Source organism: Bufo bufo, chromosome 2, assembly GCF_905171765.1.
Source record: "Bufo bufo chromosome 2, aBufBuf1.1, whole genome shotgun sequence".
Lineage (NCBI taxonomy): Eukaryota > Metazoa > Chordata > Amphibia > Anura > Bufonidae > Bufo > Bufo bufo.
The window spans coordinates 618752674-618824762 of NC_053390.1; positions in this window are offsets into that span (position 1 = coordinate 618752674).

Consider the following 72089-nt stretch of genomic DNA (forward strand, 5'->3'; position numbering starts at 1 on the left):
AGAGATGCTTAGCACTTGTTGGCCCTTTTGCCTTCACTCTGCGGTCCAGCTCACCCCAAACCATCTCGATTGGGTTCAGGTCCGGTGACTGTGGAGGCCAGGTCATCTGGCGCAGCACCCCATCACTCTCTTTCATGGTCAAATAGCCCTTACTTTCAAAGTTTTCCCAATTTTTCGGCTGACTGACTGACCTTCATTTCTTAAAGTAATGATGGCCACTCATTTTTCTTTACTTAGCTGCTTTTTTCTTGCCATAATACAAATTCTAACAGTCTATTCAGTAGGACTATCAGCTGTGCATCCACCTGACTTCTCCTCAACGCAACTGATGGTCCCAACCCCATTTATAAGGCAAGAAATCCCACTTATTAAAGCTGACAGGGCACACCTATGAAGTGAAAACCATTTTAGGGGACTACATCTTGAAGCTCATCAAGAGAATGCCAAGAGTGTGCAAAGCAGTAATCAAAGCAAAAGGTGGCTACTTTGAAGAACCTAGAATATGACATATTTTCAGTTGTTTTACACTTGTTTGTTATGTATATAATTCCACATGTGTTAATTCATAGTTTTGATGCTGTCATGGTCTTACCTGCTTGCTGCTCTCCTTCGTTTGACATGTGCTGGCGGCCATCTTGGGTCCTGGGTTTCTTGTAGCCTTCCACCCTGCGGCTCCTCCTTCCCCTGGGAGGAGCTGGATGCCTAGCTCATATATATAGGAGGTCTGTGGCTTCAGTTCCTTGCTTGGTCCTCTTGTGTTCACATGCTTCTAAGACTGCTGCTGCTTCTGGTTCCTGATCCTGGCCTCGTCTGACTACCCTGCTGGTTCCTGATCCTGGCTTCGTCTGACTACCCTGCTGGTTCCTGATCCTGGCTTCGTCTGACTACCCTTCTGGTTCCTGACCTCTGGCTTCGCAAAGACTCTGCTCGGTTTCACCATCCGTTTGGACTTTTGCTTTACAGCTTTATTTTCAATAAAGCCTTCTTATTTTCACTTATCTCTTGTTGTACGTCTGGTTCATGGTTCCGTGACATTAGGACCAAGCCATGAATTCTGACGGTACAGGGCCATCCTCGCTACCCACGCTGGTTGCCAGACTTGATCAGCAGGATCACCTGTTGGGTCGGTTCGCTGTGGCGTTGCAAACCCTGCTTGAACGCACGGCTCATTTCGCTCCCGTTGCCGATGGGTCGGTTGTCGCTCCTGGGCTCGCTCCTACTGCCGCTCCGGTTGTTGCGCCAGAGTCTACCCCGACACCTGTTGTTGCGCCTGCGGTGTTTCGGGGTATGACCGGTTCTGCCCCTCTTCCACAGCGCTTTGGGGGAGAGCCAACTCAGTGCCGAGGTTTCCTTAACCAGGTGGGCATTTATTTCGAGTTGCTGCCACATGCCTTTCCTACTGAGAGATCAAAGGTGGACCTCCCTGCATCCCGAGGCCATACGGTCATTCTCATGATTGTGGATCGGTTTTCCAAAATGTGCCACTGTGTTCCTCTCAAGAAGTTACCCTCTGCACAAGAGTTGGCCACGATTTTTGCCAGGGAGGTCTTCCGGTTGCACGGTTTGCCTAAGGAGATTGTGTCGGATCGGGGGAGTCAGTTTGTGTCCAGGTTCTGGCGCGCCTTTTGCTCCCAGTTGGGGATTCATCTCTCCTTCTCCTCGGCCTACCACCCTCAGTCCAATGGGGCCGCAGAACGATCCAATCAGGCCTTGGAGCAATTCCTTCGTTGCTATGTCTCCGATCACCAAGACAATTGGGTTGACCTCCTGCCTTGGGCTGAGTTTGCCAGGAACACGGCGGTGAACTCTTCCTCTGGGACGTCTCACTTCATGGCCAATTATGGGTTCCAACCTGCCGTGTTACCGGAGGTATTCTCTCCCCAGGATATTCCGGCTGTGGAGGATCACCTTTCCGTCCTACGTGCTTCTTGGGTACAGATCCAGAAGTCCCTTGAGGTCTCTGCGCAGCGCCAGAGATTCCAGGCTGATCGCAGACGAGCGCCTGCTCCTTCCTACCAGGTCGGAGACCGTGTATGGTTGTCCACCCGCAACCTCAACCTTCGAGTGCCCACTCCCAAGCTGGCGCCTCGCTTTGTTGGTCCCTTCCGAGTGCTTCGCAGGGTAAACCCGGTAGCCTATGCCCTTGCGCTTCCTCCTGGCATGCGGATCTCCAACGTGTTTCATGTCTCCCTGTTGAAGCCACTGGTGTGTAATCGTTTCACTTCCTCGGTTCCTCGGCCTCGTCCGGTCCAAGTGGGCAATCGTGAGGAATATGAGGTGAGCAATATCCTGGACTCACGCCTGGTCCGCGGTCGGTTGCAGTTTTTGGTCCATTGGCGTGGTTATGGTCCAGAGGAGCGTTCCTGGGTTCCCTCCGCAGATGTCCATGCTCCTGCCTTGCTCCGAGCCTTCCACGCACGCTTCCCTCAGAAACCGTTTTGTGCTCCGCGGAGGAGGGGCCCTTGAGGGGGAGGTACTGTCATGGTCTTACCTGCTTGCTGCTCTCCTTCGTTTGACATGTGCTGGCGGCCATCTTGGGTCCTGGGTTTCTTGTAGCCTTCCACCCTGCGGCTCCTCCTTCCCCTGGGAGGAGCTGGATGCCTAGCTCATATATATAGGAGGTCTGTGGCTTCAGTTCCTTGCTTGGTCCTCTTGTGTTCACATGCTTCTAAGACTGCTGCTGCTTCTGGTTCCTGATCCTGGCCTCGTCTGACTACCCTGCTGGTTCCTGATCCTGGCTTCGTCTGACTACCCTGCTGGTTCCTGATCCTGGCTTCGTCTGACTACCCTTCTGGTTCCTGACCTCTGGCTTCGCAAAGACTCTGCTCGGTTTCACCATCCGTTTGGACTTTTGCTTTACAGCTTTATTTTCAATAAAGCCTTCTTATTTTCACTTATCTCTTGTTGTACGTCTGGTTCATGGTTCCGTGACAGATGCCTTCAGTGTGAATCTACAATTTTCATAGTCATGAAAATAAAGAAAACTCTTGGTCTGTACTGTATGTATGTACAGTCAGGTCCATAAATATTGGGACATCGACACAATTCTAACATTTTTGGCTCTATACACCACCACAAAGATGTGCTTTAACTGCAGACTGTCAGCTTTAATTTAAGGGTATTTACATCCAAATCAGGTGAACAGTGTAAGAATTACAACAGTTTGCATATGTGCCTCCCACTTGTTAAGGGACCAAAAGTATTGAATGTGAGCATTTGCCCACTCAAGTCGGTTGCAACGACGAACTGCAGTCAGGTCCAGACCCCGATGAGGATGACAAGCAAATAGATGAGCTTCCCTGAGACGGTTTTGGACTGTTTGTGCAGAAATTCTTTGGTTATGCACACTGATTGATGCTGCAGCTGTCCGGGTGGCTGGTCTCAGATGATCATGGAGGTTAACATGCTGGATGTGGAGGTCCTGAGCTAGTGTGATTACACATGGTCTGCGGTTGTGAGGCCTGTTGGATGTACTGCCAAATTCTCTGAAACACCTTTCGAGATGGCTTATGGTAGAGAAATGAACATTCATTACACGGGCAACAGCTCTGGTAGACATTCCTGCAGTCAGCATGCCAATTGCACGTTCCCTCATACGTTGCAACATCTGTAGCATTGTGCTGTGTGATCAAACTGCACATTTCAGAGTGTCCTATTATTGTGGGCAGTCTAAGGAACACTTGTACAATATTCATGCTGTCTAACCAGCACCTTGATATGCCACCCCTTTGAGATGGGATGGATTATCTGGGCAAAGGAGAAGTGCTCACCAACACAGATTTAGACAGATTTGTGAACAATATTTGAGAGTAATGGGTCTTTTGTGTATGTAGAAAATGTTTCAGATCTTTGAGTTCAGCTCATGCAAAATGGGAGCGAAACCAAAAGTGTTTCGTTTATTTTTTTGTTTAGTGTATATATATATATATATATATATATATATATATACACACACTCACCTAAAGAATTATTAGGAACACCATACTAATACGGTTTTGGACCCCCTTTTGCCTTCAGAACTGCCTCAATTCTACGTGGCATTGATTCAACAAGGTGCTGATAGCATTCTTTAGAAATGTTGGCCCATATTGATAGGATAGCATCTTGCAGTTGATGGAGATTTGAGGGATGCACATCCAGGGCACGAAGCTTCCGTTCCACCACATCCCAAAGATGCTCTATTGGGTTGAGATCTGGTGACTGTGGGGGCCATTTTAGTACAGTGAACTCATTGTCATGTTCAAGAAACCAATTTGAAATGATTCGAGCTTTGTGACATTGTGCATTATCCTGCTGGAAGTAGCCATCAGAGGATGGGTACATGGTGGTCATGAAGGGATGGACATGGTCAGGAACAATGCTCAGGTAGCCCATGGCATTTAAACGATGCCCAATTGGCACTAAGGGGCCTAAAGTGTGCCCAGAAAACATCCCCCTTTACCATTACACCACCACCACCAGCCTGCACAGTGGTAACAAGGCATGATGGATACATGTTCTCATTCTGTTTACGCCAAATTCGGACTCTACCATTTGAATGCCTCAACAGAAATCGAGACTCATTAGACCAGGCAACATTTTTCCAGTCTTCAACAGTCCAATTTTGGTGAGCTCGTGCAAATTGTAGCCTCTTTTTCCTATTTGTAGTGGAGATGAGTGGTACCTGGTGGGGTCTTCTGCTGTTGTAGCCCATCCGCCTCAAGGTTGTGCGTGTTGTGGCTTCACAAATGCTTTGCTGCATACCTCGGTTGTAACGAGTGGTTATTTCAGTCAACGTTGCTCTTCTATCAGCTTGAATCAGTCGGCCCATTCTCCTCTGACCTCTAGCATCCACAAGGCATTTTTGCCCACAGGACTGCCGCATACTGGATGTTTTTCCCTTTTCACACTATTCTTTTTAAACCCTAGAAATGGTTGTGTGTGAAAATCCCAGTAACTGAGCAGATTGTGAAATACTCAGACCAGCCCGTCTGGCACCAATAACCATGCCACGCTCAAAATTGCTTAAATCACCCTTATTTCCTATTCTGACATTCAGTTTGGCGTTCAGGAGATTGTCTTGACCAGGACCACACCCCTAAATGCATTGAAGCAACTGCCATGTGATTGGTTGACTAGATAATTGCATTAATGAGAAATAGAACAGGTGTTCCTAATAATTCTTTAGGTGAGTGTATATATACAGTATATATATATACATATATATATATATATATATATTCCTAAAATCCTGCAGTTTATGTACTGCTCATCAAGTCTAATAATTGGTGCCACTTATTGATCTGTACAGATCACTCTTTTTCACTTTATCATCCGAGGTTGGATTGGAATGACAGATATGACCTATATATAGATAACACAAGTTCCACCATTCCCAATAGGTAATTGTCAATGCTTATCTACTCCCTTCTGACCTCTGCACAGGTTACAAAGCATGTCTAGAAATCTCTCCCCATGGTAATTGCTGTAAAGCATATTTCTAAGTGCTAATTTAACAGCAGTTCAGGCAAGATGGCAGTCCCAATAATCATATCCAGAGAATAGAATAAAAAAATCTACGATTGGAAAATAAAAACAGATTAGAAAAACGCTATGTGTTACTATCTAGTTTTAACTGGCAGAAAAAAAATATAGGTGACACACTCCATTTAATTTACAATGCCTGTTAAAAATTGACTGCAGATCGGAAGGTAAGATTCTACAAAAGCAAGTTTTTTGTTATTTTACTAACTTGCCCCATATCATTTTCATGTTGCTTTTCTTGTTACTTACAATGGTAATTATTTATTTTATTTATGATGTTGTATATGTGTATTTTTGTATATTGAAGATCAGTCTATTCGTTGTGTATCTGAACCTAAGAAATACATTTTACCATCTCAACGTATAGTGACTCTTCTTAGCTCAGTATACTCCAAGATTAGCAATAACCTCCTTTTTTAAATCATTCTGCCATTTTTGAAATGAAGATTATCTGTATTGTAAGGGTATTTTTAAGTGGCTGATTGGTTCTCCCCTTTAATTATGTTTAATACTAGTACCCATCCCCCATTGTGCTGATAAGACCACATTAACGAGTGATCTCAGAGACATGCGTGCTGCACACTGGAGGAGGGGCTAACAGGTTAAAACATTATGACTAGTGTTGAACGTGAATATTCAAATTGCTAATTTTAATCGAGAATATCGCCACTTTGAGAATTTGCGAATATTTAGAATATAGTGCTGTATATTCGTATTTGTGAATAGTGTTGATCGCAAATATTCTAATTGCGAATTTATCTCGAATTTATCTCGAATTTATTTCGAATTTATCGCGAATATCGGCACTTTAGCAACATCCCTAGCAACCAATAGGAAAGTTGCCTACCCCTTAGTGTTAATCGCAAATATTCTAATCGCAAAATTTTATCGCAAATATATTACATTGCCGATTTTCTCAAGTAAATAATGACTGGAGATCACGAATTCTCAAATTTGCAAAGTTATTGTGAATATTCGGCCAAAAATTTGCGAAATATTGCGAATTCAAATATTGCCTATGCCGCTCATAACTAATTATGACACACATTCACTTAGCAGACTCCACCAGGCCCTCCATACTAGGTTGGATGTAAATATTGATTTGCCCTATCTCTCTTGTACACCCTGGGGTGTTGGTCATGTGTTATAATGGGGTAGACAGCCATGGGTTATAGCATGATCAACGGAGTCTCCACCCCATTTAGGCTAGTGATGTTTATTTACTTTTTATTATTCTGTATGTGATTTATTTGTGTTATTGTATATTTAATCACTTAGTAAATATATTTATTCACGTAGCCGGCGTAAACTTATTAATTCTCAAGTCTTTCAAATTCACTTTACGTTACACATTTCTCCATGCACAGATTTCCTGGTGAGCCCGTGAAAGTCTTGTGTTATACACAGTATCCAATCTGACCTACAGGGATGAGAGAGAGAGCAGCTGCAGCCTGAACCAATGATGGACAAGGGGGATGTCTCAGACTACTGTACCTCAGACTCCCTTTAGGCACTGCAGCTAAGCTGTAGTCACAAAAAAAACAGATCTGCCCTAATGCAGCTGCACAGTCAAGCAGAAAACATTAGGTAAGCATTGAGGAAAATAAAAAGCAAATAAGCAGCAATAACTGAGGAAAATAAGTAGCAGTTGAGTAGCCCTCATAGGCACTGACTTGCATAACATTTCTGAACTCCTGCCAGGGCAAACACTTTAAACATAATGATTTAGTAATTTATGAAGTGCTGATATTTTGTAATATAATTATAGCTTAATATAAAGTATGCATTGCTATTTATATAGCATATTTTTATATAAGCATAGACGGCATTTATAAAAGTTGTATTTCACCTCTTGTGCAGTATATATTATTCTCCTAAATCTTTCTCACTGATGAGCCTCTCACATTAGTTCCTAGTTGCAGCTCATCCATCCTATAAATATTATACTGTATTGATATACAAAATATCGTATGTATGCCAATTACGTATTTTCAAAAATATCATCCTCCTATACCTCCTCTATGCAGCTGCACCACCAATACCTTATGCTGCTACACATCTACAGTATCATGAGGTTGTATGAAGGATAAGGAGCCTTTATTTCTTGGGAAATAGACACTGTGGCTATTGAGTATGTAATAAGTGGGGTGCAGACACATGAATTGATTTGTACATGGGCACACTCAGAAGCAGAATAGTAATGAAGGTCAGCCGATATATGGTCTTTTAGATGAACAAGTTGGGATGCATGGAATTGATATGGATTGTACACTAAATAGAACAACTGTATGCTAAACGAATCTGAAGTTTTAACGGTTCGCTTTGGATAAATTGTACAAAACTGGTGCTCAGCGCCATTTTACTGTAAAAATTGGCACTGAAAAAGACAGAGAGAAGATGGAGGATTGCATGACTCTGGAAGGGAGGGAGGGAGGTCAAGGGGGTTTGCTCTGATTGGCTCAGAGACAGACAGCCTGATCAGCCAATCAGGGAACTGCATTCAGCCAGGTCCTTCTGTTCAGAAGGAAGAAACATCACTCTATGTGAACCTAGGGATGTGATAGGATGTGCTGTGGCTCTGTATGACAAAAAACAAATGCAGAGTCCTACCTATTATTCTAGCTACTAGGGACACTATATGGAAAGTATAAGGAGAGAATAGCAAGATATAATTGGGTAGATTTTAGGGTTTCATAAAGGAAGGTTTATCTGCCATAGACTGAAAAGGAACTGGTCACCCTGAGTTGTTTGTTTCATAGTGTAGCTATTGTTTGTAATTGGGCATTTCAGTGTATTAAAACCGTGAACAGACGTATTTGAACACCCTGCGATTTTGCAAGTTCTCCCTCTTAGAAATCATGGAGGGGTCTGAAATTCATATTGTAGGTGCATTCCCACTCTGAGAGACAGAATAATAAAGAAGAAAAAAGGAAATCACATTATATGATTTTTAAAGAATTCATTTGTCTTGCACTGCTGAACATAAGTATTTGAACACCTGAGAAACAGCAAGAATTCTGGCTCTCAAAGACCTGTTACTGTGCCTTTAAAAAGTCCACCTCTACTCCACTCATTAATCTAACTTAGTAGCACCTTTCTGAGCTCTTTAAAGACACCTGTCCACCCCACAGTTATTCAGACTTTGGGCAAGACCAAAGAGCTATCAATAGACACCAGAGACAAAATTGTGGACCTCCACAAGGCTGGAAAGGGCTACGGGGCAATTGTCAAGCAGCTTGGTGAAAATAGATCAATTGTTGGAGCAATTGTTAGAAAATGGAAGAGGCTAAAGACGACTGTCAGTCTCCCTCAGACTGGGGCTCCACACGAGATCTCACCTCGTGGGGTATCACTGATGATAAGAAAGGTGAGGAATCAGCCCAGAACTACAAGGGAGGAGCTGGTCAATGACATGAAGAGAGCTGGGACCACAGTTTCAAAGACACTGTCAGTAGAACACTACGCCGTCATGGTTTCAAATCATGCATTGCACGGAAGGTTCCCCTGCTCGAGTCATCACATGTCCAGGCCAGTCTGAAGTTTGCCAATGACCATCTGGATGATACAGAGGAGGCATGGGAGAAAGTCATGTGGTCAGATGAGACCAAAGTAGCACTTTTTGGTCTAAACTTCACTCGTCGTGTTTGGAGGAAAAAGAAGGATGAGGTGCACACCAAGAACACTATCCCTACAGTGAAGCATGGGGGTGGTAACATCATGCTTTGGGGTGCTTTTTCTGCAAAGGGGACAGGACGACTGCACTGTATTAAGGAGAGGGTGAATGGGGCCATTTATTGTGAAATTTTGAGCAACAACCTCCTTCCCTTCAGTCAGAGCATTGAAGATGGGTCGTGGTTGGGTCTTCCAACATGACAACGACCCGAAGAGTGGCTCTCTAAGAAGCATATCAAGGTTCTGGAGTGGCCTAGCCAGTCTCCAGACCTAAATCCAATAGAACATCTTTGGAGCGAGCTGAAACTCTGTGTTGCCCAGTGACAGCCCCGAAACCTGACAGATTTTGAGAAGATCTGTGTGGAGGAGTGGGCCAAAATCCCTGTTGCAGTGTGTGCAAAACCTGGTTAAGAACTACAGGAAACGTTTGACCTCTGTAATTGCAAACAAAGGCTTCTGTACCAAATATTAACACTGATTTGCTCAGGTGTTCAAATACATTCTTTATTACTCATACAATGTGATTTCCTGATTTTTTTTATTTTTTATTCTGTCTCTCAGACTGGGAATGCACCTACAATGTGAATTTCAGACCCCTCCATCATTTCTAAGTGGGAGAACTTGCAAAATCGCTGGGTGTTCAAATACTTCTGTTCTTTACTGTATACCCATGTTATTGAACGCATTGTAATATTGAAATATAGTGTTAAGTTACAGCAAAGTTGCAAAGGCATTTTACTGCAATGATGCCATTTGTATACCTGCTTTAGTGAATGTGCTGTATAGTACCTGAAAAAGCAAAAAAGAACTACAAGTAGCAGCACACTGCTTTATGCACAAGGACACAAGCAAACATTGAAAACATGATAAATGTAAACTGCATTACTGCTATACTTACTATATGAAAATTAGAAGCTCTTTGCTTATATTTTTTATTTTAAAAAAGTAGGGTCAATCTACATATCAGCGAAAAGATGGCATCTATCACACATGACCTACACTAACAATCTTGCCTCTCCTGGGCTATTGGCCTACAAATTTTAGGGCAAAGTAGTATCCAGCTATGGGTTACAGGTTTGGGTTGCAACATACTTTCAATAAATATTAAGCTTAACATAGTGGAATATCCAATAAATGATCTTCGGCACTTTCCTCATGTTTGCCTAGTTATAAATTCAAATCCATGGTAATCTTTATATATTACGTTTTCTCACCTACATTTTTAAAGATTAAAAATAGATAATTTTTTCAAGCAGGTATCATCCAAGTAGAAAATGATAACTTTTTTCTCCCCTTTCTTACATATTCTTCAACTCAGAGACAATCTCAAGTATATACTATTATATCTAGCTTAAGACACAGGTGCTACATAAAGAAAAAATTTAATTTGGCCATAAAGCTCTTATTGCCTAACAAAATAAAATTGCATTGATTTCTCCATGGAAAGTTGTCGACTGCTGTATCATTTTTCAGGAGGCAAGTAATGAGGAGCTATAATATACAGAGAGATCAAACTTTGTTTATCATCTGTGATATTCCTTCTATAAAATCCTCTACTGGTTTACAGGTTTGTAATGCTTTTAGCAACATCTTAAAAAATGCAGTGAAGCATTTTGAGTTTTCTTGTCTTCCTTTGTGGCTTATGTGTCTTTTGTGCAAATCCAGGCCAAACTTCATCTTCTGAATAATGCAAATATAAATTTTTCTACTGTATTAACTTGTAGTTACAGCTTTGATCTTGAATAGTAAAGAAACTTTTGATAATCTTATTTGCGAGTTACCCTGATCACTTGCTCAGTACAAAAGTAGAGAATATGAATGCAATACTAATTCTGCTATATATTCTTCCCTAAAACATAAATAAGTATTCATTAATATACTGTAATATTTTTATTAGCATCACTATATTCAGGATCATAATCCCTGACAAGCAGAGCAGAGAGGAGGATGAGGCAGCTCTTTGCCTCAGTGTTCTGAAGCAACGTCCTCCTGTGTGATTAGGACAGGTGTTGTGTGAACTAATAGGACAGCGGCAATTTTATTTTTTCATAATGACTGCAACCTAGACAATACGAGCCATTATAATGAAAGGAATTTGGGAATTTATTTATAATAAAGTTATATTTAAGTATTTTTGTTTTCTTAATTCCTGGAGAACACCTTTAACCCAATTAAGATGCTGTGGCAAGACCTGATGAAGGCTGTGCAAGCAAGTCATCTCAGATATATTAATAATGATAAGTATAAATTCCTCCTCATCATTGTGCAAATCTTATTTGATGGAGGTGATTGTTGCTAACCGGTATCTACATGTTATTTAATTCAAGGGTTTACTTCTCCTAACCCTGTGGATGTTTACTCAATGTGCCCAATAACAGACATGAGCATTATAATTGTTTGTGTGAGATTAGTTTACTTAGATTGTGTCTGTCTATAATTGTAACTTAGAAAATAATCAGAAGACATTTTATTAGTAATAAATGAAGAGATTAAGGGTTTACTTATATTTCCTTTCAACTGTATATTGGATGCTGGATTATCTCTTTCTCCTGTTGATTTAGTGCTGTCTTGTATCGCCATGCCTCCGTGGAACTGTGCATAGATGACCTGGACTTGTTTCTACAGTTTTTTGTAAACCTTGTGCTGTATGCTTTTTAATGTTTAGCATGGGTCTAGTTCACACTAGCTCATAAGAGAACTTTGACATTGTGGCACTAAATCTAAACCGCTTGAGGACATCTGCAATACATTTACGGTGGATGTCGTCTATATAAAGATGGAGTTCCTCTATAGTGGAGTGAGTGCTGTAGCCGCCATGTGCTTGATGTTTTACACAGAGACATTTAATCCCACAGATGCCATGGTCAAGTATGACCACAGCATCTGAAAACTCGGGCGAGCGCTGGGTTTCCTGGGCTGGGACATCTCCCCTTACCAGCAAACAGGGGAGCCATTCATTCCTTGTGGCAGGCCTGGCAGGCTGAAAGATCTGGGGTTGCCACAGCATGTACCTATGGAGACCTTGCCTGTGATAGGGCTCCATAGCAACATAGCAAGATTTCTCATAGACTATGACAGAAAAGATCTGAAGGGAAAAACAAAGTTAGACCAATACCTCCAAACCAAATAAAAAAGGGGTTCAGGTGAATGCTACCATGACTGCAATGCAAACACAAACAAGGACTACAAGTAGCAGCAAACTGCCATGTGCAAAGACAAATGCAAACACTAGACCAGGGCTGGCCAACCTGCGGCTCTCCAGCTGTTGCAAAACTACAACTCCCAGCATACCTAGACTGCTTACAGCTATCAGCCTACAGCAGGGCATGTTGGGAATTGTAGTTTTACAACAGCTGGAGAGCCGCAGGTTGGCCAGCCCTGCACTAGACAATGAGCATTTTAAATCCCCCTCTCTTTCTATGATCCATGATGTTCATGAGTGAAATGTACAAGTACATGAAGAATGAGGTTACAACACTAGACCAGTAGGTCAATGAAAGGTGTAGCAGTTATGGTTCAGTAAATCCTTCTAAATTACTATCATGCAAATGTTGCTTTAATAAAAGTTTTCTTTAAAAAAAAAAACTGATTCTGAAACAAACTATTGTCATATTATAACTATGTATGAGAAAGTAATTCCATTTTTGTTCAGAAATATGTCTTAAATCTGTTGTCAGTTTCTTACCAGCTTTGGTGCTACGAATATGTTAAAATGTTATTTTCTGCTTCTGTTAATATATACTGTATAGTTCATAATGTATAATCATTTGTACAGTGGCCACATTTCATATTCGCCTTTGGATTGCCTATCCTGTTAAGAAATCTTTCCACATATGAATGTATTGATGAAACATTGCTATTAGTATAGAAACAATATTTATATTGTACTGTATACTATCTATGCTATTATGTATGGCACTGCATCTGTTATAGGCTCATGAGCATCTCTGACCTTGGCTGCTTGGCTACTTTGACTTTATTTAAGTATGTGTGCTCCTTTTTATACTGCATTTTAGCTTTCATACTTCTCCTGTTATACCATGTCTAGTATTTCATTCTCATTTTCGCAGTTTCGAGACTACCCTAAAAGACCACTGTACTGCTCCACAACACATTTTTTTTCTTGCTACAGTCTATAAACATTATACAAGGAATCAATTGTAATTGCTAAACTCTGATGCCAGGATCTACAGAGTACCAAAGCTGTAGCTAAGGTAGTAGAAAATGGGATCTTAAAGGATAACTGTCATATATTTTTATTTATTTTTTTGCTAAAGTGTGGGGCAAGTGATAGGGAACAATTTTGCAATAGACTTTATTTAGCCAAAACGTTTATTTTTGGTAGAAAACTGGGGCTGAAATGGCCCTTAGCAGCAGTCTTCAAAAGAGCGTTGCTAAGGGCCATCCATCCTTTAGAAAAAACGGGCTGTGCAGACGCTATGCTTCTGACTCGTGCTTCACTGGGAGACAGAAGGCTGGGCACAGGAGTCTTAGGAGTTAAAATTACATTTATATTCCCCCTTTCCATGCAATCTAATGCTCCGTAACATTCACTGACCTGCGATCCCTGTGATAATATCTCATGAATCAGCGGCCGGAAGTAGAAGCACTGTGCGCAGTAAGCCGGCGGCTGCTACATGAATTATTATCACAGGGCTCGCAGGTCAGTGAATGTTACGGAGCATTAGATTGCATAGAAAGGGGGAATATAAATGTTATTTTAACTCCTAAGACTCCTGTGCCCAGCCTTCTGTCTCCCAGGGAAGCACGAGTCAGAAGCATAGCGTCTGCACAGCCTGTCTTTTCTAAAGGACGGATGGCCCTTAGCAACGCTCTTTTGAAGACTGCTGCTAAGGGCCATTTCAGCCCCAGTTTTCTACCAAAAATAAACGTTTTGGCTAAATAAAGTCTATTGCAAAATTGTTCCCTATCACTTGCCCTACACTTTAGCAAAAAATAAATAAAAAATATGACTGTTATCCTTTAAAGTTGAAATGTCAGATTTGGTTTAATACTGTATCTGCATATGAAGGAGCAAAGCTTTTAAAATAGAATTTGTGGTGTCTTTATATGGCAATTTGCGATGTTTAAAATCAAGTGAAAATATTACTTAAACACCATCATCTACATAGAAAACATAGCCATAGCCATAAAGACACATCCAAAAGCAGCGTGGAGACTAGTGAAAACAAGTCATCCTTGCAAGGTCTTAAAAATATCATAGAACCTTATATACAGCTTGCTACTTACTATTGTCCATAAATCATAGCAAAGAGGAGGCAAAATAAAGGAAAAAAACATAAGATGTGTTAGTACACTTAAACCTATAGCAGAAGAGACATTTTATTGGCTGATGTAGATCTAAGAGGCATTGGATCCAAATCCTATAATACCATAGAAAAGAGAAAAAATATTAAAGGGGTTGTCCAGATTATTTTTATGGATGAACTATCCTCAGGAAAGGTCATCAATACCAGATTGGTGGGAATCTGAAACCTGGAACCCCCTTGCCATCACAACAGCAGCAGTGAGCAGGTGTACCTACAAGCCGTCCCATAGAGGTGAACGGTACAGTTTCTTGCAATTATACCTGCTGCTGTTGTGACGGCGAGAAGGTCAACAATGAAGGGAAGGCTGCACTGGCACTGAGCGCAGCCTTCTTTTCAACCAGCTGATCAGCGGAGGTTTAGGGTGCCTGAGGATAGGTCATCGATAAAAATAAATTGCACAACCCCTTTAACCCCTTAAGGACATGGCCATATTTCACCTTAAGGACCAGGCCATTTTTTGCAAAATCTGACCAGGGTCACTTTATGTGTGAGTAACTTTAAAACGCTTTTACTTATCTAGGCCATCCTGAAATTGGTTTTTCGTCACATATTGTACTTCATGACACTGGTAAAATGGAGTAAAAATTATTATTTTTTATTTATAAAAAAAATACCAAATTTACCATATTTTTTTTTTAAAATTGTAATTCTTAAATTTCATCTCCATTTGCCATAAACTGTTGAGGAACACCTAAAGGGTTAATAAAGTTTGTAAAATCAGTTTTGAATACCTAGAGGGGTGTAGTTTCCTAGATGGGGTCACTTTTATGGAGTTTCTACTCTAGGGGTGCATCAGGGGTTCTTCAAATGGGACATGGTGCTAAAAAAAAAAGCCCATCAAAATCTACCTTTTAGAAACCATATGGCATTCCTTTCCTTCTGCCCCCTGCCATTTGGTCATACAGCAGTTTACGACTACATATGGGGTGTTTATGTACAGGGAGTGCAGAATTATTAGGCAAGTTGTATTTTTGAGGATTAATTTTATTATTGAACAAAAACCATGTTCTCAATGAACCCAAAAAATTAATTAATTCATTAATATCAAAGCTGAATATTTTTGGAAGTAGTTTTTAGTTTGTTTTTAGTTTTAGCTATTTTAGGGGGATATCTGTGTGTGCAGGTGACTATTACTGTGCATAATTATTAGGCAACTTAACAAAAAACAAATATATACCCATTTCAATTATTTATTTTTACCAGTGAAACCAATATAACATCTCAACATTCACAAATATACATTTCTGACATTCAAAAACAAAACAAAAACAAATCAGTGACCAATATAGCCACCTTTCTTTGCAAGGACACTCAAAAGCCTGCCATCCATGGATTCTGTCAGTGTTTTGATCTGTTCACCATCAACATTGCGTGCAGCAGCAACCACAGCCTCCCAGACACTGTTCAGAGAGGTGTACTGTTTTCCCTCCTTGTAAATCTCACATTTGATGATGGACCACAGGTTCTCAATGGGGTTCAGATCAGGTGAACAAGGAGGCCATGTCATTAGATTTTCTTCTTTTATACCTTTTCTTGCCAGCCACGCTGTGGAGTACTTGGACGCGTGTGATGGAGCATTGTCCTGCATGAAAATCATGTTATTCTTGAAGGATGCAGACTACTTCCTGTACCACTGCTTGAAGAAGGTGTCTTCCAGAAACTGGCAGTAGGACTGGGAGTTGAGCTTGACTCCATCCTCAACCCGAAAAGGCCCCACAAGCTCATCTTTGATGATACCAGCCCAAACCAGTACTCCACCTCCACCTTGCTGGCGTCTGAGTCGGACTGGAGCTCTCTGCCCTTTACCAATCCAGCCACGGGCCCATCCATCTGGCCCATCAAGACTCACTCTCATTTCATCAGTCCATAAAACCTTAGAAAAATCAGTCTTGAGATATTTCTTGGCCCAGTCTTGACGTTTCAGCTTGTGTGTCTTGTTCAGTGGTGGTCGTCTTTCAGCCTTTCTTACCTTGGCCATGTCTCTGAGTATTGCACACCTTGTGCTTTTGGGCACTCCAGTAATGTTGCAGCTCTGAAATATGGCCAAACTGGTGGCAAGTGGCATCTTGGCAGCTGCACGCTTGACTTTTCTCAGTTCATGGGCAGTTATTTTGCGCCTTGGTTTTTCCACACGCTTCTTGCGACCCTGTTGACTATTTTGAATGAAACGCTTGATTGTTCGATGATCACGCTTCAGAAGCTTTGCAATTTTAAGAGTGCTGCATCCCTCTGCAAGATATCTCACTATTTTTGACTTTTCTGAGCCTGTCAAGTCCTTCTTTTGACCCATTTTGCCAAAGGAAAGGATTATTAATAATTATGCACACCTAATATAGGGTGTTGATGTCATTAGACCACACTCCTTCTCATTACAGAGATGCACATCACCTAATATGCTTAATTGGTAGTAGGCTTTCGAGCCTATACAGCTTGGAGTAAGACAACATGCATAAAGAGGATGATGTGGTCAAAATACTCATTTGCCTAATAGTTCTGCACTCCCTGTAAACTGCAGACTCAGGGTAATAAATATTATGTTTTGTTTGGCTGTTAACTAGGGATGAGCGAACTCGAACTGTATACATTTTCGTAAAAGTCCGGGTTCGGTGTTTCTGCGCTTTTTGAAAGGCTGCAAAGCAGCCAATCAACAAGCGTCATACTACTTGCCCCAAGAGGCCATCACATGGCTGTGATTGGCCAGTGCAGCATGTGACCCAGCCTATATTTAAGCTGGAGTCACGTAGCGCCGCACGTCACTCTGCTATGATCAGTTTAGGGAGAGGATGCTGCTGCTGTTAGGGAGAGATTAGGCAGGGATTTACTCAGCAAAAACACTTAATTCAGTGATCGATCTACAGCTGTGGATCATTGAACTGCTGCTATTTAATTGCTCACTGTTTTTAGGCTGTCCAGAGCGTTTTTATGTCACTTTTTTCTTAGGTGATCGGCGGCCATTTTGTGGTGCGCCAGCACAAGCTGCCACCAAGTCCATTTAACCAAAAATAGTGTGGTTATTTTTTTCGCTATATCCTACATCAGGGGCTTGGCTGTGCTTGCTATTTTATTGAGGGGTAAAATACAATTGGCCAAAATAGCAGTACCCTAAATCTGGTGTTTCAGCTGTGGCTAGCCAATTGTAATACTGTCTGCTGTCTGCCGAAGCACAGTTTTTGTTCTGGGTTGAATACAATTCCCAATTTAGCAATCCCCTAAATATATTTTTTCTGCTGTATCAAGCCAAGTTTAAATTGATCCATAAAAAGGTATATTAGATTGAAGGTGCGGATAGTGTCATCCTCAATAACTTCACACGCTACCGTGCATTTCCAAGTTTAAATAATTCTGTCCGTAAACGTATACCTGTCACCCAGCGCCTAAATAATAGGCCTCAAATTTATATTCAGCTCAATCTGTGTTTATTGCTGAGGCTGGTCAATTTATTTAGTGTCCGCCAAAGCACAGTTTTTGTTCTGGGTTTAATACAATTCCCAACTTAGCAATCCCCTAAATATATTTTTTCAGCTAAATCTATGTTTATTGCTGAGGCTGGTCAATTTATTTAGTGTCCGCCAAAGCACAGTTTTTGTTCTGGGTTGAATACAATTCCCAACTTAGCAATCCCCTAAATATATTTTTTCTGCTGTATCAGGCCAAGTTTAAATTGATCCATAAAAGGGTATATTAGATTGAAGGTGCAGATAGTGTCATCCTCAATAACTTCACACGCTACCGTGCATTTCCAAGTCTAATTCTGTCCGTAAACGTATACCTGTCATCCAGCGCCTAAATACTAGGCCTAAAATTTATATTCAGCTCAATCTGTGTTTATTGCTGAGGCTGGTCAATTTATTTAGTGTCCGCCAAAGCACAGTTTTTGTTCTGGGTTGAATACAATTCCCAACTTAGCAATCCCCTAAATATATTTTTTCTGCTGTATCAGGCCAAGTTTAAATCGATCCATAAAAGGGTATATTAGATTGAAGGTGCGGATAGTGTCATCCTCAATAACTTCACACGCTACCGTGCATTTCCAAGTTTAAATAATTGTGTCCGTAAACGTATACCTGTCACCCAGCGCCTAAATAATAGGCCTCAAATTTATATTCAGCTAAATCTATGTTTATTGCTGAGGCTGGTCAATTTATTTAGTGTCTGCCAGTCAGTTTTTGTTCTGGGTTGAATACAATTCCCAACTTAGCAATTCCCTAAATCAGTGGTTTCTGCTGTATCAGGCCTACTTTAAATCTATCCATAAAAGGGTATATTAGATTGAAGGTGCAGATAGGGTCATTCTCAATAACTTCACACACACGCTACCGTGCATTTGCAAGTCTAATTCTGTCCGTAAACGTATACCTGTCACCCAGCGCCTAAATAATAGGCCTCAAATTTATATTCAGCTAAATCTGTTGATACTGCTGTGGCTGGTCAATCTATTTAGTGTCTGCCAAAGCACAGTTTTTGTTTTGGGTTGAAATACAATTCCCAACTTAGAGCAGAAACCACAAATTTAGGTAATTACTATCAGGCCAAGTTTAAATCGATCCATAAAAGGGTATATTAGATTGAAGGTGCGGATAGTGTCATCCTCAATAACTTCACACGCTACCGTGCATTTCCAAGTTTAAATAATTGTGTCCGTAAACGTATACCTGTCACCCAGCGCCTAAATAATAGGCCTCAAATTTATATTCAGCTAAATCTGTCGTTAATGTTGTGCCTGTATTAGTGTAATACGTTACCTAAATAGATAGCCAGATAGTGTTAGGTGCCTGTAAAAAAAGGCCTGAATTTGAATTCAATACATTGGGCCAAATAATTTTTTTCTTATTGTGGTGAACGGTAACAATGAGGAAAACATCTAGTAAGGGACGCGGACATGGTCGTGGTAGTGTTAGTGGACCCTCTGGTGCTGGGAGAGGACGTGGCCATTCTGCCACAGCCACACGTCCTAGTGAACCAACTACCTCAGGTCCCAGTAGCCAGCAGAATTTACAGCAATTTACAGCAATATTTCGTGGGGCCCAATGCCGTTCTAAGGATGGTAAGGCCTGAGCAGGTACAGGCATTAGTCAATTGGGTGGCCGACAGTGGATCCAGCACGTTCACATTATCTCCCACCCAGTCTTCTGCAGAAAGCGCACAGATAGCGCATGAAAACCAAGCCCATCAGTCTGTCACATCACCCCCATGCATTATCAGGGAAACTGTCTGAGCCTCAAGTTATGCAGCAGTCTCTTATTCTGTTTGAAGACTCTGCTGGCAGGGTTTCCCAAGGGCATCCATCTAGCCCTTCCCCAGGGGTGGAAGAGATAGAATGCACTAACGCACAACCACTTATGTTTCCTAATTATGAGGACATGGGAATACCAGTGTGCAGACTGAACAGGGGGTCAGGGAGGAAGACTGGGTGGAAGACGATGCAGGAGACGATGAGGTCCTAGACCCCACATGGAAAGAAGGTCGTGCCACTGACTTTCAGAATTCGGAGAAAGAGGCAGTGGTGAGACCGAGCCAACAGCATAGCAAAAGAGGGAGCAGTGGGCAAAAGCAGAACACCTGCCGCCAAGAGATTCCGTCTGCTACTGGCCACCGCCATCTGGGACCCAGCACCCCAAAGGCAGCTTCAAGGAGTTCCCTGGCGTGGCACTTCTTCAAACAATGTGCTGACGACAAGACTCGAGTGGTTTGCACGCTGTGCCATCAGAGCCTGAAGCGAGGCATTAACGTTCTGAACCTTAGCACAACCTGCATGACCAGGCACCTGCATGCAAAGCATGAACTGCAGTGGAGTAAACACCTTAAAAACAAGGAACTCACTCAGGCTCCCCCTGCTACCTCTTCTGCTGCTGCCACCTTGGCCTCTTCCTCCGCCTCTGGAGGAACATTGGCACCTGCCGCCCAGCAAACAGAGGATGCACCACCAACACCACCACCACCTCCGTCACCAAGCATCTCAACCATGTCACACGGCAGCGTTCAGCTCTCCATCTCACAAACATTTGAGAGAAAGCGTAAATTCCCACCTAGCCACCCTCGATCCCTGACCTTGAATGCCAGCATTTCTAAACTACTGGCCTATGAAATGCTGTCATTCAGGCTGGTGGACACAGACAGCTTCAAACAGCTCATGTCGCTTGCTGTCCCACAGTATGTTGTTCCCAGCCGCCACTACTTCTCCAAGAGGCCTTCCCTGCACAACCAAGTATCCGATAAAATCAAGTGTGCACTGCGCAACGCCATCTGTGGCAAGGTCCACCTAACCACAGATACGTGGACCAGTAAGCACGGCCAGGGACGCTATATCTCCCTAACTGCACACTGGGTAAATGTAGTGGCGGCTGGGCCCCAGGCGAAGAGCTGTTTGGCGCACGTCCTTCCGCCGCCAAGGATTGCAGGGCAACATTCTTTGCCTCCTGTTGCCTCCTCCTCCTACTAGGCTTCCTCCTCCTCTTCTCCCACATGCTCATCCAGTCAGCCACACACCTTCACCACCAACTTCAGAACAGCCCGGGGTAAACGTCAGCAGGCCATTCTGAAACTCATATGTTTGGGGGACAGGCCCCACACCGCGCAGGAGTTGTGGCGGGGTATAGAACAACAGATCGACGAGTGGTTGCTACCGGTGAGCCTCAAGCCCGGCCTGGTGGTGTGCGATAATGGGCGAAATCTCGTTGCAGTTCTGGGACTAGCCGGTTTGACGCACATCCCTTGCCTGGCGCATGTGCTGAATTTGGTGGTGCAGAAGTTCATTCACAACTACCCCGACATGTCAGAGCTGCAGCATAAAGTGCGGGCCGTCTGTGCGCACTTCCGGCGTTCTCATCCTGCCGCTGCTCGCCTGTCTGCGCTACAGCGTAACTTCGGCCTTCCCGCTCACCGCCTCATATGCGACGTGCCCACCAGGTTTAACTCCACCTTGCACATGCTGGACAGACTGTGCGAGCAGCAGCAGGCCATAGTGGAGTTTCAGCTGCAGCACGCACGGGTCAGTCGCACTGCGGAACAGCACCACTTCACCACCAATGACTGGGCCTCCATGCGAGACCTGTGTGCCCTGTTGCGCTGTTTCGAGTACTCCACCAACATGGCCAGTGGCGATGACGCCGTTATCAGCGTTACAATACCACTTCTATGTCTCCTTGAGAAAACACTTAGGGTGATGATGGAAGAGGAGGTGGCCCAGGAGGAGGAGGAAGAGGGGTCATTTTTAGCACTTTCAGGCCAGTCTCTTCGAAGTGACTCAGAGGCCAGGTACAAATGTGGCCAGGCAGGGCCCACTACTGGAGGACGAGGAGGACGAGTAGGAGGAGTAGGTGGAGGAGGAGGATGAGGATGAAGCATGTTCACAGCGGGGTGGCACCCAACGCAGCTCGGGCCCATCACTGGTGCGTGGCTGGGGGGAAACGCAGGACGATACGCCTCCCACAGAGGACAGCTTGTCCTTACCTCTGGGCAGCCTGGCACACATGAGCGACTACATGCTGCAGTGCCTGCGCAACGACAGCAGAGTTGCCCACATTTTAACGTGTGCGGACTACTGGGTTGCCACCCTGCTGGATCCACGGTACAAAGACAATGTGCCCACCTTACTTCCTGCACTGGAGCGTGATAGGAAGATGCGCGAGTACAAGCGCACATTGGTAGACGCGCTACTGAGAGCATTCCCAAATGTCACAGGGGAACAAGTGGAAGCCCAAGGCGAAGGCAGAGGAGGAGCAAGAGGTCGCCAACGCAGCTGTGTCACGGCCAGCTCCTCTGAGGGCAGGGTTAGCATGGCAGAGATGTGAAAAAGTTTTGTCAACACGCCACAGCTAACTGCACCACCACCTGATACGGAACGTGTTAGCAGGAGGCAACATTTCACTAACATGGTGGAACAGTACGTGTGCACACCCCTCCACGTACTGACTGATGGTTCGGCCCCATTCAACTTCTGGGTCTCCAAATTGTCCACGTGGCCAGAGCTAGCCTTTTATGCCTTGGAGGTGCTGGCCTGCCCGGCGGCCAGCGTTTTGTCTGAACGTGTATTCAGCACGGCAGGGGGCGTCATTACAGACAAATGCAGCCGCCTGTCTACAGCCAATGTGGACAAGCTGACGTTCATAAAAATGAACCAGGCATGGATCCCACAGGACCTGTCCATCCCTTGTGCAGATTAGACATTAACTACCTCCCCTTAACCATTTATTATTGTACTCCAGGGCACTTCCTCATTCAAACCTATTTTTATTTTCATTTTACCATTATATTGCGGGGCAACCCAAAGTTGAATGAACCTCTGCTCTGTCTGGGTGCCGGGGCCTAAAAATATCTGACAGTGGCCTGTTCCAGTGTTGGGTGACGTGAAGCATGATTCTCTGGTATGACATGAAGACTGATTCTCTGCTGACATGAAGCCAGATTCTCTGCTATGGGACCTCTCTCCTCTGCTTGGGTGCCTGGGCCTAAATATCTGACAATGGACTGTTCCAGTGTTGGGTGACGTGAAGCCTGATTCTTTGCTATGACATGAAGACTGATTCTCTGCTGACATGAAGCCAGATTCTCTGCTATGGGACCTCTCTCCTCTGCCTGGGTCTAAATATCTGACAATGGACTGTTCCAGTGGTGGGTGACGTGAAGCATAATTCTCTGCTATGACATGAAGACTGATTCTCTGCTGACATGAAGCCAGATTCTCTGATATGGGACCTCTCTCCTCTGCCTGGGTGCCTGGGCCTAAATATATGACAATGGACTGTTCCAGTGGTGGGTGACGTGAAGCATGATTCTCTGCTATGACATGAAGACTGATTCTCTGCTGACATGAAGCCAGATTCTCTGCTATGGGACCTCTCTCCTCTGCCTGGGTGCCTGGGCCTAAATATCTGACAATGGACTGTTCCAGTGGTGGGTGACGTGAAGCATAATTCTCTGCTATGACATGAAGACTGATTCTCTGCTGACATGAAGCCAGATTCTCTGCTATGGGACCTCTCTCCTCTGCCTGGGTGCCTGGGCCTAAATATATGACAATGGACTGTTCCAGTGGTGGGTGACGTGAAGCATGATTCTCTGCTATGACATGAAGACTGATTCTCTGCTGACATGAAGCCAGATTCTATGTTATGGGACCTCTCTCCTCTGCCTGGGTGCCGGGGCCTAAATATATGACAATGGACTGTTACAGTGGTGGGTGACGTGAAGCCTGATTCTCTGCTATGGCATGAAGAGACTGATTCTCTGCTGACGTGAAGCCAGATTCTCTGCTATGGGACCTCTCTCCAATTGATATTGGTTAATTTTTATTTATTTTATTTTTATTTTACTGCCTCAAAGAACTGAAGGAATTTCCCTGTGTTGACAGCGCTCCGGGACAGCACAAAAGAGTTGTACAAGGCAACCTGTACCAAGTAGACCGCAACTTTTTTGTACCATGCCCGGGTTTTGCGCATGGCGTTATATGGCTTGAGGACTTGATCAGAAACATAGAAACATAGAAACATAGAATGTGTCGGCAGATAAGAACCATTTGGCCCATCTAGTCTGCCCAATATACTGAATACTATGGATAGCCCCCGGCCCTATCTTATATGAAGGATGGCCTTATGCCTATCCCATGCATGCTTAAACCCCTTCACTGTATTTGCAGCTACCACTTCTGCAGGAAGGCTATTCCATGCATCCACTACTCTCTCAGTAAAGTAATACTTCCTTATATTACTTTTAAACCTTTGCCCCTCTAATTTAAAACTGTGTCCTCTTGTGGTAGTTTTTCTTCTTTTAAATATGCTCTCTTCCTTTACCGAGTTGATTCCCTTTATGTATTTAAAAGTTTCTATCATATCCCCTCTGTCTCTTCTTTCTTCCAAGCTATACATATTAAGGTCCTTTAACCTTTCCTGGTAAGTTTTATCCTGCAATCCATGTACTAGTTTAGTAGCTCTTCTCTGAACTCTCTCTAGAGTATCTATATCCTTCTGGAGATATGGCCTCCAGTACTGCGCACAATACTCCAAGTGAGGTCTCACCAGTGTTCTGTACAGCGGCATAAGCACTTCACTCTTTCTACTGCTTATACCTCTCCCTATACATCCAAGCATTCTGCTGGCATTTCGTGCTGCTCTATTACATTGTCTTCCCACCTTTAAGTCTTCTGAAATAATTACTCCTAAATCCCTTTCCTCAGATACTGAGGTCAGGACTGTGTCAAATATTCTATATTCTGCCCTTGGGTTTTTACGCCCCAGGTGCATTATCTTGCACTTATCCACATTAAATTTCAGTTTCCAGAGTTCTGACCATTCTTCTAGTTTTCCTAAATCCTTTTCCATTTGGCGTTTCCCTCCAGGAACATCAACCCTGTTACATATCTTTGTGTCATCAGCAAAAAGACAAACCTTACCAGCGAGGCCTTTTGCAATATCACTTATGAAGATATTAAACAAAATCGGTCCCAGTACAGATCCCTGTGGAACCCCACTGGTAACATTACCTTGTTTTGAATGTTTTCCATTGACTACAACCCTCTGTTGTCTGTCACTCAGCCACTGCCTAATCCACTCAACAATATGGGAGTCCATGCTCAATGATCAGAGAGATCAACTCCTCCAATTTACCGATTGTAGTCGACAATACAATCGGGTTTGAGGACCGTTGCTGGGGTACCTCGCACAGGGACAGGGGTGATGCCATTACCGTGAATTGTGGACAGTACAAGGACATCCCTCTTGTCCTTATATCTGACCAGCAACAGGTTTCCACTGGTAAGGGCACGGGTCTCACCCCTGGGGATAGGTACCTGGAGGGGGTGGGTAGGGAGGCCGCGTTGATTTTTCTGCACGGTCCCACAAGTGGACGTGGATCTGGCGGCAAGGTACTGGAACAAGGGCATACTAGTAGAAAAGTTATCCACGTACAGGTGGTAACAGTTATCTAGCAGTGGATGCATAAGGTCCCACACAAGTTTCCCGCTAACACCCAGAGTGGGGGGACATTTTGGGGGTTCAATACAGGAATCTCGCCCCTCGTACACACAAAACTTGTAAATGTAGCCTGAGGTACTCTCACAAAGTTTGTAGAGCTTCACGCCATACCTCGCCCACTTAGAGGGAACATACTGGTGGAAAATGAGTCTCCCCTTGAAAGCAATGAGAGACTCATCAACCGCTACCTCCCTTCCAGGTACATAGGCCTCCAAAATTTGGTCCCAAAGTGATCGATGACCGGCCTGATTATGTACGTCCCCACTCCAGTACAACCTGACACTGTTTTTTTTTACTAGGCCCATGTGCAGCACGAGGCCCCAAAAGGTCCTCATCTCGGCTGCACTGACCGGAGTCCAGCCACCGGACCTAGCCAAAAAGGAGCCTGGGTGTTGAGCAATGAACTGTTGGGCGAACAAGTTTGTTTGCTCCACCATCATATTCACAAAGTGGTCACTGAAAAAAAGACTAAAATAGTCGTATTCAGTGAAGCCCACTGAATCTGGATTCCTGGTTGGCCAACAAAATCAGGAATCACAGGCTCAAAATCCTCTGGGGTACACCAGACAAGTTCACCGGTAGGGGGCTCAGGTGGACTTATCTGGTGGGCCAGAAAACTAGTACAAGCCCCAGAGCTGCTCATACTAGTGTGGGGAACAGGGTCCCTGACATGGTGGTCCCCTTTCTCCGCTTGGCGGCGTCTCCGCCGCCTTGGGGGCTCATCATCATTGCTAGATGATGAAGAGGACGTGGATGACAAGAGGAAAGTGGGGTCATCCTCGTCCTCACTGGGGCTCTCGGAGTCGGAGGCAAGCAGGGCATAAGCCTCCTCGACCGAGAACGTCTGGTGGGCCATAGGGTAGTGTGTGTGTGTGTGTGCGTGTGTGGCACGGGTGTTCGCGTACTTATTCCTAAACCTAACAGAAAAAAAAAAACTAAACTAAATTAAAAAGCACACAATTTTTTGAAAAAAGTCAAATAAAATTCAAACTCGCTGATCAGCAGTCCAAAGCTGATCAGCGGTGGGGTGGGTGATGCGCTAACAGTGCCCGGATGCTAAAAGCTGTGCTGTGGACCCCAAACACCCGATCAGGGTGATGCAAAAAAACCACACTTTTTCCCCCCTAAACTTTCCCTGACTATTCCTACCTATCTAAGCTCTCCCTAACCTGTCCCTATGTACCTTTTTAGTGCCATATGGCACTATGGTGGCTCAGTGGGGGTGCTGGGTTCACTGGGCTCCGGAGCTGGACGACTCAGGCTGCTCTCTCTCCTGGATCCCAACACAGAAAGGAGGAGGAGGAAGAGCTGCAGTAAGTTTAAACCGCCCACCCGCCCTGCAGCCAATCAGAAGCGATCCTGAGAGGTGATGTCACCATCACGTCTCAGGATCACAGGATGGTGATTGGTGGTGTATTGTCACACCACCGATCACCATCCTATTCCGGGTTGTCGGGTCACCAGAGAGCCGAATAACCCGGAAATGCAGCAAACCGCAGGTCTGAATTGACCTGCGGTTTGCTGCGATCGCCGATACAGGGGGGTCATAAAACCCCCCTCGGCATTGTCCCAGGGTGCCTGCTGATTGATTTCACCAGGCATTTAGTTCCGATCACCACTCGCCGCACGGCGGTGATCGGAAATACACAGGGCGTACAGTTATGCCCTGTGTCCTTAAGTACGGGGACATCAAGGTGTACCTGTATGCCCTGTGTCCCCAACAGGTTAATGATGCTTTACCACATATGAGATCAGTGATGGTCCAGCTCCTGACAAGAGCACTGCCCTGCAGCAGGGTTAGAGCAATAGATGTACAGTAAAATGGTGCCAACACCATTCCAAATATAAATATGAATGATTTTCATTTAAAAGTCTACAGCAATGCACTAAGAAAAGTGAAAAACATTGGGTGTTTTAGACGCTGGTCTTAATAATGGCCCTGTGCTTGTACTGGATCCGCCAGAGTTATGAAGAGACACTGGCCTTTTAAATGTAAGACAGCTTCCTTCCATTTTCCATACACAAAAGACCCGTTACTCTCAAATATTGTTCACAAATCTGTCTAAATCTGTGTTAGTGAGCACTTCTCCTTTGCTTAACCCCTTAAGGACCGGGCTCATTTTCACCTTAAGGACCAGGCTCATTTTCACCTTAAGGACCAGGCCATTTTTTGCAAATCTGACCAGTGTCACTTTAAGTGCTCATAACTTTAAAACGCTTTGACTTACCCAGGCCGTTCTGAGATTGTTTTTTCGTCACATATTGTACTTCATGACACTGCTAAAATTGGGTCAAAAAAGTTAATTTTTTTGCATAAAAAAATACAATTTTTACCGTAAATTTTGAAAAATTAGCAAATTTCAAATTTTCAGTTTCTCTACCTCTGTAATACATAGTAATACCCCCAAAAATTGTGATGACTTTACATTCCCCATATGTCTACTTCATGCTTGAATTGTTTTGGGAATGATATTTTATTTTTTGGGGATGTTACAAGGCTTAGAAGTTTAGAAGCAAATTTTGAAATTTTCAGAAATCTTCAAAATCCCACTTTTTATGGACCAGTTCAGGTTTGAAGTCATATTGTGAGGCTTAGATAATAGAAACCTCCCAAAAATGACCCCATTCTAGAAACTACACCCCTCAAGGTATTCAAAACTGTTTTTTCAAACTTTGTTAACCCTTTAGGTGTTCCACAAGAGTTAATGGCAGATGGAGAAACAATTTTGAAATTTATATTTTTTGGAAAATTTTCCAATATAATCAATTTTTTCCAGGAGTAAAACAAGGGTTAACTGCCAAACAACACTCAAAATGGGTTGCCCTGATTCTGTAGTTTGCAAAAACACCCCATATGTGGTCGTAAACTACTGTTTGGCCGAACGGTAGCACATAGAAGGAGGGGAACACCATATGGGTTTTGGAAGGCAGATTTGGCAGGACTGGTTTTGTTTATACCATGTCCCATTTGAAGCCCCCTGTTGCACCCCTAGAATAGAAATTTCAAAAAAGTGACTCCATCTAAGAAAGTACACCCCTCAAGGTATTCAAAACTGGGTTTACAAACTTTGTTAACCCTTTAGGTGTTCCACAAGAGTTAATGGCAGATGGAGAAACAATTTTGAAATTTCTATTTTTTGGAAAATTTTCCAATATAATCAATTTTTTCCAGGAGTAAAACAAGGGTTAACTGCCAAACAACACTCAAAATGGGTTGCCCTGATTCTGTAGTTTGCAAAAACACCCCATATGTGGTCGTAAACTACTGTTTGGCCGAACGGTAGCACATAGAAGGAGGGGAACACCATATGGGTTTTGGAAGGCAGATTTGGCAGGACTGGTTTTGTTTATACCATGTCCCATTTGAAGCCCCCTGTTGCACCCCTAGAATAGAAATTTCAAAAAAGTGACTCCATCTAAGAAAGTACACCCCTCAAGGTATTCAAAACTGGGTTTACAAACTTTGTTAACCCTTTAGGTGTTCCACAAGAGTTAATGGCAGATGGAGAAACAATTTTGAAATTTCTATTTTTTGGAAAATTTTCCAATATAATCAATTTTTTCCAGGAGTAAAACAAGGGTTAACTGCCAAACAACACTCAAAATGGGTTGCCCTGATTCTGTAGTTTGCAAAAACACCCCATATGTGGTCGTAAACTACTGTTTGGCCGAACGGTAGCACATAGAAGGAGGGGAACACCATATGGGTTTTGGAAGGCAGATTTGGCAGGACTGGTTTTGTTTATACCATGTCCCATTTGAAGCCCCCTGTTGCACCCCTAGAATAGAAATTTCAAAAAAGTGACTCCATCTAAGAAAGTACACCCCTCAAGGTATTCAAAACTGGGTTTACAAACTTTGTTAACCCTTTAGGTGTTCCACAAGAGTTAATGGCAGATGGAGAAACAATTTTGAAATTTCTATTTTTTGGAAAATTTTCCAATATAATCAATTTTTTCCAGGAGTAAAACAAGGGTTAACTGCCAAACAACACTCAAAATGGGTTGCCCTGATTCTGTAGTTTGCAAAAACACCCCATATGTGGTCGTAAACTACTGTTTGGCCGAACGGTAGCACATAGAAGGAGGGGAACACCATATGGGTTTTGGAAGGCAGATTTGGCAGGACTGGTTTTGTTTATACCATGTCCCATTTGAAGCCCCCTGTTGCACCCCTAGAATAGAAATTTCAAAAAAGTGACTCCATCTAAGAAAGTACACCCCTCAAGGTATTCAAAACTGGGTTTACAAACTTTGTTAACCCTTTAGGTGTTCCACAAGAGTTAATGGCAGATGGAGAAACAATTTTGAAATTTCTATTTTTTGGAAAATTTTCCAATATAATCAATTTTTTCCAGGAGTAAAACAAGGGTTAACTGCCAAACAACACTCAAAATGGGTTGCCCTGATTCTGTAGTTTGCAAAAACACCCCATATGTGGTCGTAAACTACTGTTTGGCCGAACGGTAGCACATAGAAGGAGGGGAACACCATATGGGTTTTGGAAGGCAGATTTGGCAGGACTGGTTTTGTTTATACCATGTCCCATTTGAAGCCCCCTGTTGCACCCCTAGAATAGAAATTTCAAAAAAGTGACTCCATCTAAGAAAGTACACCCCTCAAGGTATTCAAAACTGGGTTTACAAACTTTGTTAACCCTTTAGGTGTTCCACAAGAGTTAATGGCAGATGGAGAAACAATTTTGAAATTTCTATTTTTTGGAAAATTTTCCAATATAATCAATTTTTTCCAGGAGTAAAACAAGGGTTAACTGCCAAACAACACTCAAAATGGGTTGCCCTGATTCTGTAGTTTGCAAAAACACCCCATATGTGGTCGTAAACTACTGTTTGGCCGAACGGTAGCACATAGAAGGAGGGGAACACCATATGGGTTTTGGAAGGCAGATTTGGCAGGACTGGTTTTGTTTATACCATGTCCCATTTGAAGCCCCCTGTTGCACCCCTAGAATAGAAATTTCAAAAAAGTGACTCCATCTAAGAAAGTACACCCCTCAAGGTATTCAAAACTGGGTTTACAAACTTTGTTAACCCTTTAGGTGTTCCACAAGAGTTAATGGCAGATGGAGAAACAATTTTGAAATTTCTATTTTTTTGAAAATTTTCCAATATAATCCATTTTTTCCAGGAGTAAAACAAGGGTTAACTGCCAAACAACACTCAAAATGGGTTGCCCTGATTCTGTAGTTTGCAAAAACACCCCATATGTGGTCGTAAACTACTATTTGGCTAAACGGCAGGACATAGAAGAAGGGGAACGTCATTTTTGGAAGGCAGATTTTGCTGGACTGGTTTATTGACACCATGTACCCTTTCAAGCCCCCTGATGCACCCCTAGAGTAGAAACTCCATAAAAGTGACCCCATCTAGGAAACTACGGGATAAGGTGGTTGTTGTTTTGGGACTATTTTTGGGGTAAATTTGATTTTTGGTTGCTCTATATTAGTCTTTTTTGAGGCAATGTAACAAAAAAATGTAATTCTAAAATTGTTTCTACATTCACTATTTGGTTTTGTGGAACACCTAAAGGGTTAACATAGTTTGTAAAGTAACTTTTGAATACCTTGAGGGGTGTAGTTTCTTAGATGGGGTCACTTTTTTGGAGTTTCTAGTCTAGGCTACATCAGGGGGGGCTTCTAATGGGACATGGTGTCAAAAAAAAAACTGTCCATCAAAATCTGCCTTCCAGAAACCATATGGAGTTCCCTTCGTTCTATGCCCTGCCGTGCGGCTATATAGCCATTTACGACCACATATGGGGTGTTTCTGCAAACTACAGAATCGGGGCAATAAATATTTAGTTTTGTTTGGCTGTTAACCCTTGCTTTATTACCGGCAAAATGGATTCAAATTGAAATTTTGCCCAAAAATTGGTGTTTTGGCACAGTTTTTATTTTATATTTTTAACACCGTTCATCCGAGGCGTTTGGTCAAAAGTTATTTTTATAGCGACGACTTTTACGCACGCGACGATGCCCAATATGTATGGCTCTCAGACTTTGGAGACACTAAGCAGGCATCCTAAAACTGCGGCCCTCCAGATATTGTAAAACTACAATTCCCACCATGCCCTGCTGATGGCTGTAGGTTGTCTGGGCATGCTGGGAGTTATAGTTTTACAACATCTGGAGGGCCGCAGTTTGAGGATGCCTGCTCTAAAACTAATATTTTTTGGGGAAAGAAAAATTGTTTCCGTGTCTCCAAAGTCTGAGAGCCATAGTGTTTTATGTTCTCTAGTGGACTGTTGAGGATTATAAAAATTTAGTACTCCATGGAAGTGTGATACTCCCTGAAGCAATTGATAATGCAGAGGCCCGGATGATCGGGGCAAGTGTCACATTGAGTAGTGGTGTCCTTCCGTATCCCCCTCTTGTGACACACTCTGCACTTTTTTTGGGTTCGTCCCTTCTTTCCAGTATGGGGGACCACACCTGGAAAGTGTTGGCCAGGGACGATCCGGGCGCCTCCAATTCCCGAGGTACTCCGGCCTGCTCTTTCCCGGTCCGAAAAGATCAGGTCTTTGAGGACTGCCTCATAGAACTGGAGGAATGTCCCTGTGCTGCCAGCGCTTCGGGATAGTACAAAAGAGTTGTACATGGCAACCTGTACCAAGTAGACCGCAACTTTTTTGTACCATGCCCGGGTTTTGCGCATGGCGTTATATGGCGTGAGGACTTGATCAGAGAGATCAACTCCTCCCATATACCGATTGTAGTCGACGATACAATCGGGCTTGAGGACCGTTGCCGCGGTACCTCGCACAGGGACAGGGGTGGTGCCGTTACCGTGGATTGTGGACAGCATAAGGACATCCCTCTTGTCCTTATACCTGACCAGCAACAGGTTTCCACTGGTAAGGGCACGGGTCTCACCCCTGGGGATAGGTACCTGGAGGGGGTAGGCAGGGAGGCCGCGTTGATTTTTCCGCACGGTCCCACAAGCGAACGTGGATCTGGCGGCAAGGGACCTGAACAAGGGAATGCTGGTATAAAAGTTATCCACGTACAAGTGGTAACCATTATCCAGCAGTGGGTACATAAGGTCCCACACGAGTTTCCCGCTAACACCCAGAGTGGGGGGACATTCTGGGGGTTCAATACGGGAATCTCGCCCCTCGTACACACGAAATTTGTAAGTGTACCCTGAGGCACTCTCACAAATTTTGTATAGCTTCACGCCATACCTCGCCCGCTTTGTGGGAATGTATTGGCGGAAACTGAGTCTCCCCTTGAACGCAACGAGAGACTCATCAACCGCGACCTCCCTTCCAGGTACGTAGGCCTGCTGAAATGTGGCCCCAAAGTGATCGATGACCGGCCGTATCTTATACAGCCGGTCATAGGCAGGATCACTTCGGGGGGGACATGCTGCATTATCGGAATAATGCAGACATTTCCGGATGGCCTCAAACCGGTGACGTGTCATGACCATACTGTACAGTGGGGTCTGGTAGAGTATGTCCCCACTCCAGTATTGCCTGACACTGGGTTTTTGGACTAGACCCATATGCAGCACGAGGCCCCAAAATGTCCTCATTTCGGCTGCACTGACCGGCGTCCAGCCACCGGGTCTAGCCAAAACTGAGCCTGGGTTTTGAGCGACGAACTGTTGGGCGTACAGATTCGTCTGCTCCACCATCAGATTCACCAGTGAGTTACTGAAAAAAAAACTAAAATAGTCTATTTCAGTAAACCCCACTGTGGGAATCTGGATTCCAGGATTGCCAGCAAAATCCGGAATCTCAGGCTCAAAGTCCACTGGGGGACACCAGCTAAGTTCATCGGCAGGGGGCTCCGGTGGACTTATTTGGTGGGCCGGGAAACCAGTACGAACCCCAGGGCGGCTCGTACTAGGGTGGGCCACAGGATCCCTAGCATGTGGGGCCCCTGGCTCCGCCTGGCGGCGTCTCCGCCGCCTTGGTGGCTCATCGTCATCAGATGATGATGAGGAGGATGCGGATGACAAAAGGAATGTGGGGTCATCCTCATCCTCACTGGGGCTCTCAGAGTCGGAGGCAATCTGGGCGTATGCCTCCTCGGCCGAGAACATCCGGTGGGCCATGGGTGTGTGTGCGTGTAGGTGTGCGTGTGTGGCAAACTTTATTATATGTGCGTGTGTGTGGGGGCAACGGGTGTTCGCGTACTAAAAAGTCCAGGCAAAAAAATGGGCAAGTGTTAGAAAAAAAAAAAGTTAAAACTTGCTGATCAGCGGTACAACGCTGATCAGCGGTCGGTGGGGTGGTGGGGCGGGCGATGCGCTAACAGTGGACGGACGCTAAAAAGTGCCGGCCAGTCAGCGCACGCAGAAAAAAAAAAGTGGTGGTGAGTGGGGGGTGGGGGGTGCTGGTGGGGGGTGGGTGGGGGGGGGGAGGCAGGTGGGGGGGGGGGGGAAGTGGCTGGTGGGGGGTGGGTGGGGGGGCAAGTGGCAGGAGGGGTCTGGGTTAGGGTTAGATGGAAGTTTGGAAGTTTGGAATAAAAGTACTTTTTTTTTTTTTTTTCTAACTTACTTTTCCCTTCTTTCCCTGCCTAACGGTGCCTCTCCCTCACTGACCCTAACCTACCTGGGTGGCGATGGGTGCAGGAGGGTGATGGATGCCGATTAGGGGGACACAGGAGCTCGTTCTGGACGGTGCTGCACGGTCAGGGTGCTGGACAGGAAGAGGAGGGGAGAGAGGAGCGCAGGAAGTTTGAATCTCGCGCCTCTCTCCCCTGCACCAATCAGCACCCTGGACAGCGGCATTCAGCACCAGGGCCAGCACCGCCTCTCCAAATCCTCGGACTGCGATAGGTGGTGTATAATTACGCCACCGATCGCAGTCTTTTTCCGGTTCATCGGGTCACAGGACACCCGAATGGACCGGAAACGCAGAAAACCGCAGGTCTGAATTGACCTGCGGTTTTCTGCGATCGCCGATACGGGGGGGTCAAATGACCCCCCCCTGCATTGTTACGGGATGCCGGCTGAATGATTTCAGCCGAAATCCCGTTCCGATTAACCCCTGCGGCGCCGGAGTTCCGATTTTAAGTCAGGACGTACCGGTACGTCCTCGGTCCTTAAGGACTCGGGAAATAGGGCGTACCGGTACGTCCTAGGTCCTTAAGGACTCGGGAAATAGGGCGTACCGGTACGTCCTAGGTCCTTAAGGGGTTAAACAATTCATCCCACCTCACAGGTGTGGAATATCAAGGTGCTGATTAGACAGCATGAATATTGCACAGGTGTGCCTTAGACTGCCCACAATAAAAGGACACTCTGAAAAGTGCAGTTTTATCATACAGCACAATGCCAGAGATGTTGCAACGTTTGAGGGAGCATGCAATTGGCATGCTGACTGCAGGAATGTCTACCAGAGCTGTTGCCCGTGCAATGAATGTTCATTTTTCTACCATAAGCCGTCTCCAAAGGCGTTTCAGAGAATTTGGCAGTACATCCAACCGGCCTCACAACCGCAGACTACGTGTAACCACACCAGCCCAGGACCTCCACATCCAGCATGTTCACCTCTATGATAGTCTGAGATCAGCCACCCGGAATAGCTGCAGCAACAATCGGTTTAACCAAAGAATTTCTGCACAAACTGTCAGAAACCGTCTCAGGGAAGCTCCTCTGCATGCTCGTCGTCCTCATCGGGGTCTGGGCCTGAATGCAGTTCGTCGTCGTACCTGACTTGAGTAGGCAAATGCTCACATTCGATGGAGTCTGGCACGTCGGAGAGGCGTTCTGTTCACGGATGAGTCCCGGGGGGTTATGGTATGGGGAGGCGGATGATATGGACAATGAACACAGGTGCATTTTATTGATGGCATTTTGAATGCACAGAGATACCATGACGAGATCCTGAGGCCCATTGTTGTGACATTCAGCCACGACCATCACCTCATGTTGCAGCATGATAATGCAAGGCCCCATATTGCAAGGATCTGTACACAATTCCTGGAAGCTGAAAACATCCCAGTTCTTGCATGGCCAGCATACTCACCGGAGATGTCACCCATTGAGAACATTTGGGATGCTCTGGATTAGCGTATACGACAGCGTGTTCCAGTTCCTGCCAATATTCTGCAACTTCGCACAGCTATTGAAGAGCAGCCGACCAACAAGCCAAAGGCCACAATCAACAACCTGATCAACTCTATGCGACAGAGATGTGTTGCACTGCGTGAGACAAATGGTGGCCATTTCAGAGTGACCTTTCATTGTGGGCAACCAATATTAACCGGACAGATTAATATCAAAAACATCGGACCCCCAAGGAGTCATAATAATCACCAAAAAAATTTATGAAAATAACTTACATATGTATGAAGATCCAAACAACTTTATTGTAAGTATATATAAACATATAAACAATACATAAATATATAATAAAACAGGCAGCACAAGGCGGGACACACAGATGAGTAGCAGGACCCAAGGAGAGGCCGGGAGATCGATGCATGAAATAACAGGGAAAAAGAATGCTAGCTGAAAGAGCATACCTCAAAACCTCATAGCAGCAACGCCCCAAACAAAGTGCAAAGGAGGCGATTGTAGAGATTGAGGTTGAAATAAAAAGGACAAAGTATAAACATACCCTGGATGGTGCAGAGATCTTTCGGCCGACTCCTGACCCAACGCCGTTTCGCCAGCAGATCTGGCTTCTTCCGGGGATAGCATTCTTTTTCCCTGTTATTTCGTGCATCGATCTCCCGGCCTCTCCTTGGGTCCTGCTACTCATCTGTGTGTCCCGCCTTGTGCTGCCTGTTTTATTATATATGTACGTATTGTTTATATGTTTATATATACTTACAATAAAGTTGTTTGGATCTTCATACATATGTAAGTTATTTTCATTCATTTTTTTGGTGATTACTTTCATTGTGGGCAGTCTAAGGCACACCTGTGCAATATTCATGCTGTCTAATCAGCACCTGGATATGCCACACCTGTGAGGTGGGATGGATTATCTCGGCAAAGGAGAAGTGCTCACTAACACAGATTTAGACACATTTGTGAACAATATTTGAGAGTAATGGGTCTTTTGTGTATGCAGAAAATACGAGCATGCGAAATGGCAGCAAAACAGTGTGTAACTTATCTGGCAAGATGTGTGAAATCTGATGTGACCTTTTTATAAGTAGAATACAGCTTTAAAAAGAAGGTCCTTGTGACATCAACAAAATATAACCAGCTTATAATGAAAAGACAGGCAACGTTGTAAACTTCAATGTAGGGAAATGCATACAAAGAGAACACATCCAAGGAGTAAGACACACACTATTGTGAAATCATCTCAGCAAAGTAACATTGAGGAATAAAGATAATAACTATTGTGACATCAACACACTTTCTAAAAGAAGAGTCTATACAGTATATGAAACATAAATTATTAAACACGGGCCATAGTGACAGAATTATAATAGACCACAGACTAAAAATTAACATTTCAAACCAAAAAAGACCTTCCAGTAAAACAAAGTCATAAACTTTTATCAAAGATTACCACTTTATTAATTGATAAGCTATATACAGCCACTATAAAAAAAGATGATTTAAAAACATCTACTGGTGGAGAAAATGACAGGTATGATTACTGCAATCCAAACTGAATAAATGGTATAAGAAATAAGTAAGTACAGAGTAGCTCTCATACGATTTAAACAATATGTGAAAAGCTAAAAATAAAGCAAAAGCTCAGTACATAAAACATTCATATTGTCAATACCTGCAGGCCTTGAGCAGTATGTACTCACCTTGTGCAAGAGCATATAGTGGCTCTGTACAATATTTAAGCTGTAAAGTAATGCAACATGGCATTCAAAGCAGAGCTTCGACAGTCAAACTTTTTACTGGCCACTCTGATTAGAAGATTCTAAGTAATAGGATCTGCAGACCACTACAAATCCCAGCAGCTATACAGTAGACACAACCACGGGACTTGAAGTAGTTAAATCTAGATCCTTACATAGGGGGTTAAAGCGTATCTGTCAGCTGCGGACAAGAATAGGCATTTCTATAGGGGGTGCCGGCCGGGTGTGTTGCGGATCCGCAATATGTGGGTCTGCAGCACACCACGGACGTGTGAATGGACCCTAAAACTGGCTGACCCGCTGCATGTGTGCTTGGCAGCTGAGGGCATCTGTGTTGGTCCGATGTTCATATGTGCCCGCATTGCTGATAAAATTTTTTATTTTAATATATGAAAATCAGCCTCTAAGAGTAACAGGGGCGTTGCCGTTGCACCTGGAGTCTCTGCTCTCTTCTACCATGCACTCTGCACTTTGATTGACAGGGCCAGGCAGTGAAAATGTCATCACACCTTTCTGTACCTGTGAATCAAAATGCAGAGGGTGCGGCTGCTGCAGAGAGAGCTGAGCCTCTAGGTGTAATGCACCTGTTTCTCCTAGAGGCTCATTTGCATATATTAGAACTTCATTTTTCTCAGGAATGCGGGGAAATATGAACATGGGACCAACACAGATGTCTTCAGCTGCCAAGCGCACATGTAACAGGTCAGCCAGTGTCATAGGTACAAATCTGCTGACAGATGCCTTTTAACCTCTCAACTCCAGTCCTCGGGGCTGATATAATTGATGCCCATGCATCGACCCTTACCACTGGTATTCATTCTGTGGGATATTCTCACATCATGACCATCAGTTGGGCCCTGAGGACTGGAGTAGGGGAACACTGGCCTATAGGATGGAATAATTCCATAGCATTGATTGTAGCATATGGAGTGCCATACAGTGGCGAGGTGACTATGGCTTCATTGTACAAAGTAGCCATGTACATGAAGCGTAAATGTCATTAAATTAAAGGTGACCAGAGTCTATAGTTTTCTTGGAGGAGCTCCTAAGAACAGCTTTTCTAGTCAGTGCTGTCTCACATACTGCACACTGTAGAACACTGTACTCTGTAGTAATCTTCATATGAGTAAGAAGCATGATGACAACATAGCATGGATCCAATTAACAGTTAGTACAGAGCACACACTGTGTTACAAGGACTGCTCAGGGTGAAAAGAGGCAGAACTTAGCACTCTACAGTATAAGGTAATAAAACTATGGACCACATGAAGCATATACCCTCCATCTGTGACTGAGATTAGTTCATTCCGAATTCTGAAATTGGTCACTTCAGAAAACTGTCATTGTTTCAGGATTTAAATGAATGTTAAATTCTTTTAGATGATTAGACAAATTTAGTTTTAAAGAAGTTTTGCACAGAAAAGAGAGACATTTTACTGGCTGACGTAGAGCTAAGAGGCGTTGACTCCAAATCATATAATTACGTAGAAAAGAGAAAAAATATTAAGGGGTTGTCCAAGTTATTTTCATTGATGACTAGAGATGAGCGAATTTCTCATCCCTCTGCCGAATGGTGACAATTCGGCTGTCACTAAGCAAGCAACTGAGCATGCATCGGGCCAATTCAGCAAGTGACTCGGAGGGACTCCCTACGTCCATCTCCACTGCATACTGTCACGGTGTGTCTGGGTCATCTGCCTTGTCTTCCTCATGACCCTGAAGATCAGGGCCTGTCACTTCTCTGTCTGATCTTCCGGTTAGATCAAATAAGTAAATAAAAAGGAAATTAATGCACGCCAGAAAGGGCTTTAATTTTCTCACTTTACCACACAATGGCTAATAAGCCATTTTTATTTTTCCCCACTAATATACGTCAAAAAAAGGCTTTGGAACATATAACTGCTGCCGTGAATGGGAAATAAAGATTTTTGCCACTAATGCACGACAAAAAGGGCTGTAATTTTCTCACTTAACCACACAACAGCTAATAAGCCCCTTTTTTTCCTTCACTAATACATGACAAAAAAGGCTTTACAACATATAACTGCGGCCGTGAACGGCAAATAATATATATTTTTTGCCACTTATACACGCCAAAAAGGGCTGTAATTTTTTCACTTCACCACAGAACGGCTAATAAGCTCTTTTTCTTTTTCCCCACTAATACACGCCAAAAAAAGGCTTTACAACATATTTATAACTGCACCGCACAAGGGCTAATAAGACCCCCAATAACAAGAATGGTTTGCTGGAATTACAGAGATATTGCAAACATCAAATGAGCAGCAGTCATCTTGGATTCAGCCATTTTCCAGTGTACTTAGTGCAGGGAGAGATGTTAGCAGGGGCTAGGAACAGTGTTAGGAAAGACTTGAAAACTTATATTTTGCTCAATAGAAGTTCAGGGAAAGAGCATTAGAAGTGTAGGGAAAGGATAGGGAGGAATTATTCCACCGTATTGAAGCAGAACACCTTGCTGCACTGACTGCGGATCCAAATTGCCATTATACTGCTGCTCATTTTTAGGTTTGCAATCTCTCTGTAATTCCAGCAAACCGCTCTTGTTATTGGGTTCTTATTAGCCCTTGTGCGGTGCAGTTATATATAAGTTCGGGTTTTGTTTGGTGTTCTGTAGATTTTATTATTTTCCATTATAACATGGTTATAATGTCAATTGAGGGTTAAAAAATAATAAAAACATTACTCACCACATCCACTTGATCGCGCAGCCGGGATCCTCTTCTTTGTTATTCTTGAAGGACCTGCAAAAGGACCTTCGCTGACGTCATCGCACTCACCGTGCTCTGGCTGCGTGAAAAACGCAGAATATAGAACATGCTGCGATTTTCACGCAACACACAAGTGATGCGTGAAAAACATTGCTCATGTACACAGCTCCATTGAAATGAATGGGTCAGAATTCAGTGCGGGTGCAATGCGTTCACCTCACGCATTGCACCCATGTGGAATACTTGCCCCTGTGAAAGGGGCCTCACTTGTCCTCAACCTGCCTCTGTCCTTTTCTGTTCCCTCAGCCAGAGAAGCACTATATGCTGTGGGCTCAGCTCCACTGTACAGTGAGGACGAGCTACTAGAGGGCAGTCAGCAAGAACCGGGGGAAGACATCTGCCGCTTCCTCCGGGCAATTAGTGATGAGGAGAATGGGGTGGGAGCTGGTGTTAAAAACGGTCAGACTCCTGGCTCAAAGACCGTTGAGGAGGAAATCAGTGATGTGCAGACAGTACTCGATGATGATGTAGCCAATCGTAAATAGGAGCCAGGTGACGAAGGGGCTTCATCATCATCGGGAGAAGAGGGTGGCAGCTTACGCATGAGGCAGCAAGTTGGTAGCGTGGCCAGGAGGCAGCAGGGCTGCAGCAGTGGGAGGTCGGGAGCCAAACGTGCACAGGGTAGACCACCTGCTTGGCAGGAACCTACAGGTCCGGAAAGTAGTGGTGCAGGGATTTACGGAAGCAGTGGCGGTAGCAGTCAGTCAGTGTGGAGTGTTGGGGGTAAAATCATCTACTCGGCGGTGTGGCAGTTTTTTGTTAAGTCGCCGGGAGAAGTGAACATGGCCATTTGTCGAATATGTGGGCAGAAGGTGAAGCGTGGCCAGGGTGCCAATGTTGGCTCCACGGCCCTGCATCAACATATGCAGCGTCACAATAAACTGGCCTGGGAGAAAAGTGGCTCCAATGTGGTGGTGCAGCCTGCCGCAGCAACCGCTGTATCACCCAGTGGCACGCACCCGATTTAAGGCAGTCAAGAGTCCCAAGCTATCATTTTTTTGCTAAAAAGGCATTACCAGCCCTGCACAAATATGTAGAACAGAAGGTGAGCCAGTCCTTGAGCCTGTAGGTGTCTGCCAAAGTGCACGATAGTGCCGACGTGTATATATATTCTTTAAGGCCCACGGTGTAAATGTGGTTCCTGCCAAGCCAAACCACAACTTGGCCAGGTGACGCCGCTTCCGCCTCCACGTTCTCACGCCGCTGGTCCTGCGACAATGCCTCCTAATCTTCCACCTTGACCTCAGCCTCCACTGCAGGGACAATTCACAGTGCCCCACCAGCATACCACATGTGCAGGGCAAAGCAGTGTCACGCTGTTCTGCACCTAGTTTGCCTGGGCGAATGGGGTCACACAGGGGAGGAACAGCTCTGCATCCTTCATCAAGAAATCGAATCCTCCGTGACAACTCAAAATTGGAACCCTGGTGACCGACAACGGGAAGAATTTTGTGTCTGTGCTGTTCAATCTGGTTGTCAAGCGGTTCCTGAAGTCTTCCACCCATCTGCAAGACATCCTAAAAACGGCCAGGAAACTTTGCATGCACTTCAGCCACTCGTACACCGCAAAGCACACCCTCCTTGAGCTGCAGCAGCAGAACGGCATCGCCCAATATAGGCTGATATGCGGCATTTCCATTTGTTGGACCGACTTTACGAACAGAGAAAGGCCATAAATTATTTTTTGGTGATCCAAGCGGACAGAGGTACTCCCCTGTGTAACTTCGATGTCAGCCAGTGGCAGCTCACGCGTGACACCTGACGTTTGCTCAGGCCCTTTGAGGAGACCACTTTATTTGTCAGTCGCCAGGACTACAGGATGAACAACGTAATTCCACTGCTTCATGTCCTGAAACAGATGCTGGTAAATATGGCTGGTCAGGGAACTGGCGCCTAGATCTCACAGCCACATGAGCCCTGTGGGGCTGAACTGGAGGAGAAGGAGAAGGAGGACATTGGAGCACAAGCAATGTGTAGCGAAATTGGTGGTTTTTCTACGTGGGTGACAGGAGAGGAGGAGCAGGAGCAGCCAGAAGAGCAAGAGGGAGATGAGGAAGACGAACCAGACACACCGTAGCAGTATGCAGTGGAGATGGAATCAGGGAGTCCCTCCAAATCACTTGTGCAAATAGCCCAATGCATGCTCACATGCTTGCATAGTGACTAGTGAATTGTCACCTTTCGGCACAGGGGTGACTACTGGCCCTCGACCATATTAGACCCTCGCTACCGGTCCAAAATGAGGGCCTTTTTTACACCCGCTGAGAGGGAGGACAAACTGAACTACTATAGATACATCCTATGTAGTCAGTTGGCTGCTGCCTATCTGCACCATCGTCCATCCTCTCGCAGGTCTGATCAGGGGGGACCTCTGCGCTCACATTCCACTGCCATGGCTGCTGGGGGGGTGGGGTGGCAGGAGCATTACCAACTCCATCAGCAGCAAACTGAGTCTAGAGTTGCTGCGAAGCAGCTTTCTTCACGCGCATAGTGAAGAAACTACTCACCAGCAGCTAGACGTAGAGCAGAACCTGAACCAGCAGGTGGTGGCATACTCAGAGTGCACTCTGCCAGCCGTCATTGAAGATCCGCTGGAACACTGGACAGCCAAACTGTGGCGGCAACTAGTCGAGTTTGCCCTGGAAAAGCTGCCCGGCCAGTAGTGTGGCATCAGAGCAGGTGTTTAGCGCCACAAGGAGAACTAGTCTGTCCACCTTTGTCAAGATGAATCAGGCATAGATCATCCAGGATTTTCACCCACCAATGCCTGATGCATCAGATTAGATCATCCATGCTGCCTCACCTAAACCTTGACAAAAGAGACCGGTTTCTTCTGGCTACCTGCCTCAGCTACTATTGTGATGCTGTCACCCACCTGATGCCACACATCTGAAGCCAAGTGCTCCTTCTTACACCCACCATCGTCAGTGGGTACTGTTAGTGCCTCCCACCTCCCCACTTTGTCACCGGGTCACTCTGTGGTCTCCTGATGCTGCTGCCACCTCCACACTATGTCACCTTTTCACTCTGTGGTCTCCTGAAGCTGCTGCCACCTCCTCACTATGTCACCATGCCACTCTGTGGTCTCCTGATTCTGTGGACTTCTGATGCTGCTTCCACCTTGACACCATGTCATTGGGCCACTCTGTCAGGGGGGTGCTATTTGTGTAAATGTTTAATAGAACTAGTTCTGTAGACATCTATGTGGAATCAGCTGACAACGGTGTAAAAGGAATGCACTCTCTTACGCTATGGTAGGATCTTGGGCCTCTGCATGGTTCTTTATACCCGATGCTAACATTGACCTGGCTGAGTTCACACTTGAGTTATTTGGTCAGTTTTGGCCCCGTAACTTCCCAGAGAAGTGAAGTGTGCAGTGATTCTAAGAGTGATGCCTGTCACCTGCGTGATATACTGACTCGCAGTATTGTTTTACTACCGCAGCAGACTCACTATGCGTGTTGCTGCAAGGCATAGTGTTCTACACTACTATACAGACTATCTGCAGCCAGGAAATAGCAGTTTTTAACGCGATTCGCAACAAATTAATTCATATCGAATCGAATTGTTTCGGAAAATTTGGCAAACCGACCGAATTAAATTTTTGGGAAATTCGCTCTTCCCTAGTCCTGACGACTGACAAATAAAGTGGCCTCCTCAAAGGGCACGAGCAAACGGCAGGTGTCACGCATGAGCTGCCACTCGCTAACATCAAAGTTACACAGGGTAGTACCTCTGTCTGACTGTATCATCAAGAAATCTTTTATGACCTTTTTATGTTCATATAATCGGTCTAACATATGGAGGGTGGAAATGTCGCATATCAGCCTATGTTGGGTGATGCTGTTCTGCCGCTGCATCGGCACCATGTTCTTCTAGTTGTCGGTCACCCCAGATCTGATTGTGAGTTGTCGAGGAAAAAGCCAGGATTCAATTTCTTGATTAAGGAGGTGGAGAAGTATGGGATTTTCACCTAACAATCTGCAATGACTGCCTGTTACTGCTGCCTCTCAGAACCCCTGCACATCTACTTTCTGGGCAGGTAGACTCCTGTGAAGCGGGTGGTCTACCTCGGGCATGTTTGGCTCCAGACCTCTCACTGCTGCCATCTGCTGACTCACGGCCATGCTACCACTTTGCTGGCTCAGCAGCTGCCTCACGCGCAAGCTGACACCCTCTTCTCCTGATGTTGATGAAGCCCCTTCTTTACCTGGCTCCCAAGTGTGATCGGCTACATCATCATCATCCACTACTGTCTGCAAGTCACTGATGTCCCCCTTAACAGTCTCAGGGCCAGGAGCCTAAACACTCACAACACCTGCTCCCACGCGACTTTTATAATCACTACTTGCCCGCCTACCGGAGGAAGCGGCGGATGTCTCCTCCAGATCTTGGCTGGGCAGTAGTTGCTGACTGTTGTCTAGTAGCTTGTCCTCGCTGAAAAGTGGAGCCGAGCCTACAGCACACAATACTTCTCGCACTGAAGGAACAGAAAATGACAGAGTCAGGTTCAGGACAGGTGGGGGCACAGAGCCACTCCCAGGCCATGCCAACTAAGCGTCATGTCAGAGGAACCCACCAACTCTAGGCTGGGGGTGTCTGATGTCACTTGCGACAAAGTCAAAGACCGAGTCAACCATTCAAGCACCGCTGGGTTTCTGGACAAGACACAACCGCTAGATAACACTGGGAGCTCAGGCCTCTTGCTGCTGCCACCCCCCTTCTTCTGCTGCTACCTCTGCCTGCGACAGAAACATTTTGGCCACTGCCCATTCCCGTTGAAAGGCCTGTCACCTGTCTGTCGGACATACTGTATAATAAAATAATTAAATTAAAAATAAAATAATACATTCCAAAAAAGGAAGGTACAATGTAACTTCACTGCAGAACGGCAATTAAGATGTATTCTTTTTCCTATTAATACACCCCAAAAACAAAAAAAATATAACAATCACAATTCACTGCAGAACGGCTAATATGACATATGTATATTTCCTTTTAATACACCCATAACTGGCTGTAGTACAATGTAACTTTACCTTTGAACAGCAATTAAGACATGCATTTTTTCCTATTAATAACCCCCCAAAAAAATATAACAGGAGGAGGGGGATAAAGTCTGCAGGAGGGGGAGGGAAGCGCTGTGAGTGCTATACTTACCCCTCCTCCTGCTCGCTATTCCTGGGCTCAGTCTGCTGTGTCCTGGCTACCTGCAGCGTCAGGATGTAGAGAGCGCACTCTGACCTGACGCTGCAGGAGTTCAGGTGACTGAAGCATGGCCCCTGAGAAGACAAGACAGCCAGGGCAGGGAGAGTGACGGCAGGAGAGGTAAGTTACTTTCTCATTTTACAGTCTGATCTGAGGTCTGATATGGAGGTCTAATGGGGGTCTGGAGTGGTTTTCTGGAGGTATCACTGGGGGTCTCGAGAGGTCTAATGGGCTGTCTGGAGGTCTGACTGGAGGTCTAGAGGTCTGAATGGGGGGTCTGGAGGTCCGACTGGGGTCTGCAGTGGTCTAACGGGGGTCTGGAAGTCTGACTGGGGGACTGGAGTGGTCTAATGGGGGGTCTGGAGGTCTGACTGGGGGTCTGGAGTGGTCTAATCAGGGGTCTGGAAGTCTGACTGGGGGGTCTGGAGGTCTGACTGGGGTCTGGAGAGGTCTAATGGGGGTCTGGAGGTCTGATTGGGGGTCTGGAGGTCTAATTGAGGTCTGATTGGGGGTATGGAGGTCTAATGGGGGTCTGCTTGGGTGTCTGGAGGTCTAATGGGGGCCTAATTGGAATTATGATTGGGGTCTTGAGGTTTGTCCTCCCTCTCAGTGGGGGTTAAAAAAGCCCCCATTTTGGAGCGGTAGCGAAGGTCCAACAAGGTGGGAGGCCAGAAGTCATCCCTCTGCCGAATGGTGACAATTATGCTGTCACTACCCAAGCAAGTAAGCATGCAGCGGGCCATTTATGCAAGTGACTCGGAGGGACTCCCTTCCTCCATCTCCACTACATACTGCCACGGTGTGTCTGGGTTCTCTGCCTCATCTTCCTCATCGCGCTGTAGCTCCTCTGGCTGATCCTGCTCCTGCTGCTCCGCCTCTCCTGTCATCTGTCTAGCAAAACCACCCATTTCGCTGCACATTGCTTGTGCTCCAATGTCCTCCTCCTCCTCCTGCTCCAGTTCAGCTCCCACAGAGCTCATGTGGCTGTGAGATCTAGGCGCCACGTCTCCAGTCCCCTGACCAGCCAGATTTACCAGCATCTGCTCCAGGACATGAAGCGGTGGAATGACATTGTTCATCTGTAGTCCTGGGGACTGACAAATAATGTGGCCTTCTCAAAGGGCCTGAGCAAATGGCAGGTGTCATGCATGAGCTGCCACTGGCTGACATCGAAGTTACACAGGGGAGTACTCCTGTCCGCTTGGATCATCAAGAAAATATTTATGGCCTTTCGCTGTTCGTACAGTCAGACCAACATATGGAGGGTGTAATTCCAACGGGGGTAAACGCCTCATATCAGCCTATGTTGGGTGATGCTGTTCTGCCGCTGCAGCTCAAGGAGGGTGTGCTTTGTGGTGTAAGAGTGGCTGAAGTGCATGCAAAGTTTTCTGACCATTTTTAGGATGTCTTGCAGATGGGTGGAAGACTTCAGGAAACGCTTGACCACCAGATTGAACATGTGTGGCATGCAGGGTGCATGGCTCAGCCCTCCTTGACACAGCACCGACACAATATTCTTCCCGTCGGTCACCATGGTTCTGATTTTCAGTTGTCGCCGAAAAAGCCAGGATTCGATTTCTTGCTGAAGGAGATGGAGCAGTTTCTCCCCTGTGTGTCTCCGTTCGCCCAGGCAAATGAGGTGCAGAACAGCGTGACACCGCCGTGCCCTGCACATGTGGTATGCTGGAGGGGCACTGTGAATTGCCCCTGCAGTGGAGACTCAAGACACGATGGAGGATGAGGAGACAAAGGCAGACATTGTCACTGGACCAACGGCATGGCAACGTGGAGGCTGAAGCCGCATCACCTGGCCAAGTTGCTGGTGTGGCTGTGCAGGAACCACATTCACCCAGTGCGTCTTAAAGGACATGTATTGTCCCTGACCGTAGTTACAGCTCCATACGTCGGCACTGCCTTGCACTTTGGCAGACACCGACAGGTTCAAGGACAGGCCCACCTTCTGTTCTACATGTGTGTGCAGGGCTGGTACTGCCTTTTTGCCAAAGAAATTACGGCTTTGAACTCTCTACATCGGCTCGGCACAAGCCATCAGTTCTCTGAAAGGTGCAGAGTCTACCACTTGGAAAGGGAGGGACTGCAGCACCAGCAACTTGGACAGGAGCACTTTCAGCTTCTGTGCTGTTGGATGAGTGCACGCATACTGTTTTCTCTTGGCAATCGCTTCAGTGATCAATTGCGGCCGGAATGAATGATGAGGAGTAGGAGGAACAGGAGCATAAGGACCAGCACATAATAGGAAGGACAGACAGCTCCCTTTGGCTGAGGTGGTGGAGCCTTGACTGCCTGAAACCGGGTGTGTGCCACAAGGTGATGCAGCGGTTGCTGCGGGAGGCTGGACCACCACATTGGAGCCATGGTTCTACCAGGCCACTTTATGGCAACGCTGGATATGTTGATGCAGGGCAGTAGTGTCAACATTGGCACCCTGGCCACCCTTCACTTTTTGCCCACAGATTTTACATCTGGCCATGTTCACCTCCTCCGGCGGCTTAAAAAAAAAACTGCCACACCGACGAGTAGGTGATTTTACTGCCATTTCTAGGCACTGACTGACTGCTAACACCGCTGCCTCTTTGATCCCCTGCAGCGCTAGTTCCCAGGCAGGTAGGCTCCCGTGAAGCGGGTGGTCTACCCCGGGCATGTTTGGCAACTGATCTCCCACTGCTGCAACCCTGCTGACTCCTGCCCACACTAGCAAAAACTGACCGCTCGCAACACCAACTCCCACGTCACTCCCCATATCACTACTTACCTGCCTAGTAGAGGAAGCAGCAGATGTCTCCTCCAGATCTCGGCTGGGCAGTAGCTGCTCACTGTTCTCTAGTAGCTCTACCTCTCTGAAAAGTGGAGCTGAGCCTATGGCATATAATACTTTTCCCGGTGAGGGAACTGAAAATGAGGAAGGTCCAGGACAAGTGGGGGCACAGGGCCTGCTACTGGGCCATGCCAACTAAGCGTCATGTCAGAGAAACCCACCGACTCTTGGCTGGGGGTGTCTGATGTCACTTGGGATGGAGTGGATGACCGAGTCAACCATTCAAGAACCGCTGGGTTTCTGGTCAAGACACGACCGCTAGATGACACCGGGAGCTCAGGCCTCTTGCTGCTACCCCTGCTGCCACGCACCCTTATTCTGCTGCAATCTCTGCCTGCGCCAGAAACATTTAGACCTCTGCCTCTCCCCTTTGCAGGGCCTGGCACTTCTCTGTCTGACATACTGTTACATCAAATAATCAAATGTTAGATCAAATATTTTTTATTTCGCCACTAATATACAGCAAACAGGATATATCACTGCATCGCTGATCGGCAATTAGGCCCTAGTTTTTTTGAACTTTTACTCAACACAAAAGGCTTTTTAACAGATACAGGTGAAACTCAAAAAATTAGAATAGTCCATTTATTTCAGTAATGCAACTTAAAAGGAATTGCATTAATGCAGCTTAAAATTAGAGTTTTGTGAAAAGGTTCAATATTCTAGGCTTAAAGTGTCACACTCTAGTCAGCTAATTAATCCATACCCCTGTGCAAATTGTACCTCAAAATTGAGACTTTGGGGTTTCATAAGCTGTAAGCCATAATCATCCAAATTATAGCAAATAAAGGCTTGAAATATCTCACTTTGCATGTAATGAGTCTGTCTCATATATTAGTTTCACCTTTTAAGTTGTATTACTGAAATAAATGAACTTTGCACGATATTCTAATTTTTTGAGTTTCACCTGTAAGTGCAACTCTGAACGGCGAATCTATTTTTATTTGCCACTAATACACGGCAAACAGGACTTTAGAATATATCACTGCACCGCTGAATGATAATTAGGCCCTAAATATTTTCTACTTTTACACAACACAAAAGGCTTTTCAACAGACAAGTGCAATGCTGAACGACAAATCTATTTTTATTTTGCCACTAATACACGGCAAACAGGGCTTTAGAGTATATCTGCTGAACGGCAATTAGGCCCTAATTTTTTTCTATTTTTTTTTACTTTTACACAACACAAAAGGCTTTTCAACAGATAAGTGCAACGCTAAAAGGCTAATATAATTTAATTTTTCCACTAATACATGGCAAACAGGCTTTTAGAGTATATCACTGCACCGGTGAACAGCAATTAGGCCGTAATTATTTTCTACTTTTACATAACACAAAAGGCTTTTCAACAGATAAGTGCAACACAGAACTGCGAATATATTTTTATTTTGCCACTAATACACAGCAAACGGGCCTTTAGAGTATATCAGTGCAACGTTGAATGGCAATTAGACCCTCATTATTTTCTACTTTGACACAACACTAAAGGCTTTTCAAAAGATAAGTGCACCGCTAAAAGGCGAATATATTTTTATTTCGCCACTAATACACGGGTAACAGGCCTTTAGAGTATATCACTGCACTGCTGAATGGCAATTAGGCCCTAATTATTTTCTAATTTGACACAACACAAATGGCTTTTCAACAGATAAGTGCAACGCTAAAAGGCGAATATATTTTTATTTATCTTCTAATACACGCAAACAGGGCTGTAGAATATATCACTGTACCAAATGGCAATTAGGCCCTAATTTTTTTTCTACTTTTACACTACACCAAGGGTTTTCAACAGATAAGTGCAACGCTGGACGGCCAAAATATTTTTATTTTGCCACTAATACACGGCAAACAGGGCTGTAGAATATATCACTGCACTGCACAAGGGCAAATATATTTTTTCTTTTGCCACTAATACACAGCTAAAAGGGCTTAACATATAACTGCACTGCACAAGGGCAAATACTGTAGAAATATTTCCTAGTAATAAACCCTGGAAATGGCTGTATGAAACAGCACATGTACCCCAATAACAAGAACGGTTTGCTGGAATGACAGAGCTGTATAATGGCAATTTGGATTCCCAGTCAGTGCACCAAGGTGTAACAGGATTGTTCCTATTACCCGGTCTGTAACCTCCCCTACTGAACCCTGTTCTACACAAATGTTGTGGAACGATTTCTCAATATCCTTCGCCTGCACTTCTAAATAGTTTTTTTTTGGTGCATTTTTTTTGTCCATCTTAAGCCATACCCGCTTTCCCAATAGGCCACATCCTTTGCCTCTCAGCCACGTCCCCTTGCTAGACGAGTCAGTAAAAGTGTCTTAATTTAAATAATAAATGTGTAATTCCTGTATGCCTGTTTTTTGTACAAATCACACCAGAATTCTGACACATTTGATTAGTAACTCTCCTTCTATGTGTCAGAATTGCAACAAATTTTGACCAGGTTTAGATACAAACAAATTCACCACATTAAGCGAAAAATGTAATAAAAAAAAGTAGAGATGAGCGAATCGAAGCTGGCGAAGTGGAATTCGATCCGAATTTCAGGAAAAATTTGAATCGCACTGAAGGCGAATTTCCTCGCTCTTCGTGGTAACGAATTGCATTTTTCCCTAAAATGGCTGCTGCACGTGTGAGGACATGGAGAAAGGAACTCTGGGAAGGTGGGATCATCCATAATGCCATGCATGCAGGCAATCAGCAACCAGCCTGCCCTGTAATGTCACAGCCCTATAAATAGCGGCAGCCATCTTAGATTCTGCCATTTACCAGTATACTTAGTACAGAGAGAGACGTCTGCAGGCGCTAGGGACAGTGATAGGAAATACTTGATTGCGGTAAAAAAGCTATTTATAAATGCAGGGAAAGGATAGGGAGGAATCGTTCCACAGCATTTGTGTAGAACAGGGTACAGTAGGGGAGGTTACAGACTGGGTATTAGGAACAATCCTATTACACCTTGGTGTACTGACTGGGGATCCAAATTGCCATTATACAGCTCTGTCATTCCAGAAAACCGTTCTTGTTATTGGGGTGCAATGGTTGTTTGATACAGCCAATAACAGGGTTTATTAGAAAGGAAATATTTCTAGAGTACGTCTAATTTGCCCTTGTGCGATGCAGTTATATGTTGCAAAGCCCTATTTGCCATATATTAGTGGCGAAATAAAAAAATATTTGTAGTTCAGAGTTGCACTAATCTGTTAAAAAGCCTTTTGTGTTATGTAAAAGTAGATAAAAATTAGGGCTTAATTGCCGATCAGCGTGCAGTGGAATATTCTAAAGCCCTGTGTATTAGTAGCAAAATAAAAATAGATTCATCCTTCAGCGTTGCACTTATCTGTTGAAAAGCCTTTTGTGTTGTGTAAAAGTTGAAAAAAAATAGGACCTAATTGTAGTTCAGTGGTGTTGTGATATACTTTAAAGCCTTTTTTGCAGTGTATTAGTGGCAAAATAAAAATATATTCTCTGTTCAGAGTAGCTCTTATCTGTTGAAAAGCCTTTTGTGTTGTGTAAAAGTAGAAAAAATGTAGGGCCTAATTGCCGTTCCACGGTGCAGTGATATATTCTAAAGCCCTGTGTGCCATGTATTAGTGGCGAAATAAAAATATATTCACCGTTCAGGGTTGCACTTATCTGTTGAAAAACCTTTTGTGTTGAGTAAAAGTTGAAAAAAATTAGGGCCTAATTCTCGTTCAGCGGTGCAGTGATATACTGCTGTTCACCGGTGCAGTGATATATTGTACAGCCCTGTTTCCTGTGTATTAGTGGCGAAATATAAAATATTTGATCTAACATTTGATTATTTGATGTTGCAGTATGTCAGAGAGAGAAGTGCCAGGCCCTGCAAAGGGAAGTGGCAGAGGTCTAAATGTTTCTGGTGCAGGCAGAGGTGGCAGCAGAGTAAGATTTGGTAGCCAAAAGCAAGAGTGGGTACAAAACACAGAAGACATGCAAATATTCCGTTCACGTGTCATCTGTGTTTTTGATCCACTCCTGTTTTATTTGGCATTAGCAATACTGATGGATTACTGTCCAAATGCTGACTGATTGAAGACGGATGCTCAACAGACAGGTTCCGTTTTTTGTGGGTTATTGTTCTGACGGATCAGAGGAAGGGCAAAATAATCAGTGATGTCAACACAAACTTACTGCTGACACACTATCCACTCTGTGGGGGGGGCTCTACTTGTATAAGTGCTTAATATAACAGGTTCTGTAGACATCTATGTGGAATCCGCTGGAGACGGTGTAAAAGGAATGCGCTTCTTCCTGGCGCTAACATCAACCTATAAGGCTGAGTTCATACTTGAGTTATTTGGTCAGTTTTGGCCCTGTGACTGCACAAATAAGTGAAGTGTGCAGTGATTCTAAGAGCGATGCCTGTCATCTGCATGTCATACGGACTCACAGTATTATTTCACTACTACAGCAGACTCCCTATGCATGTTACTGCAAGGCACCGTGTTCTACACTGCTATAAAGGCTCTCTGCAGCCAGGAAATAGCTGTTTTTCAACAAAATTCACCGTGAATATTATTCGGTTCGAACCAAATTTTTCCCCAAAAAATTGGCGAACCGGCGAATAGAATTTTTGAAACATTTGCTCATCTCTAATATCAAGCGATTGTTTGCTTTGTCATAATAGATCTCAGCACTATTAACACATCCAACTTGTCAATCATGTGTGAGTAATGGGATTTCTAACAGTCATCTTGTTATGGTGACTTTAAGCAAGTGTCCAGTGATGTGATTATCCATTTCCTCTCTCCTCTCTCTGCCTTCTTTTCAATGCTACATTGCAATTGCAGTTGCTTTATTTTTTATTTTTTTACTAACACTGGCCTCTTATCTTTGTATTATATTGAATTCATTTATGTCCACAAACTTTTTTCATGTCTACAATCCACAGGAGGACTTTCCAGAAAACTTTACATACTTGTTACAAGGAAGACAATTAACCAAGTGTAATAAACTCTATGGAATACATGGCAATGAGCTGGTGCTCGTTGTTTATCCCTTAATAGCAAGAAATTATTTTAGCTAAACAACTAAATAAATGAAAAAGAATGGAACACGTAAATTAGAATTAAACTCCTCAGCTATCATTACTAGACAATAAAGACTCACTAGAAAATGTCAGCAATTGCTTGTGATCATGGGGAAAAAAAAACCCCACCAGTAATAGGTTTCATTGAGTAGATGAGTTTTTGTAGCATTAGCAAAGAGAAACTGCTGAATGGATATTTTATTGCATAATGAAATTTGCAAGTAATGGAATAATTGGGTTACTTTTTTTTTCCCAAATAAATGAGTTTGTGGTGAAGAAAAAACACACAAGGGATCATTGGTTTAGAAAAAAATTGATTTTGGAAGCAGTGCTGTAAGGGTTTCTCATTAAAAGAATTTTTAATATAAACTTTCATTTCTTCAAATGCCATGCGAGGAGTTACTGAATATTACTGGTTGCTTTACAATCTTATTTAAGCACAGATCCAATCTGTTTAAACATGAATCCAATCTGAAACACATTTAACGCAAAATTGAAAAGACAATACATCCATATTATTTTTCCCGAGATCAGAGATATATTTATATCTGTGAGAGAGCGGATAATACCTCTACCATTGCAATCTCAAGTGGCCACCACTATTCATCTCTCATCTTATTTCCAATGCTTAAATCACACAGTAAAATATCTGCATCTGCTCAGGATTAGACTTTCTATATCTGTGATTTAACGTGCAGTCCTATTAGTAGGTTTTTTGGCACTAAGTGGCTTTTGACTTGTTGCATGTTGGTCTCAGATTGCACTGAACCTAATGAGTCCCTGTGAACCCAAGCTTGTTAAAAAGATATATTTAACGCCTTGACCTCATAGGCCTCATCTGGATCAATAATTTAGGTCATAGACAGATTATGTATACTAGCAGAAGGAGCCGGCTTTGCACGGGTATATTTCATCTATTTTATTTTATGTTTTTGTGTGTCGTTAAAAGATATCGACAGTATCCCCCATAACAGTGACCTCTACAGCACCCCGCCCCTTTAACAGTGAGTTTCACAACATTCCACTCCCTTGACAGTGACCTCCTCAGGGGCCCGCCCCCTTAACCACCTCAGCCCCCAGTGCTTAAACACCCTGAAAGACCAGGCCACTTTTTACACTTCTGCACTACACTACTTTCACCGTTTATTGCTCGGTCATGCAACTTACCACCCAAATGAATTTTACCTCCTTTTCTTCTCTCTAATAGAGCTTTCATTTGGTGGTATTTCATTGCTGCTGACATTTTTACTTTTTTTGTTATTAATCGAAATTTAATGATTTTTTTGCAAAAAAATGACATTTTTCACTTTCAGTTGTAAAATTTTGCAAAAAAAAACGACATCCATATATAAATTTTGCTCTAAATTTATTGTTCTACATGTCTTTGATAAAAAAAAAATGTTTGGGTAAAAAAAAAAATGGTTTGGGTAAAAGTTATAGCGTTTAAAAACTATGGTACAAAAATGTGAATTTCCGCTTTTTGAAGCAGCTCTGACTTTCTGAGCACCTGTCATGTTTCCTGAGGTTCTACAATGCCCAGACAGTACAAACACCCCACAAATGACCCCATTTCGGAAAGTACACACCCTAAGGTATTCGCTGATGGGCATAGTGAGTTCATAGAACTTTTTATTTTTTGTCACAAGTTAGCGTAAAATTATGATTTTTTTTTTTTTTTTCTTACAAAGTCTCATATTCCACTAACTTGTGACAAAAAATAAAAAGTTCTATGAACTCACTATGCCCATCAGCGAATACCTTGGGGTCTCTTCTTTCCAAAATGGGGTCACTTGTGCGGTAGTTATACTGCCCTGGCATTCTAGGGGCCCAAATGTGTGGTAAGGAGTTTGAAATCAAATTCTGTAAAAAATGACCTGTGAAATCCGAAAGGTGCTCTTTGGAATATGGGCCCCTTTGCCCACCTAGGCTGCAAAAAAGTGTCACACATCTGGTATCTCCGTACTCAGGAGAAGGTGGGGAATGTGTTTTGGGGTGTCATTTTATATATACCCATGCTGGGTGAGAGAAATATCTTGGCAAAAGACAACTTTTCCCATTTTTTTATACAAAGTTGGCATTTGACCAAGATATTTATCTCACCCAGCATGGGTATATGTAAAATGACACCCCAAAACACATTCCCCACCTTCTCCTGAGTACGGAGATACCAGATGTGTGACACTTTTTTGCAGCCTAGGTGGGCAAAGGGGCCCAAATTCCTTTTAGGAGGGCATTTTTAGACATTTGGATACCAGACTTCTTCTCACGCTTTGGGGCCCCTAAAATGCCAGGGCAGTATAAATACCCCACATGTGACCCCATTTTGGAAAGAAGACACCCCAAGGTATTCAATGAGGGGCATGGCGAGTTCATTGAAAAAAAAATTTTTTGCCACAAGTTAGCGGAAATTGATTTTTTTGATTTTGTTCTCACAAAGTCTCCCTTTCCGCTAACTTGGGACAAAAATTTCAATCTTTCATGGACTCAATATGCCCCTCAGCGAATACCTTGGGGTGTCTTCTTTCCAAAATGGTGTTATTTGTGGGGTGTTTGTACTGCCCTGGCATTTGAGGGTCTCCGCAATCATTACATGTATGGCCAGCATTAGGAGTTTCTGCTATTCTCCTTATATTGAGCATACAGGTAATGAGATTTTTTTTTTCCGTTCAGCCTCTGGGCTGAAAGAAAAAAATGAACGGCACAGATTTCTTCATTCGCATCGATCAATGTGGATGAAAAAATCTCTGCCAAAAAAAGAAAAAGGAGGGGAAAGGCGTCTGCCAGGACATAGGAGCTCCGCCCAACATCCATACCCACTTCAGCTCGTATGCCCTGGCAAACCAGATTTCTCCATTCACATCAATCGATGTGGATGAATAAATCATTGCCGGGATTTTTTTTTTTATATATACAAAGTGTTTGCCAAAGTATATGAACACCGCCACCTCCTCAGCTCATATGCCTCGGCAAACATATCTTATACTGCAGAGGAGAAATCTCGTCTTGCAGCGCCGCATACACCGACTTGCGTGTAATCTGACAGCAGCGCAATGCTTCTGTCCGAATGCACATCAGTGCTGCAGCTGGTCGATCGGTTGGTCCACCTGGAAGGTAAAAAAAACAAAACAAAAAAGAAAAAACCAGGCCGCAAAGCAATAACTTTATTAACTTTAGAACAGAACATATTAACTTTTTTTTAACTTTTTTAACTTTTTTACTTACCGGTAATTTTTTTTTTGTTTAGTTTTTTTTACCTTATAGAACAAACCTCTCCTTCCCCATGGGACAATGTGCAAAGCGCAAATCGCCCAAAGATGTGGCGAAGTACGTTATGCACTTTATCCCAGGTGAAAGGAGAGGTTTGCAGCAGCTGTGAGAGAAAGGGCCCTAATAGCCCTGTGTGCCTGTCCTGGTGAGATGTGATCCCTATGCTAGGTGTACCTGTGTGTGGTACTTCCGGAAACACTCTCCTAAGCATAGGGCAGGGTGGTCCGGACAGTCAGGACAGAAATAGCGGGTGTCACGCCTTATTCCACTCCTGCTACAGACACGACATTTTTTTCGGGGTGGCGGTTGGGTTGAGGTACCAGCAACGACACTGGGGAAATGTCGCTCGTGTAGACGGCTAACTACACTGGTGGATGGGGCCACGGAACCTCCTGGGTAAAGGAGGTTCTCGATGATCTCTTCCTGGAATTTGAGGAAGGATCGTGTTCTCCCAGCCTTACTGTAGAGAACAAAACTATTGTACAGCGCCAATTGAATTAAATATACAGACACCTTCTTATACCAGCGTCTGGTTCTGCGGGAAACTAAATAGGGAGCCAACATCTGGTCATTAAAGTCCACCCCTCCCATGAGCAAATTATAGTCGTGGACTGAGAGGGGCTTTTCAATGACACGGGTTGCCCTTTGAATTTGTATTGTCGTGTCTGCGTGAATGGAGGAGAGCATGTAAACGTCACGCTTGTCTCTCCATTTCACCGCGAGCAGTTCTTCGTTACACAAGGCAGCCCTCTCCCCCCTTGCAAGACGGTGGTTACAAGCCGTTGGGGGAAGCCCACGCGACTAGTTCGCGCGGTGCCACAGGCGCAAATCCGTTCTAGAAACAAATGCCTAAAGAGGGCCACACTTGTGTAAAAATTGTCCACATAAAGATGGTACCCCTTGCCGAATAAGGGTGACACCAAGTCCCAGACTGTCTTCCCACTGCTCCCCAGGTAGTCATGGCAACCGACCGGCTCCAGGGTCTGATCTTTTCCCTCATAGATCCGAAATTTGTGGGTATAGCCTGTGGCCCTTTCACAGAGCTTATACAATTTGACCCCATACCGGGCACGCTTGCTTGGGATGTATTGTTTGAAGCCAAGGCGCCCGGTAAAATGTATTAGGGACTCGTCTACGCAGATGTTTTGCTCAGGGGTATACAAATCTGCAAATTTCTGGTTGAAATGGTCTATGAGGGGCCGAATTTTGTGGAGCCGGTCAAAAGCTGGGTGGCCTCTGGGACGGGAGGTGGTGTTGTCGCTAAAGTGCAGGAAACGCAGGATGGCCTCAAATCGTGTCCTGGACATAGCAGCAGAGAACATGGGCATGTGATGAATCGGGTTCGTGAACCAATATGACCGCAATTTATGCTTTTTGGTTAGACCCATGTTGAGGAGAAGGCCCAGAAAAATTTTAAGTTCGGAAACTTGGACTGGTTTCCACCGGAAAGGCTGGGCATAAAAGCTTCCCGGGTTTGCGGTTATAAATTGTGTGGCATACTGGTTGGTCTCTGCCACGACTAAGTCCAAGAGCTCCGCAGTCAAGAACAGCTCAAAAAATCCCAGGGCCGTGCTGATCTGAGCCCTCTCAACCCGAACTCCAGACTGGGCGGTGAAAGGGGGAACTACTGGTGCGGCTGAAGTTGGTGACTGCCAATCAGGGTTTGCCAGCACCTCAGGGATTCTAGGGGCTCTACGGGCCTGTCTGTGCGGTGGCTGCGACGGGGTAACTAGTGCACGTGCCACCGTACCAGCTTCAACTGCCCTTCTGGTGCTCGCTACTTCACCATGTTGTACGGCAGTGCTGGTACTAGGTCCAGGAAGGGCTGCGCTGCTGGTGTATGCCTCACCACGTGATCCGGCAGCGACAGTCCCACTCTGCTGCTCTTGAAGCGGATCCTGCGTAACCTGTGGTCTAGCGACACGGGGCCGGGTACGCCTGGTGCTGCCAGGGACCTCAACCTCCTCGTCCGAACTTTGGGTCAGAGAGCCACTGCTTTCTACATGTTCATATTCTGACCCGCTAGATTCGTCAGATGAGGGTTCCCACTCCTCATCCGACTGGGTCAGAATCCTGTAGGCCTCTTCAGAAGAATACCCCCTGTTTGACATTTTGGACTACTAAATTTAGGGGTATTCCCTGAGACTACCTAAGAAAAAAAGCAAGCCTGTCTTACAAAGGGGAGGCTAGCGAAGTACCGGAGGCCGCTGCGGTTGATAAAAAATATCAAAACTGATTTTTTTATCGCCGCAGAGCGTGTAAAGTGAATGTGCAGTGATCAAAAAATAATAATTTTTTGTCACTGCGGTGGGGCGGGCGTGGGTGAACGCACGTGTGGGCGACCGATCAGGCCTGATCGGGCAAACACTGTGTTTTGGGTGGAGGGCGAACTAAAGTGACACTAATACTATTATAGATCTGACCGTGATCAGTTTTGATCACTTACAGATACTATAAAAGTACAAATGCTGATTAGCGATACGCTAAACAGCGAATAAAAGTGACTGCGGTGCGGTGGGGTGGGCGCTAACTGACGCTAACTACCTAACCAAGGGGCCTAAACTATCCCTAAAACCTAACAGCCAATACTAGTGAAAAAAAAAAGTGTCAGTTTACACTGATCACTTTTTGTCTTTCACTAAGTGATTGACAGGGGGCGATCAAGGGGTTAATTTGGATGATGGGGGTGATGGATGGTGATCAGGGGCTAAGGGCAGTGTTTGGTGTGTACTCACAGTGATGTCTGCTTCTCTGCTTGATCCAACCGACGCAAAGGACCAGCAGAGGAGCAGAGAAGCCATATAACAGATCATATTTACTAATATGATCTGTTATCTGGCTTGTGATTCGATTTTTAAAAAATCAGCAACCTGCCAGCGACGATCATTGGCTGGCAGGTTGCTGATGCAATAGTCCTTTAACTTTTGCCGGCCCGCGATGCGCATGCGCGGGCCGGCTGTGACCGAAATCTCGCGTCTCGCGAGAGGACGCGCCGGCGCGTCCAGGAGGAATTAAACAACCACCTCCAGGACGCGTCTGTGCGTACAGCGGTCCGGAGGTGGTTAACAGTGACCTCCATAGTACCCCGCTGTGACCTCACAGTACTCTGCTGCCTTAACAGTGACCTCCACAGTAGTGTTTAGCGCGAATTTTAATCGCGAATATCGCCACTTTGATAATTCACAAATATTTAGAATATAGTGCTATAGATTCATATTCGCAAATAGTGTTGAATATTCTAATCACAAATTTATCGCAAATTTATCACGAATATATTACATTGCCTATTTTCGCAATCAAGTAAACAATGACTGGAGATCATGAAATCTCACGAATTCTGTGGAGATCACTGTTAAAGGGGCGGGCACCGTGGAGATCATTGTTAAAGGAGCGGGCATCGTGGAGATCACTGTTAAAAGGGTGTCTACTGTGGAGGTCACTGTTAAAGGGGCAGACACAGTGTAGGTCACTGTTAAAGGGGCGGGCACTGTGGAGGTCACTCTTAAAGGGACAGACACAGTGTAGGTCACTGTTAAAGGGGCGGGCACTGTGGAGGTCACTGTTAAAGGGGCAGGCCCTGTGGAGGTCGCTGTCAAAGGGGCGGATATTCACCTTCTGGACGAACGCCATAATGATCAACTAATAAAAAAAGGATATTTGATACACCAGCAACTGAGTGCCGTTGTCTATCTTCTATTATATGAACGTTAAAATTACCACTGAGCACGAACCGCACAAAAAGAAGATGTGTGCCGTTCAACTTCTCTTCCTGGACCAAACGACTGGACCGATCTTCACCAAATTTGGCACACAGGTACATCAGGTGTCCGGGGAGGTTTTAGACTGGGTCTCTGCTCTCTAGGACGTACAGATCCTGAGATATTCCCCAAAAATTACCTGCGTTAGCCAATAGAAGCCTGCAAGCCTTTCACTTAAATCCGAACTGCCATTTACACGGTCACATGTCCCTTTTTAGCCAATAGAAGCTCGCAGGTCCTATTCAGGGTGCCATAACAACTGATCAGAGGTTTCAGCAGTTCGCAGGTCCTTAAAGGGAGTCTGTCACCACATTTGAGCATATTAGACTGATCAAATAGCGTTATATGTGCCACCCAGAACTTAAAAACTGTACCTTTGTTGTATCTAATGAAGTTTTCTTTCAGCCAAAAATGAACTTTTAAGATTCTGTAAATGCGCCCTCTCAAGTGCCCAGGGCGGCGTCTCAATCGTCCGAGCGCCAGGCAGCACCTCCTCAACGGCTCATAACCCCGCCCTCCGTGTGCCTCTGCCCCCCCGTTTACTCTCCTCCTCTCTCCTTTTCCACTGCGGCTGCGCGGTCAAATTCGTAGCACAGTGGAAAAGCCGAGAGGAGGAGAGTAAACGGGCGGGCAGAGGCACACGGAGGGCGGGGTTATGAGCCGTTGAGGAGGTGCTGCCTGGCGCTCGGACGATTGAGACGCCGCCCTGGGCACTTGAGAGGGCGCATTTACAGAATCTTAAAAGTTCATTTTTGGCTGAAAGAAAACTCCATTAGATACAACAAAGATACCGTTTTTAAGTTCTGGGTGGCACATATAACGCTATTTGATTAGTCTAATATGCTCAAATGTGGTGACAGACTCCCTTTAAATATTCAGTCATATGATGTATGAATGCACAACTACACTGCTATATGCATGGGTGGCAGGGGTCACTATTAAACGGACAGGCTCTGTGGAGTTCAGTGTTAAAGGGGCGGGCACTGTGGAGGTCACTATTAAAGGGGCAGGCACTTCGTAGGTCACTGTTAAAGGGATGGACACTGTGGAAGTCACTATTAAAGGGGCGGTCAATGTTAAAGGGGCGGGCACTATGGAAGTCACTGTAAAAGGGGCAGGTACTGTGGAAGTCACTGTTAAAGGGGCGGGCACTGTGAAGATCACTGTTAAAGGGCGGCCACTATTAAAGGGATGGGCAATGTGGAGGTCACTAATAAAGGGGCGGGCACTGTGGAGGTCATTGTTAAAGGGACAGGCACTGTGGAGGTCATTGATAAAAGGGCGGGCACTGTGGAGGTCAATGTTAAAGGGGCGGGCACTGTGGAGGTCACAGTTAAATTTGCAGTCACTGTTAAAGAGGTGGGCACTGTGGAGGTCATTGTTAAAGGGGTGGGCACTGTGGAGGTCAATGTTAAAGGAACGGGCACTGTGGAGTTCACTGTTAAAGGGGCGGTCACTATTAAAGGGGTGCGCACTGTGGAGATTTCTGTTAAAGGGGCGGGCACTGTGGAGGTCACTGTTAAAAAGGCGGGCACTGTGGAGGTCACAGTTAAAGATGCGGTCACTGTTAAAGGGGTGGGCACTGTGGAGATCACTGTTAAAGGAGTGGGCACTGTGGAGGTCAATGTTAAAGGTGCGGTGACTGTGGAGGTCAATGTTAAAGTGGCGGCCACTGTGGGGGTCACTGTTAAAGGGGCAGGCACTGTGGAAGTCACTGTTAAAGCAGGCACTGTGAAGGTCACTGTTAAAGAGGCGGCCACTATGAAGGTCACTGTTAAAGGGGTGGTCAATTTTAAAGAGGCTGGCACTGTGGAGGTCATTGTAAAAGGGGCAGGTATTGTGGAGGTCTCTATTAAAGGGGTGGGCACTATTGAGGTCACTGTTAAAGGGGCGGGCACTGTGAAGGTCAATGTTAAAGGGGCATTCACTATTAAAAGGACAGGCAATTTGGAAGTTACTTTAAAAGTGGTGGGCATTGTGAAGGTCACTGTTAAAGGGGCAGGTAGCGCAGAGGTAGCTGTTAAAGGGGCGGGCACTGTGGAAGTCACTGTTAAAGGGCTGCCACTATGAAGGTCACTGCCAAAGGGGTGGTCAATGTTAAAGGGGCAGGCACTGTGAAGGTCACTGTTAAAGGGGCGGGCACTGTAGAGGTCACTGTTAAAGGGGCAGGCACCGTGGAGGTCACTGCTAAAGATGCGTTCACTGTTAAATGGTGGGCACTGTGGAGGTCACTGTTAAAGGGTTGGGCACTGTAGAGGTCATAGTTAAAGATGCGGTCACTGTTAAAGCGGTGGGCACTGTGGAGGTTACTGTTAAAGGGGTGGGCATGTGGATGTAAATGTTAAAGGCGCGGTTACTGTGGAGGTCAATGTTAAAGGGGTGGCCACTGTGGGGGTCACTGTTAAAGGGGCAGGCACTGTGGAAGTCACTGTTAAAGCGTGCACTATGAAGGTCACTGTTAAAGAGGTGGTCAATTTTAAAGAGGCGGGCACTGTGGAGGTCACTGTAAAAGGGGCAGGTATTGTGCAGATCACTATTAAAGGGGCGGGCACAATTGAGGTCACTGTTAAAGGGGCAGACACTGTGGAGGTCACTGTTAAAGGGGCGGGCACTGTGAAGGTCCCTGTTAAAGGGGCGGTCACACCTTCTCATTCAAAGAGTTTTCTTTATTTTCATGCAAATTGTAGATTCACACTGAAGGCATCAAAACTATGAATTAACACATGTGGAATTATATACATAACAAACAAGTGTGAAACAACTGAAAATATGTCATATTCTAGGTTCTTCAAAGTAGCCACCTTTTGCTTTGATTACTGCTTTGCACACTCTTGGCATTCTCTTGATGAGCCATTTTACATTTAGTCTTTTGCCAGTGTAGGGAGAGGTTGCTGTGTGGAGCAGGGACAGGCTGTTAGGGACACAAAACTCTAGCAAATAGGGCCACAAAAGTCCTTTTAAGGATTGGTATAGTTGTGCTATCGATAGGTGTGATATACTGAGCGGTACTTATACTTTCTAACATAGAAAGCATATTATAGTGGATTTGTATTGTGCAACAGTGGTGAGCGGTTCTGCAGAGATACTGCAGCTACACACAGTGACAAACGCAATTAGAAAAAATAATTACAACTGGTGTCATATACCAGTCGCCCCCAAAAAAACTGATTCAAGCAGGGTGTTATATACCAATAATATACTTTCTTTATAGTGCATTTGGGTACTGCAGCATTTGTTTGCGGATTTGTTGTGTTCCCTCTGCTACACACAGTGACAAACGGTTTTGGAAAAAATAAGTATAACTGGTGTGTGCATGCGCGTACGCGAAAATTATATTGCCGATATTTCGCATTGAAAAAAATAATGAATGGAGATCGCAAATTCGAATAATACATCTGATAGGTCACTGTCCATGTTGTGGGACTATTTGTGCACTTCTAGTAATTATTTCCTGACTGCAAATATGAGCTGAAGGTTTTTCAGGTTCGCCTGCCATTAAAATGAATAGGACCCGCCGCGAACTTGCAGTTCGCGAACGGTCCCACCAGATGTTCGTCCATCACTACTGAGGATAGGCCATCAATATCAACATCTTGGACGCCTTGAAGAATTATCATGGGGACACTGTGTCTCCTTGAAAACAATCAGATCTCTTTTTTTATTTTATTTTATGTGCTAGAAAAGTAAATTCTGTGATACTACAGAACCTCCAAAGCAAGGCAGAGAACATTAGTGATAAATGCTGAAAAATCCCTACCTCCATTTTAAATCTATCTATCAATCTACACTAATGAGCAAAAGGGTAGCAATCTTTTGAACGTTTGACTTTCAAACTCCATATCTCACCATCCACTGCAGTTTCGAACATGAGACTACCACCATTTTGTAGACAATCATCTTGGCTATCTCATACATAAACTGAACTTGCACCTATTTAGCATATGATTAGTTATTTAGATTCTTCTCATGTAACTGCATTGTTACTCTTTTGCTCCTAAAATTCAAAATTTTAAGTTTTATTATTTTTAGAGATGAGTGAATCGAAGCTGATGAAGTGGAATTCGTTATGTATTTCAGGAAAAATTCGATTTGCACCGAATGTGAATTTCCTCACGCTTCGTAGTAACGAATCGCATTTTTCCTAAAATGGCTGCTGCACGTGTCAGGACATGGAGAAAGGAAGTCTGGTAAGGCGGGATCACCCATACTGACATGCATGCAGCCAATCAGCAGCCAGCCAGCCGTATGATGTCCTAGCCCTATAAATACGGCAGCCATCTTAGATCTTGCCATTCACCAGCGTACTTAGTGCAGGGAGAGACGTCAGCAGGCGCTAGGGACAGTGATAGAAAAATCGTCATTGTGCTCATAAAAAGATTTACAAGTGCAGGGAAAGATTATTCAAGGTGTAGGGAAAGGATAGGGAGGATTCATTCCACAGCATTTATGTAGAACAGGGTTCAATCGGGGAGGTGACAGCCTCGGTAATAGAAACAATCCTATTATACCTTGCTGCACTGACTGGGGATCCAAATCGCCATTATACAGCTCTGTAATTCCAGCAAACCGTTCTTATTAGGATGCAAGTGCTGTTTGATACAGCCATTAACAGGGTTCATGACAAGGAAATAAAACATTTGTTTGATATTGGAACATCATTGTACATTGACTTACTGTGAGTATATTTGATGTCTCCTATCAGAAAAAATTGTTTTAACAGTCACAGTTGCTTCGTCCATCCATTGTGACTGAGGTCATCAGAGGAAATTGTAAATCTGAATACCAATTTATGAATATCAATAGGTTCTGATAGTACTTCTCCTTCATTCATTAAATCAAATAAATCATTTGTATGTTTTTCATTTAGCAAATATATTACAGATGATATTATAACCATATTTGTGTTTCATTCATTTTGTCTTGAGTTTTTTAATGTCTATTGTACTGTTCATTCTTAGTAGAGCACATAGAAGCCAAGAATGTCAGTGCCTCTTTCACCTGAAAGTAAAAAATATAAACTGAACAGTTATTAACAATCAAGAGGAAAATGCTAGTGATCGTAAGTCACCTAAACCTATTAGCCTCCATGGTTACAAGTACTTAGCATATAGAATCACCATGGCTCCAGAGTCTTGAGACAATTGTCTACGTACCGTATCTGATTTCAAGGCGACTATCCTGCCTTTTCTCCTAGTAATCTCTAATCAGGATTAGTATGTATTTAGATCTGTAGTCCTATGGGAAATGTTGTTTCCAAATCTTTCTTATTGCATGACATGTTAGACATTGAAATGAATCATATTTGACTGGTAAACTGGTACAAATTTTAAAAATTATAAAAAATTCACATGCAGCTTTTATAATTGTGTTTTTTATAGTAGTACTGTTTTATACCATAAGAAGATACCGCACATCAGAGAATGTTGAGAAGGACTAAGAAGAGCTAAGAGGAAGGAAATGCTGAAGGTGTTCCTTTAAAGAGAATCTGTCACCCCAACTTGTGAACATTATCTATAGCAATACAAGAGTAGTACTGCAGATAAAGAGTACAGATCACTTTTTAAAATTTTCCTACTGCCCTCCTTTCCCCCACCGTTAGCGATCAAAGTTGCACTGAAATGCAGTTTGGACTGCTGTTCTAAAATAATGGAGAGTACTTCTGCACATGCACGGCAGTCTTGATGTATTTCAGGAAAGTTCAGAGCACTGACAGTGGGGAGACGGGACGCAGTAGGAAAATAAAAACTAGGGATCTGGACTACACATACAGTCTTGTGAAAAAATTAGGACACCCTTTGAAAGCATGTGGTTTTTTGTAACATTTTTAATAAATGGTTATTTCATCTCCGTTTCAACAATACAGAGAGATTAAAGTAATCCGACTAAACAAAGAAAACTGAAGAAAAGTCTTTTCAAGATCTTCTGTAAATGTCATTCTACAAAAATGCCTATTCTAACTGAGGAAAAAGATAGGACACCCTTGCCCCTAATAGCGAGTGTTACCTCCTTTGGCTGAAATAACTGCAGTGAGACGGTTCTTGTAGCCATCTACCAGTCTTCGACATCGGTCTGAGGAAATTTTACCCCACTCCTCAATGCAGAACTTTTTCAGCTGTGAGATGTTTGAGGGGTTTCTTGCACGTACAGCCCTTTTCAAGTCACCCCACAGCATCTCAATGGGATTCAAATCTGGACTTTGACTTGGCCATTCCAGGACTCTCCATTTCTTCTTTTTCAGCCAATCTTTGGTTGATTTACTAGTATGTTTTGGGTCATTGTCATGTTGCATGGTCCAGTTCCGCTTCAGCTTTAATTTTCTAACTGATGGTCTCACATGTTCTTCAAGCACCTTCTGATACACAGTAGAATTCATCGTGGATTCTATGATGGTGAGCTGACCAGGTCCTGCTGCAGCAAAGCAGCCCCAAACCATGACACTTCCACCTCCATGCTTCACAGTTGGTATGAGGTTCTTTTCTTGGAATGCTGTGTTTGGTTTACGCCAAACATGTCCTCTGCTGTTGTGTCCAAATAATTCAATTTTGGACTCATCTGTCCAAAGAACATTATTCCAGAAGTCCTGGTCTTTGTCAACTTTATCGCTGGCAAATGTCAGTCTGGCCTCGATGTTTCTCTTGGAAAGCAAAGGTTTCCTCCTTGCACACCTCCCATGCAAGTTAAACTTGTACAGTCTCTTTCTGATTGTAGAGGCATGTACTTCTACATCAACAGTAGCCAGAGCCTGCTGTAGTTCTCGAGATGACACTTTAGGGTTTTTGGATACCTCTTTTAGCATCTTGTGGTCTGCTCTTGGGGTGAACTTGCTGGGGCGACCAGTCCTGGGCATGTTGGCAGTTGTTTTGAAAGCCCTCCACTTGTAGACTATCTTCCGGACAGTGGAATGGCTGATTTCAAAATCTTTTGAGATCTTTTTAAATCCCTTCCCAGACTCATAGGCTGCTACAATCTTTTTTCTGAAGTCCTCTGACAGCTCTTTTGCTCTCACCATGGTGCTCACTCTCACTTCAACAGTCAGGAGCACACCAAACTAAATGTCTGAGGTTTAAATAGGGCAAGCCTCATTCAACATGCAGAGTAACGATCTACTAATTATGTGCACCTGGTGTGATATACCTGTGTGAGATCTGAGCCAATTTAAGAGGGAATACATGTGAGGGTGTCCTATCTTTTTCCTCAGTTAGAATAGGCATTTTTGTAGAATGACATTTACAGAAGATCTTGAAAAGACTTTTCTTCAGTTTTCTTTGTTTAGTTGGATTACTTTAATCTCTCTGTATTGTTGAAACGGAGATGAAATAACCATTTATTAAAAATGTTACAAAAAACCACATGCTTTCAAAGGGTGTCCTAATTTTTTCACATGACTGTATACTACTACAGATAATTGTTCAAAATCAGGGTGACAGATTCCCTTTAATAGCTGTTGGCCAAACACTTGTTCAGCGGTCAACTATCACTCATTACTCCCCCATAAACATACACACTCAATTTGGCTGAGCTTGTATGTGTTTTTTTTTTTTTTTTAAAGAGGAGAGAGTATAAAGCAACTCGCCAGACACCTCTGTCAGGATCAGGCAAAAAAAAAAGTTGGTTGGCCTGATCCTATTTCCCCTGACATCAGGGAGAGTAAGAAGCCTCCCACCAGGGGTGTAGCGGGGGGGGGGGGGGGGGGGGGGGGGGCCGTTGCCCCGGGCGCAAAATTGCAGGGGGCGCCAGGCGGCAAACACTTCAATAAGGGTCATGGGAGCCTATGGCTGGAGGGGCTGAAGGCAGAGGGGGGTGTTGTATCTTACATGGGACTATATGCTGGAGGGGCTGAAGGCAGGGGGAGTGATGCATTTTATTAGGCTACTTTCACACTTGCGTTCAGAGCGGGTCCGTCTGATGTCTGCCCAGACGGATCCGCTCATATAATGCAGACTTGGGATCCGTTCAGAACGGATCCGTCTGCATTATATTGTAGAAAAAATTCTAAGTGTGAAAGTAGCTTCAGACGGATCCGTCCAGACTTTACATTGAAAGTCAATGGGGGACGGAGCCGTTTGAAAATTGAGCCATACTGTGTCAACTTCAAACGGATCCGTCCCCATTGACTTACATTGTAAGTCTAGACGGATCCGCTTGCCTCCGCACGGCCAGGCGGACACCCGAACGCTGCAAGCAGCGTTCAGGTGTCCGCTTGCTGAGCGGAGCGGAGGCTGAACGCTGCCAGACTGATGCATTCTGAGCGGATCCGCATCCACTCAGAATGCATTGGGGCAGTACGGATGCGTTCGGGGCCGCTTGTGAGACCCTTCAAACGGAATTCACAAGCGGAACCCCAAACGCAGGTGTGAAAGTAGCTGGGACTGTGCAAGGAGGGCTGGAAGGCAGGGGTGTGATGTATCTTACATGGGACTGTATGCTGGAGGGGCTGAAGGCAGATGGCAAAGAGAGGGAGTGTGATATTATTTACAAAGGACTGTATGTTGGAGGGGCTGAAGGCAGGAGAGTGATGTGTCTTACATGGGACTGTATGCTGGAGGGGCTGAAGGCAGGGGGAAGGTTGAATCTTACATGGGACTGTATGCTGAAGGGGGGCATAATTATTACTATAATACTACAGTTTAACCACCTCAGCCCCCATAGCTTAAACACCCTGAAAGACCAGGCCACTTTTTACACTTCTGACCTACACTACTTTCACCGTTTATTGCTCGGTCATGCAACTTACCACCCAAATGAATTTTACCTCCTTTTCTTCTCACTAATAGAGCTTTCATTTGGTGGTATTTCATTGCTGCTGACATTTTTACTTTTTTTTGTTATTAATCGAAATTTAACGATTTTTTTGCAAAAAAATGACATTTTTCACTTTTAGTTGTAAAATTTTGCAAAAAAAACGACATCCATATATAAATTTTGCTCTAAATTTATTGTTCTACATGTCTTTGATAAAAAAAAATGTTTGGGTAAAAAAAAATGGTTTGGGTAAAAGTTATAGCGTTTACAAACTATGGTACAAAAATGTGAATTTCCGCTTTTTGAAGCAGCTCTGACTTTCTGAGCACCTGTCATGTTTCCTGAGGTTCTACAATGGCCAGACAGTACAAACACCCCACAAATGACCCCATTTCGGAAAGTAGACACCCTAAGGTATTCGCTGATGGGCATAGTGAGTTCATAGAACTTTTTATTTTTTGTCACAAGTTAGCGGAAAATGATGATTTTTTTTTTTTTTTCTTTTCTTACAAAGTCTCATATTCCACTAACTTGTGACAAAAAATAAAAACTTCCATGAACTCACTATGCCCATCAGCGAATACCTTGGGGTGTCTTCTTTCCAAAATGGGGTCACTTGTGGGGTAGTTATACTGCCCTGGCATTCTAGGGGCCCAAATGTGTGGTAAGGAGTTTGAAATTAAATTCTGTAAAAAATGGCCGGTGAAATCCGAAAGGTGCTCTTTGGAATATGGGCCCCTTTGCCCACTTAGGCTGCAAAAAAGTGTCACACATGTGGTATCTCCGTATTCAGGAGAAGTTTGGGAATGTGTTTTGGGGTGTCATTTTACATATACCCATGCTGGGTGAGATAAATATCTTTGTATAAAAAAATTGGAAAAGTTGTCTTTTGCCAAGATATTTCTCTCACCCAGCATGGGTATATGTAAAATGACACCCTAAAACACATTCCCCAACTTCTCCTGAATACGAAGATACCAGATGTGTGACACTTTTTTGCAGCCTAGGTGGGCAAAGGGGCCCATATTCCAAAGAGCACCTTTCGGATTTCACAGGTCATTTTTTACAGAATTTTATTTCAAACTCCTTACCACACATTTGGGCCCCTAGAATGCCAGGGCAGTATAACTACCCCACAAGTGACCCCATTTTGGAAAGAAGACACCCCAAGGTATTCGCTGATGGGCATAGTGAGTTCATGGAAGTTTTTATTTTTTGTCACAAGTTAGGGGAATATGAGACTTTGTAAAAAAAAAAAAAAAATAAAAAAAAAAAATAAAATCATAATTTTCCACTAACTTGTGACAAAAAATAAAAACTTCCATGAACTCACTATGCCCATCAGCGAATACCTTGGGGTGTCTTCTTTCCAAAATGGGGTCACTTGTGGGGTAGTTATACTGCCCTGGCATTCAAGGGGCCCATATTCCAAAGAGCACCTTTCGGATTTCACAGGTCATTTTTTACAGAATTTGATTTCAAACTCCTTACCACACATTTGGGCCCCTAGAATGCCAGGGCAGTATAACTACCCCACAAGTGACCCCATTTTGGAAAGAAGACACCACAAGGTATTTCGTGATGGGCATAGTGAGTTCATGGAAGTTTTTATTTTTTGTCACAAGTTAGTGGAATATGAGACTTTGTAAGGAAAAAAATAAATAAAAAATAAATCATCATTTTCCGCTAACTTGTGACAAAAAATATAAAATTCTAGGAACTCACTATGCCCCTCACGGAATACCTTGGGGTGTCTTATTTCCAAAATGGGGTCACTTGTGGGGTAGTTATACTGCCCTGGAATTTTCCAGGGGCCCTAATGTGTGGTAAGTAGGTAAATGACCTGTGAAATCCTAAAGGTGCTCTTTGGAATGTGGACCCCTTTGCCCACCTTGGCTGCAAAAAAGTGTCACACATGTGGTATCGCCGTACTCAGGAGAAGTTGGGCAATGTGTTTTGGGGTGTCTTTTTACATATACTCATGCTGGGTGAGAGAAATATCTCGGCAAAAGACAACTTTTCCCATTTTTTTATACAAAGTTGGCATTTGACCAAGATATTTATCTCACCCAGCATGGGTATATGTAAAATGACACCCCAAAACACATTGCCCAACTTCTCCTGAGTACGGCGATACCTGATGTGTGACACTTTTTTGCAGCCTAGATGCGCAAAGGGGCCCACATTCCTTTTATGAGGGCATTTTTAGACATTTGGATCCCAGACTTCTTCTCACGCTTTAGGGCCCCTAAAATGCCAGGGCAGTATAAATACCCCACATGTGACCCCATTTTGGAAAGAAGACACCCCAAGGTATTCAATGAGGGGTATTCAAGGTATTCAACTTGGCACAAGTTAGCGGAAATTGATTTTATTTATTTTTTTCTCACAAAGTCTCCCTTTCCGCTAACTTGGGACAAAAATTTAAATCTTTCATGGACTCAATATGCCCCTCACGGAATACCTGGGGGTGTCTTCTTTCCGAAATGGGGTCACGTGTGGGGTATTCATACTGCCCTGGCATTCTAGGGGCCCTAAAGCGTGAGAAGAAGTCTGGAATATAAATGTCTAAAAATTTTACGCATTTGGATTCCGTGAGGGGTATGGTGAGTTCATGTGAGATTTAATTTTTTGACACAAGTTAGTGGAATATGAGACTTTGTAAGAAAAAAAAAAAAAATTCCGCTAACTTGGGCCAAAAAAAATGTCTGAATGGAGCCTTACAGAGGGGTGATCAATGACAGGGGGGTGATCAATGACAGGGGGGTGATCAATGACAGGGGGGTGATCAGGGAGTCTATATGGAGTGATCACCCCCCTGTCATTGATCACCCCCCTATAAGGCTCCATTCAGATGTCCGTATGTGTTTTGCGGATCCGATCCATGTATCCGTAAAAAATCATACGGACATCTGAATGCAGCCTGACAGGGGGGGTGATCAATGACAGGGAAAGTGATCAATGACAGGGGGGTGATCAGGGAGTCTATATGGGGTGATCACCCCCCCTGGAAGGCTCCAGGGAGACGCCTGTATGTGTTTTGCGGATCCGATCCATCTATCAGTGGATCCGTAAAAATCATGCGGACGTCTGAATGGAGCTTTACAGGGGGGTGATCAAAGACAGGGGGGT